The sequence below is a fragment of the Leptidea sinapis genome, chromosome 1 (assembly GCF_905404315.1).
Source record: "Leptidea sinapis chromosome 1, ilLepSina1.1, whole genome shotgun sequence".
Lineage (NCBI taxonomy): Eukaryota > Metazoa > Arthropoda > Insecta > Lepidoptera > Pieridae > Leptidea > Leptidea sinapis.
This window is the reverse complement of record NC_066265.1, coordinates 13269893-13341981: the sequence shown is the minus strand read 5'-3', so window position 1 is coordinate 13341981 and position 72089 is coordinate 13269893. Positions and strand designations below refer to the sequence as shown.

Here is a 72089-nt window from a genome sequence, read left to right as displayed (position 1 = left end):
CTTGAATGTCGGATTAAATCCTCGTTCTTAGATGTCCACCCCAAATGAGGTCATTTGGAAACAAACATTGTATTTTTGAGTGTTTTCTAGAACATGGCAGCACAATTCTTGCGTTTCTCCGTAGAATACACGCAAACAACGTCCATCGGCCCAATGCGAAAGCTAGTATGCAAGCAGTACCTACTACAGTACAGTATAAGTACTGCAATCGTATCGAAACGCTGCTCGATTCAAATCAGTACTTCATAAACTTCTTCTTGTGCGGCGAAAATTATCTATAAGTTGTTGATCTCAGAGGTTTTATTGGATGATTTCGTATTGCCAGCCGATCCGTTTTAGGGGCTGCTACGCTTTGCTCTTGTGATTCATAGCACGAAGACGATCCATACTAACGCGGTTCTTTTCACCTGCAATTTCTTGTTCTTCTTCAGTCCTTTCATTCGCAATATTTCGAATCCTAGTTGCATTACGTCTTTGTCGGGAATAATTTGATCGTCTTGGTCGTGACATTGTTAATGATAATATAGGCACAATAAGCTAATAGAAACTCGAAACAAACACAACAACCGGTCAACTTGAATAACATAACGTGCACTGTCAGTTGTATTTTATAACTCATGTAGCGTGAAACTAACAAAAAACTTTATTGAATTCTTTCTATTCTCGAGATGTCATCAAAATGTCAATCCATACAAAATGTATCAGAAAATAATTTTTTCTATAATAATATTTTTTCGTAATTTTTTTGATATTTTATGACTTATTATATCCTATGTCCGTCTCCTGGCTCTAAGCTACCTCCTCACCAATTTTCAGCCATATCGGTAAAGCCGTTCTTGAGTTATAAATAGTGTAACTAACACGACTTTCTTTTATATATATAGATTTGTGGGTGTTTGTCACAGGTAGGTACTGCTACATAGCTATGTAATAAAAAATATAGAATGATTTAATTAATAAAAATTTGTGAAAAGTTTACGTAATTTATTGCTTCTAAAATTCCTCAAAATTTTGTACTTTTACACACACAGCATCGTTTATTGTCAATCCATATGCTTCTTAATTGTTTTTATCACAAAGTGTTTCTTGTATATTGTTGGCTTTTCCCTTTCCATTTTTCATTTCCGTCCCTTAATTTCATGTCGACGAATTGGGGGAGCATGCAATCTGTATAAAATTTTACTAACTTATTTTTCATTTTAGTATTTCAAAGTTAGTCTTTATAAGATATGAGAGGAACTTCTTAAAGGTCTTTAGAAAATCTTTATTTATATCATATCTTTTTGCCTCCAACTCGACCCTTGACGACAACACCGCCAACCATCCCGCGGTGTCAGAGCTCTATGCCTGAAGTACAGTTCAGACAGAAAACTGTTAGGCAAGCTCAGTTTTCGTTAGATGTTAGGAAGTCGAGCGGGCCGGATGGCATTTCTCCAATCGTGCTTAGAACATGTGCCCCTGAGTTGACGCCGGTGCTAACGCGTGTATTCCGGCACTCATATACAAAAGGCGATTCCCTGACTCATGGAAGTCAGCCCTTGTCCATCCGATCCGAAAAAAAAAAGGAAACAGTTCGGATCCGGAAAACTACAGGCCTATAGCTATTACCTCCCTGCTCTCCAAAATCATGGAGAGCATAAATAACCGCCAGCTCTTGGTATACCTAGAGGGTCACCAGTTGATCAACGACAGTACGGCTTTCGCCTTGGTCGGTCGGCAGGTGATCTTCTGGTATACCTAACACATAGATGGGGGGCGGCAAAGAAAAGCAAGGGGGAAGGCCTGACAGTAAGCCTGGATATAGCCGAGACCTCTGATCGTGTATGGCACAAGGCGCTTCTCGCAAAAATTTCCATCATTTGGGCTTCCTGAGAGCTCACCAGGTGACCCATACGCTCGTTTGTCCTCCTTTTCCATTAAAAAAAAATGGATGAAAGTTGATGATCTTTCTGAGAGATAAACTTTTTAATGTTAAATAGTTGTAGTAATTCCGAAGTGTTAAATCTTTTATATACCTACCTAATATATATTGTCATTTTTGTGGACGATAATGCAATAGATGAATATTATATTTAACCACATAAATGCTAGTACTTTTATACTGATAAATAAAGCAATTCGTGCGAAATTATTCCCATTCCAAAGTGTTCAATAATGCACGACGTTAATATTAAAGTTTTAACAGAAGTAAAAACTTTAACCAGCAGAAGCTGGCACTCCCGGAGTGCAACCCGTATTTTTTATCTAATCCTGACTGTTTAAATAATGCTGTCAAATTGTTACATTGTATACATTATATAAATACTCACCACGGCTCTGCATTGTCTTCGAGGATAAATGTTATTTGGTATACCCCTAGAAAAACATAATTATTTCATTGAAATAAAACATATTTATAGTAAACATTAGAACTCATGGTCATACTACTTGCGTAAGTAGAGCTATACGTACCTATAACTATGCCACTATCAGATCTAAAGTATTTTTTGAAGTCAAATTCGAACTTTCCTTACTACGCTGCAATGTATAATAGTTACCTACATTAGACTCGGGAATATTTGCTAGGTATTTGGTGTTCTTATCAAACGATTTTCGTGATTATATCAATATAAACATACAGGCTAGCCAAAATATTTAATGTTGTTGGTTTTAATATCATTTTACTTAAATCATAATGCCAATTACTATGTATATTATGTTAATAAAAATAGGTACCTGTGTACTTACTCAATGCTATCACGCATATCTTGAATCATCTTTTTACATCGTCTGCAAGGACTGATTTACGTTTTCTGGACAACTTCACTGATTTTCTGTATCCGCGTAGTCCTATTTCCCAGTATTGTTATTTTTTACACCAAAACAGAATCAATAGTATACCACTGCCTGATACAGTAAGGTGAGAGGTTATTATATCACAATCACGCTGATTGAAGTATGTAATGATGACAGGCATGAAAAATGTAATGCCTGATCATATTTTGCGAGCGAATACTTTCTTACTTTACTTATGTCAAAAAGTAAGGCGCAAGCAGTTATATGCTTATAATCCTTGTTATTGATTACTAATCCTAATAAATGGACTTACATAATAAAAGTACAAGCTATAAGAATAAACCATCTGAGTTTCGTACCAAACAAATGCGTCATACCGAGAAACAGCGTGTTTAACTGTAAATAAAAATGGTAGTTAAATTAACTCTGGAGTATTAACTATAACCAACAGCAAGCATTGGCTAGTTGAGAATTAGACTTAAGGGTATGTCTAACAAGATAAATTAGCGTTCATAGCTCCAAATGCTATATTTTCACCATAAAACTTGCCTAAAAACACCTAGTTTGCGTGTTTTCTCCTCACACTTCGCCTTAAATTTGTTTTTAGGTCCTACTAGTGAACAAGGGCCGATTCGGTTCTGGCAACAGTCTGGGAGCTGTGGTCAACAGTCTTAATTTATTTTTGGGACCTACTAGTAGCCTTCCCTAGCGAAAATCACTACACAATAAATACAAGAAGCAGACCAATCAGCGACGGCCTCATAAACTAACGAACAGTAAAATTGTCTTACAATATAGTGGTGTACCCGTGAAATTATAATATCACGAAAGCCATTCCGTTAAATTGTAAGAAATGAAGTCGATTGACAATCTACCCTGTTATTATAATATCACTAATGAAATTATAATATCACGGCTTTGATGTATACGATAATTATATGTACGAATAAATATAATTTATTCGTACAGTATCCGTAAGTCCAGAAAACCAGACGAGAAACATGCATCATTATAATCTTTATTATCCTCCAACTTCTTTGCCAAAGAAGTTTTAATATAATATTTCACTAATTTGTGCTCAGTGAGTCCTCGTATACTGTCTGGTATTTATAATAAAATTGAAAACCATGACCTATGAAGGAGCCCTTAACTCTAGCTAACTCGCTACACACAACATGACGTACATCTTATAACTCTGATATTATGGAATTATACAATGGACAATTCAAAAAGTTCTTTTTTTTAGCTGTCAACTCAAAAAGGATATTAGAAAACTGCATGTGGCTTGTTATGCAAGTATCAAAAATCATCGCGTTAACGGAACAATGTCACAAAGCGCAACAAGAGGTACGTTTTGAAATCTTCTACTTTCTTCTTACTACTTCGATATAATTAAGCAAGTAAATGCAATAAACTAATAAAAGCTACAGAAGACGGAGTTTTTATCTCCAATCAAACAATATAAACACTAAAATCAAGCCGCAGGTGTTGTCTGTTTGTACACTTTGTTTATCGAGCAGCTGTCCTTGCTATCTAAAACAAGTTGCAGGTGCTGTTTTTCTTAAACATAGACTTGTTCGTAGAACGCGGGAAGTTGCTCATAAAAAGACTACTTATTTGGTTTTAAATTTAATTAATTATGTAATACAATGATTAATAGCTAAATTTAGTCGTTACTGAATTTAGACAAGCATTCAGCAACCTAGCTTCCTAAATTCAGAATTAGGGATTATTTATGAATGACTGAATCATATAGAAGTCTAATTAGAAACGCATTAAGGAAAGTGTAATCGCATTAAGTTACTGATTTCAGTCGCTAGTGGCTCTTCGTGCGGGGAGCACATATCTAAGTTATATGTTCCCGAATAATAGAAATAGCCTATACAAGTTTCAGAGATAGTTTTCGTCAGCAGGGCTTGGGGGCAATATTAATGAAATGAAATTTAAGTCTTGATATGAATTTCATGTTGCAAGAAATCTTAGTGTTTCGACCAATTTTTCTTTTGCCCTAAAACTGTCTCGTAGGAGTGGTAGTATCTAGTAGAGTTTTGTTTACAATTTTAATATAAAAATCGTCAAATTAAGGGAATATCTGTCATTAATTATATTACAACAGTAAATATTTAAGTGAAATTAGATTCTTTTCTATAAGCTGACCTACTTCCATTGTGGTTGTATTTGACTTTTGTCTGAAGCAAATTCGATAAGTTTTTAACATTGACCTTGACTTGCTAATACTCTATTTATATTCAGATGTCGAATACTAAGGCCCTGGTGAGAGAATTCCTGTTCAGTGACATGACGCTACAGAAACCATTTCGTAATGAGCTGTTGCAGCTGTATGACTTGGTCTCGACACAAAGCATAGAGTTCCAGGTGTTGGGCACATGGGAGCTATCAAGATCAACAGTTCTCACAGTTTGTATTTTTATTAAAATTATTTCTAATATAGAATTAAAGTAAGCACAGTATGGCGAAAAATCTGTAAAGCAGTTCAAAACGGATAAAACCCAATTCCATTCAAGAGACGTTTTTGCGTAACTTAAAAAAACAATATTTGATAACCAAAATATTATGTTTATTGCTTTTCAAAATACTCTCCTTTACATTTTAAACATTATTTGAAGCGATCTAACCATTTTTTTAAACAGGAGGAACACAGATCTGATTGAACGCTTTCACTGTCTCTTCGGAATTGGTAAAAGTGAAACTTCTCATCAAATCTTTGATTTTGGGGAAAATATAGAAATCACAGGGTTTTGGAAGCTAAAAATGACTTAGTTTTGTTGGCTGTGTGTGAAGAAGCGTTGTCATAATGTAGGAGAACGCGGCTTTTTGGTCGTCTTTCGCGAACTTTTTTTAACGCCCTGAGTAAACAAATGGTAGAATACCATTTGGCATTAACATTTTTTTGATCTTCAATTGGAATTGTGCAGATGGGACCCGTAGCTGAGAAAAAAAGCGAGAATTTTTATACCCATGTTTCTCGCCTGCCTAACTTTTGTTGGCCTGTTCTCATTTTCAAGCACCCATTCACAAGATTGCTGTGTTTTTTCGGGTTCAAAACAATAAATCTCCTGTGACAATGTCATAAACAGCATTAGAATGTCCGTGGTCGTACTTCATTAGCATCTGTGAACAACTTTCCGCGCGAGCCCGCTTCTGCTCCGCTGTCAGTTCATGAGGGATCCTACGACAACAAAGTTTCCGAATTTTCTGAATTTGGTTCATACCAATCCCCAATAGTCCTCGAATTGTCTCATTGGTAATCCGCGGGTTTTCTTTAATTAGCCGATTAACAGTAGCAACATTATTTTCGTTGACGGCAGTTGAAGGCCGCCCTTCACGAAATTCTTCGTGTAAAGCAACCCGACCTTTCTCAAATTCAGCAAACCATCGCCTCTCGGTGCTCAAGTAAGGTGCTTCTCTCCCAAAAGCATTTTGAAGACGAGTGGCACAGTCTTGCGAAGAGAGAGAACTTTTAAAATCATACAAAATCATCGCTTTATAATCTCTTCGACTTAATTCTATTTTCGTTGCGTACGTAGAACTTTGATGTGTGATTAAAACAATTGACAAATGATTTCCAATTTTGCAATGTTTAAAAAAATATAACATTCGAAATTCAAATAGTTCCGATTAGCTAGAACTGCTAAACTTTTAGTGTGCTCCATGTAGTCCTTGAACATATTGTGTGTGATGATCGATTGTATAGTTAAGAAACAAAACTCACATTGATTACGTACCGTCAAAACGCTAGAAAGTAGCTTATGTTTGTGTTCAATTTGTAAATAAGCAGGCTTAAAAGTATCTTAGTAACAAGAATTTATTTTCTATCATTAGGACTTTGACTAAAACATACGCAGTTGTTGTTTCTATATACATTATACGTATGCTTCTTCTACGGAAGAGGAAAGGACAGGGTAAATGACAACTGCCGCTTTGCAACACCAGAGAAAAATAAAAGAGTTGCCGGCCATTTAAGGCGACACTAAATGCCAGCGACCTTGAGCGATATAAGTTCACAGCTGCCATGAATGTAACAAAGCCAGTATTTTCAAAATGCTTTCGTGGAAAACAGTTTATATGCTTACAATCCTCGTTATTCACCACTAATCTGAGTAATGAACCTACACAAAAATGTACAAGCTATAAGAATAACTTTTCTGAGAGAAGTACCAAAAAATGCGTCACGCCATGCCAAAAAACTTGTTTAACTTCAAAGAAAAGTGGTAGATCAAAAAGGCTCGGCAGTGTTAACTATAACCAACAGCAAGCATTAACAACCTACAAATAAGACTTAAGGATATGTGTAACAGGATTAAGTAGTGTTCATAACTCGAAATGCTAACTTTCACCACAAAACTTGTCTAAAAACACCATGTTTGCGTGTTTTCTGCTTACTCTTCGCCTTAAGTGGTTGCATGTGCCGTTTTTGAAAGGACCCATTATACATGTCGCATCTTACTGGAAACACCACCCAAGGACTTTCCATTGCATAGATTGGAACTGCGAAAGTTTATTTAAACAGCACTGTGGGGGAAAGTCACCAGTACCATGCAAGATTGATATTTGAGAATGTGTTATCACACGAAATCTACTTTTTTTCTTTCTTTTTGTTCCAGATGATCGGCAGTTTTTCGACATTCTTGACAGTATTGACTCAATTTAGAGTGAAGTTGTAATTCAATCAAATAAGGCTACGCGTCCTGCTTAACTTTTGCAAGGCAACCATTATATTAATATTATAACTAGTTAGGTTGGTAGGTATTCACGTGCTATTTCTGTAACTGGACATCTACTTTACTATATACAAGTTTTACTTGCAGCCAGCCTGCAGTTTTGAGTCGACAACTGGCCCAGTTCGAGTTCCTCAACTCTGAATCTATTTGCAGGTGTTTGTGTGTGTTTTGGATTCCTCACAATTTTTTCCGTCACCGAGCGTCGAGTAAACGGACATATGAATTCAGAAAATTTACAACAAATTGGTACGTCGTATCAAACCGGTGCCTTCCGGTTGAGAGGCAACAGACGTAACCTTACACCCATACCGAAACACTGACATATTACGAGACATTGAATTAATTTCCTTTTAACTAATCACCAGTGGACTGTCGCACTTTTACCGTATGCACCTTACGAGTCACGACATGTAGAGAGCTGCTAGGAGCCTACTCCTAAAATCGATATTCGCTAAATCGTTGCATTAGTCGTGTCGAATCCTACTCTTAGTAACATCGTAATCAATGTCGAAACGATGATTGAACAAACGAAACATTATTCGATATTATCGGTCCTAACTCCTAAACCTACTCTTAGTTGAAAATGTCAGAGACGAATATTCGAATTTCACAAATAATCAAACGTCACTTTTACGATAATCTCAACGACACCTTCTAGGCTGTCGATGCTATTATCGTTTTAAGTTGTGTAGAAATATTTGCCATACAATATACATACTTAATCAACATACTTTAATCAATATTATTGAAATAATTATTTGTGATTTACTATTCAACAGGAATTTTTTACTACTTAGTCATTTAAGTCATTTTGTTGATCGTTTATGCGTAGAAATAATGCAATGGCCGCCTGAGAAATAGGAAGTCGACGAGAAAGGCTGAGTTACTTTTTCTTACATTTTATTATCCGCAAGTTTTGTATTATTTATTCAATTTTAAATGGTCATATTATATTCATTCCATATTTTGTTAACATTTACATTATGTGTAAATGATACCAAATTGGTGGTGCAGAGTCTGGCATGGTCCTTAGCGCCTAAACTATGTTTTGACTTTTGACACTTTAAATGTTCAGGTTTGAACATATTTCATTCACACTAACATCGTAAAAAAATCAAAATATTAGTCTATGGTAACGATAAACGATAAGGAATTCGAACATTTGTTAGAGTAGGATAGTTACGATATATTCGGAGTATTATCGTATCGTTCCGAATGTATCGTCGATTTTGCGAGTAGACCTCCTAATTCGAAGAGATTATGGCAAGATCCATTCAAATGGACGGAAGACATTGCAGAAATTAGAGGATAGGAAGAACTGGAAAATGTGATGCGGTTACTTTAAATTCGTTTTCCAGAATGTTATCGGGCGTGGCGTAGTGTAAGTTTTGCTAAACTTAAAGTTTATGTGAAGAAAGTGCAAAAAACTAACATGTAATACACATTAATAAATCGAATAATTCAATTTCTGTTAACGTTTCATTTAACTCTGTAAAAAATAGTTAAGTGAACGTAGCTAACCACGTGACTGCTTGTTACTCTTTCACGCCTTAATAACCGGACCGATCCTACGGAAATTGTATGAATAGTGGGTTAAATATTTAAAAAGCTACAATGTATCCCAAAATTTTGTAAGTATAGATAGTTAGAATATAGTAAGTTAGCAATAAAACCCAATTCCACTCGAACGAAATCTCGTGGAGAAGTCTGATAGTCATATAGTTATAAATATATTCTCGTACACTGGAATGATCCACAACACTAAAAATTTAACAAGTGCCTACTTATCAAAATTATTATTAACTTGCTGACCCGGAAAACATTGTTTTGCCATATAAATAACCGTGTTTTCTCAGACTTACTTTTTAAAGCCGACATTCACGACCACGAAAAAGTCTTTTAAATTTTCGGGTTAATTATAGTAAAAGGCACTCACAAAATAAGTGGTGGTAAGAAAATTTTTAAAATCGTTTCAGTAGATGAAGAGATTATCATTATTAGAAAGTATTTTATTTATCGTCAACATTTCAATGTTTTTATATTATTTTGCTATTTGGAACGGAGACAAATCCAACAAATTAAAAATCATGAAAATCAGTCCAGCCGTTCTCCAGATATAAGTGTTCGTCAGGCTAAGCAGCAAATGCAGTTTCCACTTTGTAGCGCTCCGAGCCAGTGGCACATCAATGGATCCATTAAGCATGAAAATAAAAAAAAATCATTAAACATTATTTCATAAAATGAAATTAAAACATAAACAATATGTAGTTTAACATCGTGTCATGTTCCCTTTCGGTCGAACATGACCAAAAGTCCCATCCCTGTTGAGTAAATGTAAAGATCTCACCAACTATGTCACCGATACACAGATTCACAGCCAAGGGACATTCGTCCACTGACGTTGACGTTGAAGACCACTGTCTTCCATCGCTTGAGCCTGGCGGTATCATGCGCATACTATGCAATGCATCAAAGTACATCACACGCTGATCTGCACTACGCATTGCAGCACACTCGTTACAACTGTGTATATACATAAAAATTAAAGTTTCACTTATGCTCAGCATCATGGGACTTTCTCGGAAAACTCGCAAGTTATGACATGTCTTAAGACAATAGCATTAGCTTAACGCATTAGTAAATTTAGTACTATGATTTACAGAAAATATCATATTATTTATATATAAATCATAAAATAGCAACTCCCTTTAATTACTAACGCAAAAGCTAAGTCTTAAATATTGACGGTAACGTGAACTTATGTTCACAAAAATTAATGTCATATAAATTCAAACACTTAATTCAATTTGTACGTATTTAGGATGACGAAAAATATTTTTTCGTTTTAAAACTACCTTCATAAATAACATCGAATAATCGGTAAATTCAAGTCTTACCTAATTAAGTTAACTTGAATCCTTTATCCCACCTTCGATGACGGAGAAAGAGCCTCCGTATTGTTTTCTAAAGGTGTGACGTCAAAATTGTCAACTTGCTGGTGATCACTCATAATTGGATCATCGAAACTGCAAGAGTATTTGACAACCTTCGTTTACTCTACAGGAAAAGTTATGACCACCCATACCGTACGACAGCCCGAGTACGAATGCCTCGAGTATCGTTTTTTTTTTTGTTTTTTTTTTTTTTTTTTGCGCCCAGACAAAGGAAAAGGGCTACCCTCCGGGATTACGAAGGGAGGGAGGTGGTGAATGCTCATGCATACCAACGCAGCCTAAGGCTGTGTTGGTTATGTGGGACTCACGTAAGAACCTAAGTGCCTACCCACTAAACACCACATGAGGTTGGCTTTGGGCAGTGTGCCCTCTAAGCCTTCATCGTAGGCGACCATCTCTCGGGGAAGAGAGGCGCAAGCGGCACTCCCTAGGGAGTGTTCGCTGGGAATGATGACTTAAGATTTAAATTTATAGTAAAATTATTATTATTCTTATTCTCGATTTAAAATAGGTTTGTTGTAGTATTTGCGCCGAAATACATATGTATTTGTGTAACTCCTACGGGCTTTACACGGCAAACATGAATTGCTCGCAGATTGCAGTAGTTTTTGCGTGAAGAAGTAATAAACACACACACACGGACAAACATTCATATTTATCATATTAGTAGGATTTTAGAGTAAAATTATTAAGCTATATTATTGTAAAGTTTCATTAAAATCCAGTCAGTACTCTGTGCGGGAAGACGTAACAAACATACACACACACTCACAAACTTTGGCTTTCTTTCTTAATTAACTATTCACCACAAAGAAATGTATGACATAAATATCAAAAAAAAATTTTAACAAAAAAACAACCGCCTTCAAAAACACTATTCCAAAACAAAAGATATAATGTGCACTAAAAAGTGTAAAAATAATTGCGTATTTTTATACAATCTAAATTATTAATCTTGTTCAATTACTGAATCGGGTTACAGGAATCGATGTCCTTCCGCCGCAACCCGCTCTCGCGTCCTCACGACTCAAGCACATCTCACCTATAACTATGTATGTAGTAACAAACCTATCTTGGATGACACCGACTCCAAAAATTATAATAATCGTAACTAGAATAAGATTAATAATTTAGATTGTATAAAAATACGCAATTATTTTTATACTTTTTAGTGCACATTATATCTATTGTTTTGGAATAGTGTTTTTGAAGGCGGTTGATTTTTGGTTAATTTTTTCTTATTTTGTGATTTTTAGTGAATTTGAAGTACACTAACTAACAATTTGTCTAAATATGTGTAAATATTCTAAATTTTTCAATGCAGCAATGAACGTAAGTACTTTGCAATTTGATTACAGACAGTGTTCCGTTACTTTGTCATAGATTCCGTTATCATAACGTAACCAAACTATCACCAAACTATCTTTGAAGTATTTTTTTTTAATGATAATAAGGGACGAGACGAGCAGGACGTTCAGCTCATGCTAATTGATACGCCCTGCCCATTACAATGCAGTGCCGCTCAGGATTCTTGAAAAACTCAAAAATTCTGAGCGGCACTACAATTGCGCTCGTCACCTTGAGACATAAGATGTTCAGTATCATTTGCCCAGTAATTTCACTAGCTACGGCGCCCTTCAGACCGAAACACAGTAATGCTTACACATTACTACTTCACGGCAGAAATAGGCGCCGTTGTGGTACCCATAATCTAGCCGGCATCCTGTGCAAAGGAACCTCCCACTGGTATATGCTTTCCAATAAAAAAAGAATAATCGATATCGGTTGGCGCGATATTGAGTTATTCGTAAATTTATCATCCACTTTGCTATACGTATGTATAGCAAAATTAAAGACTTTTATGGTTTTCTCATGGAATCCACTGTCAGATCTGGACCAAATTACTCAACATTCTAATTCGGGAAGCACCAGCTTTCAAATAAAAAGAATTATCAAAATCGGTGTACACAGTCGAAAATTTTGAGGTAACAAACAAAAAAAAATACCGACGAATTGAGAACATCCTCCTTTTTTGAATTCGGTTAAAAAAGACAACCAAATACTAATCTATGTAATTTATTATATAAATATAAAAAAAAAACAACTACTAAACTATGTAATTAAAATAAAAACGAAGTAATCCCTTATAATTAACTATTCAGCACAAACAAATTTCGCTTTCGTGGTCTTATTTCCATATTATCCATAAAGATCAAATACCAACCTAAGTTATTAAAATTAAAATCCTAACTCCATATAAGTAACAACCACAAACACTTAAGATGTCGTGGAATTATTGTAAGTAACTGTTAAGTATAAAGTAAAGTAACCTACCGATGTAATGTTATAAAAATAAAGAATCTTTCTATACGTGTCTTCTAACCACAAAAAATCCTTTAAAACTATTACAATACATACAATACATGAATTCGCATTTACAGACATAACCTTCATCGCTGTCTGCCCGCGCCCGCGTTCGAAAATATTTACATGCAAATAAATTAATATTTTTATTGTATTTCTGGTTCACTGTTTTGTAGGATTATTTGGCATGTATGTTTTTTGTAACTCCTGTGATTTTTAGGGAGCAGGCATAAATAGCTTGCAGATTGCAGATTTCTTTTCTACTTACTTCACACTTCTTTTATATTTTGGATGATTCACACTATAGTTTTACAAATTATAGCTTATTTGTTATTCTGTTGTGTAAGCTATATTATTGTAAAGTTTCATTAAAATCCATTCAGTAGTTTTTGCGTTAAAGAAGTACAAACATACATCCAGACATCCAGTCATGCATACTTTCACATTTATAATATTAGTAGGAAGTAGGATACACGTACTGATTGGAGTTATATATATCTAGATACAATGAAGTGAGCAAAATATTGTTTATAATGCAATTAAAAATGGCTATCGCTATTTAAGCACACGTATATCAAACACTACAAAAGTTCAACATTTTAAAACTCTGAAATAGGAGAATGATCCTGTATGCATCTCAGATTTATTATTATATTTTGATATTTCTTTCAATGACGTTCTATACATAACGTCATTGATTTCTTTAGTTAATTTCATAGGTGTTATAGTATTTTTTTTACAAGTACTAATAATTAACCGACTTCAAAAAAGGAAATGTTCTAAATGCGTCCGTATGTTTTTTTTTGTTTGTTACCTCAGAACTTTCGACTGGGTGAATCGATTTTGATAATTCTTTTTTTATTTCAAATCAACTATTAGATCCCGTGTCCCATTGCAATTTGGTCCAGATCTGACTATAGCATCCATGAGAAAACCATCAAAGCTAAAACCAAATAGTCGGTGTCAGCCATGGTAGGTTTGTAACTACATGTTATATAGGTGAGATGTGCCGCGCAACGTGAGGAGGAGAGATGCGAGAGCGGGGCCGCGGCGGGAGGACACTGATTCCAAAAATAGCAATAATCGTTCCTAGAATTGGATTAATTAATAAGATTGTATAAAAGTACGCATTAAATTTGTTTTTGCACACTGTGTGCAGTTGATCCAATTTGATTGAATTTATATTCATAACCCTTAATTTTTTTTCATTTCAAATTTTACTTCTCTACGAATTATTTCATGAGATTAATAATTTTTGACGAATAGCTTGACAATTCTGCTGTGACATTATTTCATTACAAGAACACACTAACTTTTTTTTTTGTTTCTTTGAAGCCAATTTGTCTATTTCTGTCTGTATATTATAAGCGTCTAAGGCTTGGCAATCTACTCCACATGTAATATTTGTGATGCGATACAAGTACTGTGAAGAGCTATCGATTTTGACTCGATATTCGTTATTGTTGACCCCGCAAACCATGAAAATGACACCCATGAAGAAAAGTTGGTAAATTTCATAGGCGCCATCTTGGATTTCGATTTAATATAGACCATATATTTAGAGATGAAAATAGATCACTAATTCTTCATAAAAATACAGAAACATAATTTTTTGAAAATCTGACTGCGTTCAAAATATGTAAAGTATCAAACACAGCATTGTAGAGCTTATAAAAATATTCATGTTCGTACAGCGATCTTTCCGAGCTGCTGCTTAGAACCGGCACAGTGTCTACCCACGACGGCGGCCTTGCGCGGACTGACGTTGTTTCGATAGATCTCTCTGTGCAATGCGTACGGAGGGACAAAATAAAATAACCCTTAATACCACACTTTAAAGCTCATGCTTATCAGAAAAATATATGAATTTTAGACGATTCATTTTTATTTTTTCCTGAGATTATTTATATCATATTCATTAATTTATTTCCCGTGTTTTTGAAATTATTATGTCTGTTACTCTTACGTAATTTTTAAGAGAAAAATTATGTAAGTAGTAGCAGAAAACTGATCCTGAATGAAGCCCCATTTCGACAATTTTGTGTGAAGAGGTAACGGATAATCGTTTTTACGACATAAAATATCAAAATTTTAAAGCAAATACTTCCCGCTAATTGGAGATAAAGAAGTAATCTATTTGTGGCTATTTTTAGTTGTGTTGGATTTAGTTTCATTTCATCACAAACTCTACCGAAAAATATCTTATTTTTGTCGGATTCGTAAACGCGTCCTTAAATAATTTGAATATTTTTTTGAAATGATGTTTTTTTGATAATGCACGGGTCCAAGTCTGGACTGTATACCGCGCGGGAAAGCCAGTTTGACTGTTGTACATCATTATACACGAGGCTGTGGGTTGCAGCCCGAGTCTTAGGAGAGAGCGTAAATCAGTCGAGTGCCTAGTGAGTAAGTTGCTCATGAGTTTCATACGCACTTTTTCAACACACTGGCGAGGAAAAAGCAAACATGTATTTCATAAATCGTTCAAAGAAAATATGAATATTACAAATTCGAACAAACAAAACAAATATATAACTTATAACTATATTTACAATTCTATGACTACATAAAATTAAAACTATCATTACGTGGAAACGTACCAATACTGGCAGCATTTCCACGCTGGCTAGCTAGGCTGATCCGTTGACCGAATAATAATAGATACCGAACTAGACCGAAATAGCTGCCAGCGCTTGGGCTTCCAGTAGCCTTATTGAGGCGCGAAGATATTTGTACATTCGCCTCTGGGCCCCACTAGCCAAGTGTCTCGACACCAAACGCCACAAAGATGTATGTCTCGTGTAATATTATTATGACGCGTGTGTTATAGTTCGGTTTATGGCCCTAAGAACCAGAATAACAGTCGTTTGATGTCAAGTGAAGCATAATTGTCTTTTATAAAATACAAATATGCCGTATTGTGCCATTTTGGACTGTAGAAATCATAGCCGCAATAAAAATATATCCAACGAAGGGATTTCCTATTATCGGTAATCATAATTTTCCGATTTAAATACAATTAATATTTTTTATGTGCTGTGCAAAATATACAATTAAAAAAGAGCCAAAATTTTACGACGTAAAGGGTCATTTACCTTTACGTTTAATCGATGTCACTTATGTTAGAATAATTAATGTAACAATAAAAATATCTTGCTACTGTTGAGTAGCAAGATTTTTATATGTTCATGCATGCATTGTTGAAGTGAATGCATGAACATATCGATATAATTTTATCGAAATAAACTTTATCTTTACATATTGTATTTAAGTATTGCTCTTTTCCATGCATCATCCGATAAGGGTGTAATTAAGCAAAATGTTAATATGAATGAGAACAGTACTCCAGGCCGAATTTGCGCCTTATAAAATTGCATGCGGTGGCTTTTAGTGAAGTACTGTCTCACCTTACTGAGTACACCAAGCTTTTTTGAGGCCAGTTTGGCCTTCTCTTCCAAGTGACCACGGAACTGAACGTCGCTCGATATAGTAATTCATAGTTTTAATTGCCTCTTTGGTACAGGCAATTATTATTTAACAAATATGTGTAAGATTTCAGTTAAACTAAATAAGGTTTAATTTTAACAAACCATTTTTTTTATTAAATTTTAATATTTGGCATATCGAGGTTCCACCGATAAGGTTGGGTAGAGGAAATACGTCATAGAATTAAAAAAAAAATATCGAAAACCATGAATCCTGGGAATGTTTGCCATCATTGTAGCATATGTACTTACATCATACTATAAAATATCACATATCATAAGTCTAACAACATTATTAGACTTCATCTGTGCTTATAGCTTCTCTTTTTATTAATCATTCGTTACTGCTTGTTTTGGACATTTTCTTTCTTACCCGCATTTCGTATGGAAGCTGTACGGTTTATAAAATCTCGTCTTACTGGCCCCTGGGTTTATACAGAATAACGATAAATACTTATAAAATAAACAATCAAATAATCAAACAACAGCTTCCCAATTGAATATAATATTGATATTGTAACTTTCCAAGACTCTTCGTGTACCTACACTGTCTTGATTTTATTTGAATTGAGCTAAATATTGACCATCCGTCTAAGAAACAATATTGGCCCATTATTATTTTAGCTTACGACGTACTTTATCGAATATAATTGATCAAACCTCATTACAACATTTCTAGTTTTGACTTACTTATCGATATGTTTATTCATTTTCGTACAACACTAGGTATTTTGGCAGAAGTCAAATCTATGGTTACAGAGTTCCTATTACTTCAAGTTTTTATATGTTATTTTTCGCAATTTAAGAAAAAGTTCTGAGGTTGTCATATTCACTTTAAGAATATGAGATTAGCGTAATTGTATTAAGTTCAAAAGTTTTTTTTTTTTTTTGTTTTTTTTTTTTTTGGCGGGAACGAGTGAACGAAGGAAGGCGCGCTTATACAAAAAAAAATTGTTTAAATTATTGTTCATAGTGCATATATTTTTCATACTTGTAAATTGTTTATCCTGGTTTATAAATATTCGATTTTTGTTTATATAAATTGTTAAGTGCGCTTCCCCATCGCCATGGGGAAGCGTACAGGTAAAAGGCCGAAGAACGGCCAGAGCGACGCAGAACCAGCAGACGAACTTCCCCTATCCGAATCCTCGGTATCTGACGCGGAGGTGACTGAACGTCTCATTGTAAGAAGAAAGGATAAAGAGAAGTATACCCCTTATAGAGCGACAAATTATTATAGGTTGTACGACGAAAATTCAAATAAGAAGGAATTTATTGTATTTCTCAATCGCAAGCAGGGTGAAGTCAAAATATCAGACAAGGACAGGTTGGGTCTGTCAAATGGAATCAGGAGGCATTGCGTATCGGGTGTGTTGCACCTGAGGTCCGTTAATGCTTTTAAAGTTGGTGTTACCTTTGACCTGCCTAACAATGCGAATGTATTTTTAAAAAATGAAAAGTTACTTAGCGAGTTGGAGATGGTTGCCTCAATTCCGGCTTCTGAAACGGAGGTCACTGGAGTTCTTACTTCTGTTCCCACTGATTACTCCAACAAAAAAATTCATCAATTAATTGCATCGAGTAAAAAAGTTATTGCTGTGAGAAGGTTCATGCGGCGAGTAAAGGACCCACAGGGTGTTGTCTCCTTTGTTCCAACGCAAACTGTTGCAGTCACATTTGCATCAACGTTGTTACCTGAGTATGTAACACTTGATCACTGGAGGCATGAGGTTAATGTATATGTACCCCCTATTAAACAGTGTCTACGCTGTATGAAATTTGGCCATATTGCTAAATTTTGTAGAAACAATGAAGTTTGTTCCATATGTTCTGACAATCACAATTTTAAAATGTGTCCAAAAACTTTAACAAAATGTGCCAACTGTGGTGGAGATCACATAGCTATCTCATCTACCTGTCCTCTGAAAAAACAAAAAATTGAAGAAAACAAAGTGAAGTCCCGTAGTGTTAGATACTCAGATCTCTTCAATGAATCTGCTTTCCCTCAATTAAACTCAAAGTATATTGTATATATACACACACCTGAAAGTATATATACACAAAGTATATATACACACACCTGAGCAATCTTATAAAATCTGACAAATTTATGAACCTCTTGGTTGAAGCAGTTTTACAAATTTGTACGAATAAAGATAAGTTAACTATAAATTCAAATAGTATTAAGGAAATTCTGAATAACACTTTTAGAAAAAAGACATCTAGTTAATTGTTATTATGGATACATTGAATATAGTGCAGTGGAACGCTCAAAGTATTATTAGTAATAGGCTTATTTTTACAAGGTTTTTATATGAAAATCATATCCATATTGCTATAATTTCGGAAACTTGGTTAAAACCACATCAGTATTTTTTAATAAAAGGCTATAACACAATAAGGAATGATTGTGGTAATAAACACAATGGTGTAGCAATTTTTATTCATAATAATATCACATTTTCTAACATAAATACATATTTTGATAGTGCTCTACAAAATGTTTGCATTAAAATTAAAATTAATAACAAAGAACTGAGTATTGTGAGTTTTTACAGTCCTTCCAATTCAAATCCTCCATTTAATAAAAACAATTTAAACAGTTTAATTAAGTCCATTCCAGAGCCAATGATATTTGCAGGTGATTTCAATGCTCATCACATGTTGTGGGGATGTGTTGATACATTGCCTCGAGGTAAAGATGTTTTAGAGGTTATAGATGAGAATGGTCTTGTTATTCTGAATAATGGTCAAGCTACCACAATAGGATCTCCATCTTGGCGTCCTAATGCTCTTGACTTGACTTTGGTAACTCCATCTTTGGCTCTTTTATGTGACTGGTCAGTTATTGACAGTCCTCTGGGCAGTAGTTATCATCTCCCTGTAATAATAAAAATGGCAGTAAGTAGTGATAGTATTAGTTTGCAAAACACATTATGTAATAATCTACATTTGCCCACTCACCCTAATTATAAGCAGGTGAATTGGAATATGTATAGTAACTTAGTTGTTTCTTATTTGGATGATGTTAAATTTGACACTTTATCTTCAATAGATGCTTTTAATTCCTTTTGTAATATTTTACTTTCTGCTGCCAAGCAGTCAATCCCTAGCTGTCTGTTTTCCAAAAGTTCTAATAGTAATAATGTTACTAGTTCTTGTTCACAAAAATCTTTTAAATATCTTAAATATAATATATTTTAAATGAAAATTATGTGGAGTTTAAGAGATTGCGGGCTTTAAAAAAACTTATCTTAAAAAGTGAAAGAAGAAATAGCTGGATAGGCTTGTGCAATTCATTTAATCGTTGTACTCCTTTGTCTTCAATTTGGAAATACATGCGCAAATTTAACAAAACTTACATTCCTGACAGTGTGTTGAATGATAGTTGGATTCCAGATTTTCTACAAAAGTATACTTCTGACTTTGTATCAAATGAGTTAACTAACTATGTAAATGTTGTTAATGATAGTAATAAATATTTGATAGAGCCTTTTTCTTTACAAGAACTAAAATCCGCTTTATTTACTAGAAGAGATACATCTTTCGGTCTCGATACCATTCCATATATTTTACTCAAAAAACTTAATTGCCACAGTCTCAACATCTTTTTAAATAATCTTAATCGCCTATGGAAGGAGAATACTATTCCTCCAGAATGGAAAACAGACTGTTTAATCCCAGTTTTAAAGCCAGACAAAAATAAAATGTTACCTGACTCTTATAGACCTATAGCTCTCACGTCTTGTATTGGGAAGATATTTGAGCAGCTTCTAAAACAACGTCTCGAGTTCTTTATAGAACAAAATTGTCTTTTGCCTAATAATCAGTTTGGTTTTCGCAAAGGTCGGTCTTCTAGGGAGAGTATAGCGCAGTTACAGCTTGATGCGCATCAATGTTTAGCAAGTAATCAATATCTTTTGTCTGTATTTTTTGACATCTCAGGTGCCTTCAATAGTGTAAATATTGCCGTGCTTTGTGACGAGTTATCAATGTTAGGGATACCAGGTAAAATAATAAATTGGATGCAATCCTTTTTGACTGACAGAAAAGTATATGTAAAATTTAATAAACATTTGTATGGACCACGACTTTCTTCTCTAGGTGTTTGTCAGGGGGGAATATTGTCTCCTTTAATTTTTATTATGTACATAAGACGATTGAACCTTATTTTGGGGCCAAATATAGTAAACCTACAGTATGCAGATGACTTAGTCGTCTATGTATCGGGAGTTGATCTGATTAATTTAGCCGCTACTATTAATAAAGTACTTGTAAATTTATATCAATACTTTTCTTATCTTAATTTAAATGTAAATCCAACCAAATCAAAAGTCTTTGTGATTGGTCGTAAACGCATCATATTGCCTCCCATTTTATACAATGGCATTCCACTGCCTATTTCATGTGACATAAAATTTCTAGGTGTAACATTTACTCCAAAACTTTCTTGGAAAAAATATACAGATAGTGTTATGATTAAAGCGAATAAAGCTTATAATGTATTAAAATCTTTGTGTGCAACGTCGTGGGGAGCGGACCCTAAAATATTGTTAATTTTGTATAAATCGCTTATTCGTAGTCATTTTGAATATGGCTTTCATTGTTTCGCCGCAGACAGCAAAATTGTTAATAGTCTGGATAAAATACAAAATAAATGTATGCGTACAATATTGGGTGCACTTAAAACTAGCCCAATAGCTGCTATGCAAATCGAGGCCAACCTTCCTCCTTTGTGTATTAGATTTAGTTATCTTAAAGAAAGATTTATTTTAAAGCTCTATAGCTTGCCGACGAACAATTTTCTTAAGAATCTTATTGCTTATCAATCGTCTTCATTTCCGAGACAGTTGTTTATCTTGCAAGATTTTTCTTCATTTTTTAAATTTCTACAAGATTTAAATATTCATCGGAATAATGATATACTTCCCTGCCATGCAGGTTCTTTTCGATGTAAATATTCTGCAATTAATGTTGTAATAGATCCAAATTTAACTTCAAAAGAGGAGGTTCATGTATTATTGTCAGAATGGTCTAATTGTAAATTTGTTTATACGGATGGCGCAAAAAACAATAATAATGTTTCTTTTGCAATCTACCTTCCTGAAATTAGGAAGGGTATTGGCTTTAAGATTAATAGATGTGCCAGTATTTTTACTGCTGAAGCCGTCGCTATTCTTTTTGCTTTAAAGCATATTAAGAAACAAAATCAACTTAATAAGAAGTGGGTAATAGTTAGTGATAGTATGAGTGTGTTAAAAAGTTTGTCAAATAACAAAATGAGTGCTAACATCAATTACATCATTTTTGCTATAAAGGAATTGTGGTTCGAACTATGTTTAATCGATATTAAAGTGGATTTCGTTTGGGTCCCGTCCCATATAGGAGTAGCAGGAAACGAAAGCGCTGATTTTCTAGCTAGAACTATCATTAATATATCCGATCTATCCCTATATCCTGATTGCAAAGATCTAGACATTAACATACCATATACAGATATAATAAGTAATCTAAAACAGCGTATGACTCTTCTTTGGGGAAGATATTGGTACAATTGTACAGAAGTTGAAAATAAGGCTCATTCGTATACTTTGTTAGATAATCCCGTTAATAGCACACCCTGGTTTTGTAAGTTTAAAAATAACGCTCACAGAAAGTTCTATACTACAATAACACGAATGCGTATTGGTCACTATCGATTGAATTTTCATCTTCATCGCAAAAAAATTGTCTCCTCTCCTTTTTGTGACCATTGTAATAAGCAACAAGATCAGTCTCTGGATCACATCTTTTTTGATTGTTCGTCCTTTGGCATACAGCGCCTTGTGCTGATGGATGAGCTACTGGAAATATATGGTGCACCCAATATAATCCCGCTCTCAGTAATAGATCTATTAAAGGACACATCAACTTATATGTCCTTGTATAAATTTGTATGTAGTACTGTAAATACATTGTAATTTGTAGATACATACGTTGTAAATTTGTTTATAATTATGTAAATACGTTATAACTTGTACATATACAACTAGTAATAGCATAGCGCAATTCGCGAACTGAACAGATAATGTAAATAGGTAGGTATTATTCTAAAAAGTTATGCAAATTACACTGGATTTGACTTTAAGAAAAGGGGAAAATTATTAGAGACTATATTACTGGATTTGGACTTACTAAAAGGAAAATATGGAAAATATTCTTTAGAGAATTATACATTAACGGAAATGGTAAAATAACTGATGACTTTAAGACTGGATTGGATTTGATGAAAGAAACTACTATAAATATTCGCTATCGAATATACATAATTGGAAAAGGAAAATGGAAATAATGTAAGATGAAATGAGAAAACTGGATTGGACTTTTTGTAAAACAAAATAGTGAAAATAATAAATACCAAAGAAATGAAAATACTAACGACAAGGCAGTAAGGCCCCTGGCTATAGCCTGTTCGAAAGAACGAATTAATATAAAAAAAAATTAAGTTCAAAATTGATGTAAATAAATTTGTAGTTATGTATTTTCGTGATTGTGATTTAAGGCCTATCATAAAGCCGGATTTAAATGTGTGTATCACATATTTAATAGATAAATGTCTGAGTTTGGCGACATCGGTTTCCATAGTAAAATGACATAATGCCACTTCTACTAGATTTTTCTGTTCTGTGCTAAGAACGTTGCAATAAGGCCCACTTTACGAGCAAGTGTGTTGAAAAAATAGTTACGTGAACGTAGCGAACCACGTGTACATCCTACCGATCTTGACGGAAATTGTATGGATAATGGATTAAATATTTAAAAAGCTAAAATTTATTCCAAAATTTTGTAATGCTAGGAAGCGCGACAAAACCCAATTCCTCTCGGATGAAATCTCGTGGAGATGTCTGATAGTCACATATTTTACCAGTGGGAGGCTCCATTACACAGGAAGTCGGCTAGATTATGGGTACCACAATGGCGCATGTTTCTGCCGTGAAGCACCGAAACATAGTAATATTTACACATTACTGTGTTTCGGTCTGAAGGGCGCTGTAGCTAGTGAAATTACTGAGCAAATGAGATTAAAATCTTATGTCTCAAGGTGACGAGCGCAATTGTAGTACCGCTCAGAATTTTTCGGTTTTTCAAGAATCCTGAGCGGCACTGCATTGTAATGGGTAGGCCGTATCAATTACGCTTCTTCTTAGGGCGTTCTGCTCGTCTCGTCCCTTATTATCATAAAAAAAGTTATAAATATATTCTCGTACACGATCACAACACAAAGACTTTAACGAGTGCCTACTTATCAAAAGTATTATTAATACAAGTAGGTATTGATTAAGAGGTGTTATACTCGTAGGTACCTAGATACTGTGAAGTGTGATATTGTTTTGAATGCAATTAAATATCACTATCGCTATTTAAGTACACGTATAAATTGTATGTCAAAATAAAAATACTATAAAAGTTCAACATTCTACCCGAATTCTTAAACGACTCTAAAAAAGGTTATCCTGTAGATATTCATCGCAGATTTATTTTTAAATTTATACATTCCTTTAGTTAATTTCACAGGTATAATAGTATTTTTTACAAGTAGTTACTATGAGCACTAATAATTAACTGACTTCAAAAAATGAGGAGGTTTTTAATTCGTCGGTATGTTTTTTTATGTTTGCTATCTCAGAACTTTCGACTGGGTGAATCGATTTTGATAATTCTTCAAAACTTGTACATTCCGTGTGAAAGAAGTCTTTAAAGGAGACTAACGCGATGAATTTGAAAAAAAAAAACAGTATTTGATACCTGCATAGTGCCCTGTTTGTTATATGGCTGTCAAACATGGGTCCATGACAACACAAAGAGCCATGGAGCGAAGCATATCAAAAAAAAATATTAGAAATTATTACATATTAGAAAATACACAAAGTCAGAAATGAAGAAATTAGACAAAAAACCAAGGTAACTGATGCCTTCATGCAAGCCCCTAAATTAAAATGGTATGGTCACGTAACTCGCTATAAAGACAGCAGGTGGACATTCGGAACCACGCAGTGGAAGGGACCTATAGGAAATCGACGAGTAGGCAGAAAGGAAGGTGGGCTGATGAAGTACTAGAAATAGCCGGGAAAGACTGGCAAATAATGGACAAAGACAGAGACGCGTGGAAAATGTTGGAGGAGGCCTCCACCCGAGGAGGGGTTCATATCCAAAAATAACACATACCAATAAGAAACACGTACTAACATCTAGAAATTAAAAAATATATAAACTAACACTAAATAACATCTGAAATGTACAAATATTAAGGATATGAAATAAAAAGGTTTTACTACATCCCGTTGGATCCATGAGAAAACCATAAAAGTCTTAAATTTGCCAAATAGTCGGTCTCAGCCAAGGTAGGTTTGTAACTAATATACTAGGTGAGATGTGCTTAAGTCGCACGCGCGACATGAGGAGGAGAGATGCGAGAGGGGAGCCGCGGTGGGAGGACACTGATTCCAAACATAACAATAATCGTAACTAGAATTAGATTGTATAAAAACACGCAATTATTTTTAACCGACTTCAAAAAGGAGGAGATTCTCAATTCGATCGGTTTTTTTTTTGTGTTTGTACACCGATTACTCTCAGAATAACGATCTGATTTACGTAACACTTCTTTAGTTCAATGCGGAATAGATGGCATTTGGTCCTATAAACATTTTACATACTATAAACGTTTTGCCGAGTAGTTCATTTTATGAGTTTTTTTGTCTTCGTTGATGATATAATTGTTTTCTGTGTACGGCTTTTTTAGGAGTTTTCATTCGGGTTGATTAGTAAAAACTAAAGAAAAAATACGTTTAAAAAAACCGACTTAAGACACTGAAAAGTATCAAATAACTAAAAATTTAATATAATTCACCTCTTATGCATACCTTTACCTTTAATACTCATAAAATACTACGATTAAAAGTAGTTTTTTTTTAATTCTTTTAGTTATTAAACCTACTGTTGTAGTAATCTTATCTTAATATATATAAATTACGTGACACGTTGATTGTCCGCGATGAACACCTAAACTAATGAACGGATTTTAATGGGTATTCCTTTATGGAGTGCAGTTTGGTCCAACTTGGGAGGTAGGATAGTTTTTATTTCGATTTGGGACCCATAATTATTTTTATTTTCAATATTTGTTTTGTATGGACATATTTTTTATGAGAGAATTTAGTGACGCACGGTGAGACAGTTGCGCTGTGAATTTTATTTTAATAATTTTATTATAACAGCAGGGAGCATTTTTACTAAATAATTCTTAATGTTTTGAAATTTTATTGGCAAATTCCTGTATGTGCGTGTATGTAATAAACAGTATTTTTTAATATCTACAGAACAACGTCTGTCGGGTCAGCTAGTACCTATAATATATATGTGAAAGGTAAAACTTTAAGGTTGGCCAAAGAGTAAACATGAGAAAGAAATAATTTGTTTCTAATTATTAAACCATGCTTACCTACTAACTTTATCGCTTTTATCATAATATTTATCGGCGTTTCAATTACCATCAGCTGAACGTCTTGCTCGTCTCGTCCGCTATTTTCATAAAAAAAAACAACAACCAAGCCGTGAAATGAACTTTATTGCGCAGTGTTTCTTGCTTTATTACACTTCCGTGATTCCTCTGGTGTTGCAAGAGCGTAGGTGATCACTTAAAATTAGGTGAACTCCACATTGTTCCATTAAAACAGCCTTTGGGAACACCATCGTTCTTGGTCTTAGGATCTGTGCAGTAACCGTCAACAACGCTACATGCTTTGCCTTGCGAAGAAGCTGTTAAGCCATTTGACAATCGATAAGCCAAATGATGGAAGTTTCAAGAGAAGCCAGCTTTGCCATATTCGAAAAAAAACCTCTAAGACAAACTATGAAGCTTGCTCCCCTGATTTCAATGTCCGTCACCCAACAGGACTTGAAGATGGCCAGTTGATCAACCATGGCGAAAACTGTCCTGTCAGTTACTGATCAATATATTATATTAGTAAAACATCTGTCTGTCTGACTGTTCGCAAACTCAAAAACTACTGCACCGATCATGGTGACTCATGACCATTTCACCAATGCATAGCGTGTTTCACGAGTAACCGAGAGATGTAAAATAAAACCGTAAGTGGACATACTCATTCGGTAGTGATTATAAAATTGGCTGTCGTATTAACGCAATACTGCGTGAGTATACAATGCTTCTTTTAAACATCGGTCCTCCCAGAAATCTTTGCTTCGTCTGCGCTTTCGTACGTATTGTATCTAATTAATAATTAATATCGTAAGCGTTGCCAGAAGTTGACGCCGATTGAAAGTTCTCATGATCAACGACCTGAATGCTATGGCGTGGATGCGCGAAAATGCCGTATGCCAAAAAGTAGCCCCTGAATTGCTTGGAGTTGGATCAGAGATCGGACTAATTCGTAAGGAATATCCAAATTCGGTCCGAGATTTCTAGATCTGTATCTTCGCGGGTGCACTCTTACCCCCATAAGGAATAATCATAATGGTCCGCTAACTTTAAACAGCCGCTAAGGAGTGTTTTTTTCTCATTCTGACTTAGGTCAATAGAAGAAGACAGACTGAGAATTAGCAATGCTTTAAGTTAACAGACTATTATGAATAAGGGGGTTAGACTACATTCAACCCGAATACTCACATCTTTCTTGAAGTTATACTTCTTTAGGCGCGTCATGAAAAAATGATGAGAGTGAAATCATAATATGTGCGCGCATCACTTCAATACGAAAGTAACAGGTTGAAGTTGATTCCTAAAATTTTCTGACCTTTGCGTCATTCGTTATTTTATTTTTTTTTTTTTTGTTTCTTCGTCCATTATTAGGACAGGCAAAGGGTCCAAGTCCATACAGCCGTATTCATTAATTAATTGTCAAAGCCATCTTTGCAAGATTTTTACAAAATTGATATTTCTAAAAACGTAGAATAGCACGAGGAACATTTCGATGATTTTTGTTTCGTTAGGCCAAAGAAGTATAACTTCTTGCGTGCATACATAAGTACACACACACTTTTTTGCTATTGACAGAACAGTGCAGCGTGTGTCGGTACAGCTACTATAATATAAGTAAACGAATATGTAGGTACTCAATATTGAAGAACATTATGGGAATTAGGTACCGCAAGAAGTAGGATCGATAACTTTACCAAGGAGCCCCAATTTTGTTCCTCGCCCCCCACGTACCAAAGTATTTCTGCTTTTCGAATTGTGTACTTTTTTTCTATGCTTTATAAGACAGGCAACAAACACTCTTATAATTCTGTGGTGCTACAAGACGGTATGCACTGCGGTGATCGCATATCATCAGGTTACCTGTATACAACTGTGAATTTCTTAATGTACCCACATTAATAATGACACTTTTAAAACACTTGCTCGTAAAGTGGGCCTTATTACATTGATCTTGGGGCCATAAACCGAACTATAACACACACGTGCATAACAATATTACACACTAGTGCATAATTATCCCTACAAAGAAAATTGCTACCAAGGTTAGTTAGTAGCTAACTACAAATTATATATTGAGAGTAAACAGAGGATTTTCAATTTAACCGGGTAATACATTTTTTGTGTACCTAGGTAACACTGAAAATGTTTAGAAAATGAAAAACAACTTCATGTAGAAAGTTACCAATACTTTTATTGGTTTTCGAAGTAATATCCGTTCCTCTTTACACATCGTCGTATTCGATGGAACCACTGAGAAAAGCAGTGGGCCCATTCTTCCTTAGGGGTCTCTTCTATGGCATTTTCGTACGCTTTCGTACCTTTCGCTTAAATACCTCGAATTTTCTTTAGATCTTGGGAATAAATAAAAGTCGCAGGGCGCCAGGTCAGGACTGTATGGCGGATGACTCATTATCTCGACACCTGCCATAGTCAAATATCCAACAGTCCGTTTTGCGGAGTGCGCTGAAGCATTGTCGTGGTAAAGGAGGATCCTGCTTCGAGGGCGCTGCTTTCGAATTTTTTCCAAGACAATAGGCAAACAGCGATTTACATACCAGTCTGCAGTAACTGTCCTTCCATCTTCTAGCACAACTGTCGCGGAATGACCATTCCGAACAAAGAATGAGGCAATCATTTTTTTTTCCCTGACTTCTACCTTTCTTTATCTTAGTCGGCCGATCCTCGAATGGAAAGACCCACTGAGCTGATTGCCTTTTGGTTTCGGGTTCGTAGCAATATATTCAGCTTTCATCACCTGTGAAGTTCTGAAAATTTTAAGTATGGACAAAAAGAGAAATACTGACACGCTCATCGATCCAGCTGCTCTCCCGGGAGCGCTTATTCAGGTGACCGCAAAGTTGCCTAAGACCCAAACTTCGGCTGCTCCTACAGCGCCAAAACAGACTTTAGAACTCTCCACTCTTAAGGAAGCTATACCGGCAACAACCTTCACGGACGATGCCTGGACGCTTCCTATCAGAAAAGAAGAGAGCAAGCCCAGCTACAAAGCACCTAGTAAGGCTGCACGCAACCGCGCGCGTGCTGTAACTAGGAAGGCGAGGAAAATTGCCGCAAAAGCCAACCCTCCCAAACCCCAAGAGGTTAAGGGAGGTGGCGCGGTTGGAGACAAAGGCAAGCCTCAAGGACAGCTCCACCAAGAGAATCAGACAAAAGAGCACAGAAAAGGCCGCGTGGGAAACGCGCGGGCAGACTATTCCACGAGAGGGCAGAAGCTCGAGTTGCTTCCGGGCAGGGATCATACACTCCCAAGGGCAACAAACGAGCTCACCCTGATGACACTTTGCCACCACGTGATGACGCAAATTTCGCGGGTCACCCCCAAAAAGAGCCTCATAAATTATGCGGATATATGCAAGTCTAACGACCTGCTAGTCGCTATAATGAATGAGCCCTTTAAAGACATCAAAGCTGAGCAAGCCGAGGAAATCCAGATGGCTATAGAGGAAGCGATAGATGCAGACATATGCGCCCCCACCTCCTCTACAGACCCGCTAAGGCTGCCCAGCTTCAGAGGCAGAGCCAACCACGGTGAGGGTACCCTCAAGCTTTGGTGCGAGGATACGTACACCGTGGAATGGCTTAGAAAAACGGTCGCAAAAATTAGCTTGCCACTGCCACACACCAGACTGGTTGTTCGGCGCCAAGCCGATATTCCCAGGAAGGTGAAGGGGGTGATGATTATTCCGAGGTTCACCAAGGGCGAAAATCTGAGCCTACTACAAACCAGATTCGCCGGTCAGAATCCCTGGTACAACGTCCGCACCTGGAGTCTGTACCATATTCCAGAACCGGACGTAAATGGCAAATTACGCATCGTCCTTGGTATTCCGGAAGAAGACGTAGCGGAGCTCAAAAAACGAGACCGACGAGTCTCGTACAAATGTGGCTCCATATATGTACATTTCCCCGACGAGAAAGGTAAGGGCAGCGAGCCTCCGAAACCCAAATCGGACTCGGCACCGCAGCCGAATCTGCCTACCTCGTCTGCTCCTGAGGCATCGCCCGGCATCCGTATGGATGACGAGCCGGAGGGTGGACAAGACCTCACCTCAGGCACAGCCTCTGCTGCCACCCGTCAGGGGACAGACGGTGTCTCTGTGACCACCACTACTAAAGAGGGTGGAGCTCCCACAGAGACCAAGCCGCACTCCAAGGACTAGTGGCAGCAAGGGGTCGGGGAAGACCATCAATTAAAGGAGCTGGAGGAAAGTCTGTTGCATAGTGATGGCAGCCCAGACCCATCCACCTCCACTCCTTAAAATACTACAAACCAACCTCCAGCACAGTTATACCGCAACGGCTAACCTGCAAAGGGTGCTGGGGGAAAACACCGGGACCATAGCCCTAATCTAAGAGCCGTGGATTAGACATGGCAAAATATGTGGTCTGAATAACATCGGAGGCAAAATTCTAGTGGACACTGCCACCCAAGTTAAACCACGTTCATGTATCTACACACCAAAGCATGTAACGACTACCATTATAAACGAGCTATGTTCCAGAGATCTAACCGCTGTCAAGCTCCAAGCAGATGACCGCCTAGGCCAAGTGTGGTCCTAGCATCGGTCTACATGCCAGGCGACGAAGATGTACCATCGTCGGAGCTCTCTGCGCTGGTGACATACTGCGAGACAGAGGGTTTCGAGCTCCTCATCTCCGCAGTCATCACTTCATCTGGGGCAGCCAGAACACCAACAAAAGAGGTGAGGATCTACTTACTTTTCTCTTTTCAACCAACCTTAATATACTAAACAGGGGCTCCGAGCCGACCTTTATCACAACGCAAGCACAAACCGTTATTGACCTAACGTTAGCAACCGATCATGTATCCACACACATCACCGACTGGCACGTGTCGGATGAGCTTTCATGCTCGGACCATAGATGGATTAGGTATAACCTACACATAAACATAAAACCTGCCCTACCAAGGCGTAATCCGCGCAAAACGGACCGCGCCAAGTACAGCAAATTGGTGAGGAATGAGCTTCAGTCCATCACCCTACCGTATGAATACAACGGCACGGCGGGTATTAACACACATATAACTGATTTATCTCATGCATTAATCAACAGCTATGAACAGACTTGCCCGCTTACTTTGACAAAGTCCATTTCAAGCAACAGATCTGCGTGGTGGGGTCCAGAGCTGGAAAGGCTGCGAGGCAAAGCAAGGAAGCTTCCTTGCTGTTCAACAGAGCCAAGAACACCCGGGCACCAGACGACTGGGACGCATACAAGCAAGCCCAGTACCGGTTCAAGAACCTTATCCGCGATAGGAAGAGGGAAGGATGGAGACGCTTCTGCACCAGTATAGAATCCACTAATCAAGCGGCTAAAGTTAAAAACATACTCTCACGCGACCCAGAGCAAGATCTAGGTTGCCTGAAAAAATCTGACGGGACGCACACCAAATCCGACACCGAGACCTGCGAATTGCTCCTGAAAACTCACTTCCCTGGCTGCAAAAGCATTTGACTGCGTCCACCATGAAACTTTACTCCTAAAACTAAAGCATTATGAAGTGAAAAATGGAGCCCTAAATCTGTTTTTTGTCACCTTTTTGCTCTTAATAGTGATTTTCATTATTATAACACTAGAAATAAGGGATTGCTTGTAACTAATTCTAGTAGGCTTCATAAGATACATAATAGCTTTAAGGGTAAATGTATACACTTCTACAATAAAGTCCCAGCCACTGTTCAGGCATTATCTATAAATAAATTTAAATGTTTTGTAAAAAATGGCTCTGTGGGAAATCCTATTACTCCACTGCTGAATATCTAACTGATCGGACAGTCTGGGACTAGATTGTGATTATTTTATAGCGACTGTACAATATTGTATATTTTTATTGAAAAGAGCGCAAAAAAAAGAATGCTGGGAGAGTTTCTTGCGCCGCTTCTTCTCTCTCAGAGCGCCATTTGTTTCCGAAGCGGTAGTAGTATCTAGTAGTATAAGAAATGACATCAAAAAGAATTCTAAAGGAATAAATTTTGAGAAAATAAATGCCTTTTATGCCGCATCACTAACAAACAGTCGTGGAATGAGGCGTCCCAGAGTAGCACACCGGACCGGACGGATTGGACTACAGCTCACAGGGTGGTAGACACAGATAAGGTAATGTGGGCGATTAATAGCTTTCTTCCATTTAAAACAGGTGGCCTTGACGGTATTTTTCCGGGGTTGCTACAATGGGGATACACCGGGGTGCTGGCCCTGCATCTCACAGCTGTATACAGGGCCTGTCTAGCACACCGATACGTGCCACTCCAATGGAGGGAGGTGAAAGTAGTATTTATCCCTAAGCGCGGCAAGAGTGACTACACGAATCCCAAATCGTTCAGACCAATAAGTCTCACATCCTTTCTGACGAAGACTTTAGAAAGACTTTGCGATAGGGATATTAGGGAAAATGCTCTCCTACACAAACCACTACATATCAACCAACATGCCTATAGTCAAGGCAAATCAACTGAATCTGCCCTTTACTGCGTAACATCACTTGTAGGTAAAGGACTATCACGTAAACAATCAACTTTAGGTGCATTTATTTATATTGAAGGCGCCTTTGACAAAACTCCTTTTACTAGCATAGGCCGAACGCTAGTTGAACACAATGTCGATCCTACAATTTCCGGGTGGATAGACAACATGTTGAGGCACAGAGCGATACGTCTTACTGTGAACACCAGCACAAGATGTGTGGTGGCAACTGGATGCCCACAAATAGGGGTACTCTCACCACTCCTTTGGAACCTTGTGGTGAACGAGCTCATCGCGGAGCTAAACAGAAAGAAACTATACACAGTAGGCTATGCGGACGATCTCGCCATTCTAATAACAGGTCCATTCGAAAATGTCCTATGTAATCTCATGAGATCTGCTTTTAAGATAATCGAAGAATGGTGCACACAACATCGGCTAACCGCTAATCCATCAAAGACTGAGCTAATACTTTTCACTAACAAACGCAATTTTGGCAATCTTACATTACCAAAGTTGTTCAATACCGAGATAAGCCTTACTAAAGAAGTTAAATACCTGGGGGTCATACTGGACAGTAAGCTGCTTTGGAATAAACACATAGACCACAAGCTGGAAAAAGCATGTATAATATCTTGGCAGTGTAGAAGACTCGTAGGGAGAACCTGGGGTCTTGCTCCAAAGATATGTAAATGGCTATATACAGCAGTTATTAGACCAATTATCACCTACGGAGCAATAGCTTGGTGGCCCAGGACAGAGCTAACAACCGTACAAACCAAGCTGCAGCGATTCCAACGGCTGGCCTGCACAGCTATAACTGGTTGCATGCGCACTACGCCAACGTCTGCCCTAGAAACCATTCTAGGGCTCACTCCGCTTGACATACATATCCAACATGAGGCAACAATGTCGGTTCTCCGCCTGAAGCTGATGGGTGTATGCAAGAATGATGACTGCCTCACAGGAAACCTCTGGAAATGAGTAAGGAAGGATTTCCCACTCTGTGAGGCACCCTGTGATAGAATACCCAAAACACACATCTTTCAAAAGAATTACCGCATTCAACTGTTCGAAGTGGGAGCAGACCAGTCAGGTGTAAATGAACTCAGAATTTACACAGACGGTTCCAAAATGGCAGCCGGAACTGGAGCTGGCATCTTCTCACACGAACTGAATATACACACCTCTATACCCTAAGGCACACACAGCTCCATATTCCAATGCGAATGCATAGCCACCAAGGAAGACGCGATACTAAGAAGGAAAATACATGGATATTATATCCGTATTCTATCCAATAGTATGCCAGTACTGACTGCGCTGGGGAGCAACACCTATAACTCAGCGCTGATATACGAGTGTCACCGATCCTTAGAACGAGCTGCCTCTAACAACTGGGTAACTCTGCAATGGATCAAAGGACACAGCGTTTCGTTGGGGAACGATGCAGCGCATGAACTTGAAAGGTGGGGGCTGGAAATGCAAGTGGCTGGCCCAGGGCCAGTCCTGCCGATACCCTTCAGCCAAATGCGGTCATGGATACGCTCTCTCACCAACAACCTACACAGAACCCGATGGACAAATGTCTCAGGCTGCAGACAGTCGAAAGAGGCGATTCCTGCACTATCGCCCAAACTGACACGTCGACTTATTAGCCTAAACAGACACGACATCCGAATAATGGTCGGCACCCTAACGGGTCACACATCACTGAACAAACACCTATTTACAACGTTACGGACAGTCCTAAGTGCAGGGGCTGTCTAACCGAAGATGAAACGGTCACTCATGTAATCCTAGAATGTGCTGGGGTGGCCAACTAACGGGCACAAACCTTAGTAAATACAAGGTCGCTCCAGGAAGTCTGCGAACACCCCAGGAGTGTTCTGAACTTCTGGAAGGAGCTGGGCTGGTTTGAATGACTGGCCAACACTGCACGCAAAATGGACCCAATTAAGCGGTCTAATTGCGGAAACAGGAGTCCTTTACCAACACCACTACCAATAGTGGCACGTGATGGGGCTTTATTAAGAAATGCTAATCGCAGCCTATCACAGCATAATAAATCATTGACTGAAAATTTTCTCGCGTTAGGTTCATTTTCACGTGTACTAAGTGTTTCAGATTTGCCGTCAATTCACAAAAACAAATGACAAATGAATGCTATATATATAATACTACATTTGGTTACCAAAGAGTTCTAAAATTGAAATTCAAAAAAGTTTTCATTAGCAATGTTTCTAACTGACCAGTTCTAAACATTTTCAGTATTACCCACGTAACAACAAAGAGGTTTTCATTTAAATTTTTGGAATAAACGATTTGTTCCGAATTAAGATAAAAAAAAACATTTATTATAGTGAAATTCTTTATAATTCACAATAATTTTTTATGCATTTTATCAATAAAATTATAATTTTGTAGTAGGCTGTTTGGCTATATGTAATAAATCATCTTACATTTGGAGCGTGAAAAAAAACTTGCCCGCCATTTCCCATAGTTTTCATATTTTCTTTGAACGATTTATGCAATACATGTTTCTTTTTTCCTCGCAAGTGTGTTGAAAAAGTGCGTATGAAACTTGTGAGGAACTTGCTCACCAGACAATCGACTGATTTACGCCCTCGCCTCCGGTTCAGGCTGCAACCCACAAACTCGTGTATTATGAGCAAACTAGCTGACCCGGCAAACGTTATTTTGCCATATTTATGATTTTTAGAGTTAGATCGTTTCTTTGACATTGCAACATTACTTTATTTCTCTAAAATAAAAGAATTTTTCTAAAATAAACGTAGCCTAAGTTACTTCTTATTACATCAGCTACCTGCCAATAAAAGTCCCGTCAAAATCGGTCCAGCCATTTCAGAGGTTAGCTGGAACAAACAGACAGACAGACAGACAAAAATTGTATAAAATAATTCATGTACATGTAGTAAAAAACGGTAATATCAATATTACAAACAGACAATCCAATTTCATTTATATGTATCTAAAGATTAACTGACTAGTATCATTATAATAAACTATTATCAAGAAAAACGGCCATACAAGAATTATTTAACTAGTACATGCATAATTTTATAATCTAAATTATATAATGAAGCATAAATTAAACATTCAATTTAAATAATAGCCTCGAATTGATATCAGATTTCGTAAGACTTACCTAATTTACCCTTCGCCTACATTTAATATAAAAATAGCAATTAAAATGCTTGGTGCGAATATGAAATGAAACCAGTTTATAATAAATAACTTGTTTTATTTATAACTAACATACAATTCACTAATGTAAAACTAATTAAGTAGTTTTTTTCTTCTGTAATATATACTCCTTGATGTAGAAATTGGAGAAGAGACATAAGATGAATATATTGTGTGGAAGAAAGGCGCATGACACCCATTTGGGATATCCACAGGAGGGCTCGAACAGTATGTGGCCGAAATGCAGAATCAGAAGTAAGAATTGCAGCTAGAAATAAATAAGATTTATTATTACGATATACACTGATACATGGAAGTATAGTTGGATCAAGTGGATCTATGACATTATCATCAATAAAAGAACACTGGCAAAGTTTCTCGAGGCGTTTCAATTCTCTCACGCTGAAATCTATGGAGTGTACTAAGGTACGCGTAGTAAGTAAAACTAAGTCGAGTACCTTAAGTATAATATTAATATAATATAATATTGACACACATTTCACACAAATTATCTTGCCCCAAGTTAAGCATATATAACCTGTGTTATGGGTTACAAGACAATGATATATTTAATACAATATACTCACTTAAACATACATAAATTCATATAAACATACATAAATACATTTAAACATCCATGACTCGGAAACAAACATCCATATTCACCATATAAATGCTTGCACCAACCAGGATTCGAACCCGGGACCTCTAGCTTAGTAGGTAGGATCGCTAACCACTCGACTATACAGGTCGTCGTGATAAAACGCAAATATAACTTATAATAATAATAATAAGTATACTCCGGAGCCAGTTCTAGAAAACAGCCGTGCCAAGATCTACTGGGACCGATCCATTATCACGGACAGAACTATCATTGCTAATAAGCCTGATATTGTGTTGGTAGATCGGTAAGAGCGTCGGGCATTTATTGTTGATATCATCGTTCCGTGTGATGATAGCCTTGTTAACTTGACTGTGACTTCTGAAATAGACAAATGGTCAAAGTACCTAGCACACGAGGTTACAGACATGTGGGATGTTGATTCAACAATAATTGTCCCAATAGTCGTTTCCGTAAACGGTCTTATAGCAAAGAGCCTCGTACATTATCTCAAGAAGCTCTCGCTTAATAACTGGATTAACAGTCAGTTACAGAAAGCAGCTGTTTTGGAAACGGCACGCTTCATGAGGAATATCCTCAGTCTATCGCCCTAACCACCGGCGGAATTGTCGTGAACCAACGCCGGCGGGACTCTATTTTTTAAATTTATATTTGTAATATTAAATAATATGTTATGTTTTTAAAGTGATAACCCTCACTTCTAGGATTAATACACAAATAAAATTTGAAAAACAAAATTTTATGAACGATGCGGGACTCGAACCCTCGACCTCCGGCGTTCCGTGCCGGTGCTCTAACTAACTGAGCTAACCGTTCGAGTAACGCCTCGCTATAAAGTCTTGTTTGCTTTGTTCAACTCTCAGGTTATCACTTTGAAAACATAACATACTGTTTACATTTACAAAAGCGACAAGCCAATTTCCTAATATGCAAATATTGGGGTTGAGCAGGTTATCAACTGTAAATTAGATCCTGTAGATGAAGCCACAAACAATATATATATACATATATATATACATATATATATACATATATATATACATATATATATATACATATATATATATATATATATATATATATATATATATATATATATATATATATATACTGACCCAGCAAACGTTGTATTTCCGATATTAAAATCGCGATACAAAAGTAACGGTTTATCGTAGATGGGTGAAAATTTGAAGTTGTATGTATTTTTTTATGTTGACTCATAATCAAACAAATTTAAAAAAAATGTCAAAAAAATTTAAAAAAAAATCGTGTGGACCACCCTTAACATTTAGGGGGATGAAAAATAGATGTTGTCCGATTCTTAGGTCTACCCAATATACACTCAAAATTTCATGAGAATCGGTCAAGCCGTTTCGGAGGAGTTCGGTCCCGCACACCGTGACACGAGAATTTTATATATTAGATATATATAATAATACATATATATATATAAATGTATAATGAAATTATAATAAAGAGATTAATAATAATAATAATAAAAAGCCTTTATTCACTCCAATTACAGTACAATTAAAATACAGACCTCCGCCAAACTGCATAGCATTTTAATTGGCAGAGAAACAGCTCCCAAAGTTATATAGATATAACATAGATATTACCTCCGGCTTACTTTTTAGTTTTTTAGCAAATGAGCTAGATTGTTCCTATTATATTTACTTTTGGTATTGGGCTTATTTCTGATATGCCATGGCATACTGTTTAACAGTTTCGGTACAAGAAACCTTCTAGCTCGTTCACCATAATAATTCTGCGTTCTTGGTACAGACAGCATATACATTTCTTTGCTACGACTATTGTATTTATACACAATAGGATTTTTAAAGCAATTTTTTTATGCATTGGCCTGTCTTAGTATAATTTCAGTTATCAAATGACTATAAAAATAAAATCAAAGATTGTGCTCAGCTTTACATCAGTAAAGTCTGGCTAGCACAGGATGCCGGCTAGATAATGGGTACCACAACGGCAGCTTTTTCTGCCGTGAAGCAGTATTGTGTAAACATTACTGTGTTTCTGGGCGCCGTATCTAGTGAAATTACTGGGCAAATGAGAATCTTACGTCTCAAGGTGATGAGCGCATTTGTAGTGCCGCTCAGAATTTTTGGGTTGTTCAAGAATCCTGAGCGGTACTGTATTGTAATGCGCAGGGTGTATCAATTACCATCAGCTGAACATCCTGCTCTTCTCCTCCCTTATTTTCATCCAGACTAACTATCAATCCTTCTTCTTTACAAAGCCTTACTATCGGTCAACATCAAAATGAGCGCAACCTACTTTTCAAGATTTTTAAATTAGAGAGGTTATCAATTACGTAGTAAAAGATTCCTTTAATTATCAAGTAGGTACTGAAGTTTCTCTTGGTTATTTATAATGGACAGATGTTTTTTGCAAATTTATAGTAAATGTAGCCAACTTTGATTGAGAAGTCTTAAACTATCAGCGACGCTACGAATAAGATATTTAGAATATTGAATATTAACTAGCTATTCACACATTGAGAAATCTTAATTGGTCTGTCACTATCAGCCTGTCAGGACATCTAAATGCAAGTCATAGATAATTTATACGTCTAGTAGAGTCTCTTGCTGTTAGATAACCGATGAAGGAATATTAGTGTAGTGTGCGTGGAAAGCTACGTCTTAAACTAGCAATTTGTATGACACTTTGTGTTAGAGTGCGTGAATTGCTCAAAATAGAGCCTAGTTCTAAATTCTTTTTTTTCGATGTTTTCACAGCTGCCATAGTCTATCTAGACCATAGTTTCTCAACCTTATTTTGCTCACCTTGAGAATATGTTTTTTTCTAGAGTATTTTCGTGTATTTTTTGCCTTTTTAGACTATATTTTTTAATCTACTCACGCCCCATATGCGCCATCTCAATGCCCCCTAATTTTCTCTGGGTCTTCTACTGCCCCCCCGAAAGTCTCAAACGCCCACAAGGGGGCGTTATCGCCCACGTTGAGTACCTACGATCTAGACGTATAAATGATAAAAGATGCAAGTAGGTATACTCTCTAATGGCCGTTTCCAATATCTTCGGGTCTTCATTTTTCTGAAGGTACATACATAAAAGAATGAAACATCATGAAAATTGGTTCTGCTATCGATTTGTTTTAAATTTGCCACCAATGAAGTACCATAATAGGCTCTTTGATCTTCTAAAAACCACCTCCGCACTTGGTTAGAAAACTTAAGAGGCTATCGAGGAAAGTTAGCCAAAGGAGTGTTGCTCTTGCAAGACAATGCGCCGGTTCACAAGAGCAGAGTTGCAATGGCTTATTTGCACACGCATGGCTTCTATTCTTTGGTCCACCCACCCTACAGTCCAGATCTGGCCCCTAGTGATTTTTATTTGTTCCCCTATTTAAAAAAAGAGTTAAGCGGAAGGAAATTTTCCGACGACGTAAAGGAGCCAAATTTGGCTCATATTTAGGCGAAAGATAAAATATATTTTTTACGATGGTTTAGAAAAATTAATTTATATATCTCATAAAGTAAATCAACTAAAGGGTGATTTTATTGAAAAGGAAAAATAGATTTATTGTTTTATTTTATTTAAAACCCTTTCATTCCACGAATTTTTGGACCTGCCATCGTATATTGAACGTACAAAACAGTACCATTATATTCAACTCAATTTGTTTCAATAAAAATAGTTGAATTGCATCTGTGAATAAAATACCTATAATAATACTACAGTAGCCAAGAGCATATACCGTTGTAGTACTCCATCTATGAGCATAGTAGAAGTCTAGTGAGAGATTATTCATACCAATTGATTATTAAGACCTTAATATAACCAAGTCATGCACTGTGCATAGGGAAATATCAAGAACACCTCTATGCCTAGTTTGGGCCAAGATAATTTGTTTAAAAGTGTGTCAATATTATTATTATTATATTAATACCTCTCCAAGCAGATGTTCTGAATAAAATACCCTCGGGGGTACAACTCTATATAAGATAATAACTGGGAGAGCCTTCCAATTCCTCTAATGCTTATACATAAGAAAGCATTGGCAGGATGCCAGCATTTCAATTGCTTTTTTGAAGATACTCACGTCCTAAAGACCTGGAAATACAATGTGGGAGTAGCTGCGTTGGTGATCAGATGAGACGGTAAGTTGTATAAACGTCTTCCTTGCAAACTGAGTCACGTTTTAGACTTTTTTATACTTACGATTAGAATGGCAATGGAGAGGGCTATGCTTGGAGTTTCCCTGTGAGATCGAATCAGAAATGAGGAGATCCGTAGGAGAACCAAATACATAGACAAATGATTAGTGAAACTGAAGTGGCAGGGCACTGAGTTCGACGGACAGATGTCCGTTGGGACAGTAAAGTCCTCGAATGTCCACCACGTATCGGAAGACGAAGTGTCGGTTGGCCCCCCACAAGATGGACCGACGATCTGGTCAAGATCGCCGAAATACGTTGGATGAGAGCAGCGCAGGACCGATCGTCGTAGAAACCTTTGGGGGAGGCCATTGTCCAGCAGTGGACGTCTTCCGGCTGATGGTGAATGAAATGAAAATACTTACGATTTGTAGCTGGGTAATGTATTTTTTCCACCACAGCCTGACCCATTGGGGGCGAGTTATGGATATCAGATAGTAGGTGTACATCACCGTGTGTACTGCTGAGTTGATGAAACCCAGCATGATGCCATGGCCACCTGTCAATTCAATGATACGTAAAAGAAAATTCAAGATGAAGTGATTTTTTGCGTCCTTTATGCAGATTTATGAAGACACTGACATTAATACCTAACAGCCGTTCCCAATAAACTATCTACAGATAGAGATAAATTACTACCTTCTACAGTCAGCAATTAGCTGTCAATAATCTGAAGCTGTCTCAATATACCCGATAAGTCATTCTTATCGCCTAATCCTAACGTTAAAAATATATTACCTAGCTCTTTAGGTTAGCTCTACATCATGCCTAAAAAATTGTAATAGGAGAAGGGCGCTGCCATTTTACGCCAGTTTTTACGCCTCAAGTGTGGTTTATGTATTTTTTATTTATTTATACCAGTGGAAGGCTCCATTGCACAGGAGCCGTCCACTGGAGGAGCTAGATTATGGGTACCACATGGGAGCATATTTCTGCCGTGAAGCGGTAATCTGCAAACATTACTGTGTTTCGGTCTGAAGGGTGCTGTAACTAGTGAAATTTCTGGGCAAATGAGACTTAACATCTTATGTCTCAAGGTGACGAGCGCAATTGTACTATGGCTCAGAATTTATGGGTTTTCCAAGAATTCTGAGCGGCACTGCATTGTAATGGGTAGGGCGTATCAATTACCACCAGCTGAACGTCCTGCTCGTCTCGTCCCTTATTTTCATAAAAAAAATTACCTATTATATATTATTATTATTATGTACCTACTTTAAAAGGTGCATAAAGTTAATTCTGACAATCTACTGCTAAGAAAAGTTTCACAGTTTTTATTGTAGGTACGTTAAGAATTTCAAATACTCTTTTGCCACCAAACTGACCCCACGGGCAAACAAACTGTAAAGTGAACATCTTTACGGATTACATGGCAATAAGATATTATACTCTCAACTAAATGTCCAGCACCTGTCGTTTAACTCCTCTGGTGTTCCAAGAGAGTGTTGGACGAAGGTGATCACTTATGTGGGTGCGATCATCCTATTATTCTATAAAACAATATTTAACAAATATACGAACCAGGAACGTATTTGGTGCCAATATATGCCAATAGACACATGCCCAGGTGGTGATAGACATGTAAAAATGTTACTTGAGAAAATTTCTTCCGTAGAATGAAGAATACCTGGAATATTATTTGTTTTATTAGTATGAAAAAATACAGAGAAAGCAAAAATGTTTATAAGCTAAACCCTACAGTATAAATAATGTGTCGCCAAAATGTTGAAAATCTGCACAAGAGCTACTCGAAAAGTTACCTACTATATTTCACGAAATAATTCTTGATGTTACGAAATATTGTTTGCAAATTCATAAAAAACAGTATTTTATTTATTATGTACAGAACAACGTCTGTCGGGTCAGCTAGTTATACTTTATTTATTATTTTATTTTTATTAAACTGAAGAGTCCAAATGTTTTAAGTTTTTTCAAGTGTTAATTCCGCTAATGTATGTTATTAAAGTCTACATGAGGCATCCTCAGGACATATTGACTCGATAGACATATATTAGCGGAATTATCACTAAAGGCGAACAGTAAGCAGAAAACACGCAAACATGGTGTTTTTAGACAAGTTATGTGGTGAGAGTATAGCATTTCGAGCTATGAACACTACTTAATCCTGTTACACATATCCTTAAGTCTTATTTGTAGGTGCTAATGCTTGCTTTTGGTTATAGTTAACACTGCCGAGTCTTTTTGAACTACCACTTTTCTTTGAAATTAAACAAGTTTTTTGGCATGGCGTGACGCATTTTTTTGCTACTTTTCTCAGAAAAGTTATTCTTATAGCTTGTACTTTTTTGTGTAAGTTCATTTATTCAGATTAGTGGTGAATAACGAGGATTGTAAGCATATAAACTGTTTTCCACCCAATAATTTTGAAAATATTGGCTTTGTTACATAAATGGTGGGCCGAGCGCCGTGAACTCATATCGCTCAAGGTCGCTGGCATTTAGTGTCGCCTTAAGAAAACTTAAAACATTTGGATAGTTATGGATTTCCGCAAAGAAACGTCTACTTTAATAATTTTTATAAATAAACTGAAGAGTGTATGTTAGTAGCGTTGAACGCGCTTATCTCAGGATCTACTAGACTGTTTTGAATAATTATTTCAGTGTTAGATAGTGCATTTTAGACGCCGTAAGTAGTCTATATAAATTTTCTAAATCCTATGACAAGTACTTGATACTTTGAAATATCGATACTTTTGTATCGATACATTATTTTCGATACTGCTCACGAGTATTATCACGAGTATCGATACTTTCTATTCGATACCGTGTCCCTAGGTGTGTATATGTTACGGGCAACATATAATATTATATAAAAGTAATATTATTGTCAAAATAAACGTAGGTAACTAATGATGTTATTACATTTTTAAACGTTTATTTTTTAACTACTATATTCAATATTTTAATTTTTGTTAACTTTTCATGATAATTTTGTGAGTTTAATTTCATTTATTAAACAAAAACATTACAGTTCAAGTATTTTATTAATTTGCCCAAGATAGGGTGGGCATTATTCATAATGGCCGGGAAAAGTGAATAGTCATGCTGTTTTAATCACATTGTCCAATTGAGTCGGGCATTATAAATACAGACCGGCCATTATTAATAGTGCCCGGACTTATCAAATTGCCCGTAAAATATATAAATCTTTCAAATCCGACAGAGTACTCGCATTATTACCATTTTAAATTTATATGTAAATAATATGACAATGACCTTAACAAAAGTATTATTTAATTTGAAACTATTATTAATTTATTTATTCTGCTATTGCATCATTGAACTTAATTCTAAAACATGACCATTATTAATATTTGACAAGGCTGTCCTAAGATTATTTTCGTGGCAGTCTGATCGATAGAATTGGATTTTGTTTACAATAAACCGAGTCGTAAACAGTTAGCCACTACTCGGCTAAGTCGAGATAGTAGGTATTTTGTGGGGCAATGTATATGCTTTTACAACAAGGTCCCAGAAAATGTTCAAAACAAAAATATTCAATTCAAATGATATTCAAAAGAATTGTTAAAAACGTTTGTGTGGTAAAGGTTAATATAACATAAATGACTTTCTCAACGATTCCACAGATTGGGAATGGAGCGACCGCCCTCATGCTATTAAATAAAAAGTTTAATTGTGCAATATTACTTTGTAGACATCTTTTTTTATGACAAAAAAAACCCACTAATTTTGTTGCGCCCGTGCTTCTCAGGTCTGAGGCATTCTTTTTGGAATGGGTAGTTTTTGACTTTCAATAAGTGACGTCACATCCTATTTTGAATAAAAATATTTGAATTTGGTAGAACGTCATTGTTTATATAGAAGCAGTATGTGAAATATTTTTTAATTACCGTATCCATTAAGTCGACGATTTTAATGAAGTAGTAAAGCCAAACTCTGCTTATAATCCTCCTCTCTATTTCGGTATCCTCGTAATTAATCTTCTGGCACCAGAGACTGTAGTAACCAGGCAAGTAGAGCCACGTTATACACTAAAATTAAAAATAATATCATTCAAATTGTGTTTAGAAAGATAGAAAAAGGTAGAAGTGTTTAGATCTGAAAGAGAGACATCTCAAGTCAATTTCCTCATATGCAATTATTGGGAATGAGTAATTTATCACCTGCCTGGGAGTTGGCTCAGTGGAAAGAGCGCTCGGACGAAACCGAGAGGACGGGTTCCGTCATTCATTCATTCATACATTTTCATTCATACCTAATTATAATCTTACGAGTGCAGTATTTAATTTAAAAAACTTAACCTTTTCTCACCAGACATGTACAAGTTGAGCTGGTTAGCAACTGTAAAGTGAATCCTGTAGATGAAGCCACAACCTGAGATTTGAAGAAGACATGCAAGATTTATAAACGATACGTTACTAATACGGTTGGCTCAGTGGAAAGAGCGCTCCGACGAAACCGGGACGACGCGTTCCGTCATTCATTCATTCATACATTTTCATTCATACCTAATTATAATCTTACGACTGCAGTATTTCATTTTAAAAACTTAACCTGTTTTTACATACAGACTGACATACGGGGCCTGTAGATGAAGCCACAACCTGATATTTGAAGAAGACATCCAAGATTTATAAACGATACGTTACTCATACGGTTGGCTCAGTAGAAAGAGCGCTTGGATGAAACCGAGAGGGCGTTTTCCGTCATTCATACGTACATTTTCATTCATACCCAAATATAATACGAGTGCTGTATTTAATTTTAAAAACATGAACAACGAAGCATGGTATAAATATAAATTGAAAAAAAAAATTTTTACAAAAAAACAACCGACTCAAAAACACTATTCCAAAACAATAGATATAATATGCACTAAAACGTTTAAAAATAATTGCGTATTTTTATACAATCTAATTCTAGTTACGATTATTGTAATTTTTGGAATCGGTGTCCTTCCGTCGCGACCCGCTCTCGCGTCTCACCTCCTCACGACTCAAGCACATCTCACCTATAACTATGTATGTAGTTACAAGCCTATAATAGATGACACTGACTCAAAAAATTACAATAATCGTAACTAGAACTAGATTGTATAAAAATACGCAATTATTTTTATACTTTTTAGTGCATATTATATCTATTGTTTTGGAATAGTGTTTTTCAAAGTCGGTTGTTTTGTTGTTATTTTTTTTTTTTTTTTTGATTTTTAGTGAATTTGAAGTACAGTAACTAAAAAATTGTCTAAATATGTGCAGATATACTAAATTTTTCAATGCAGCAATGAACATGAGCGCTTAATTGAAGAGTTTCGTTACTTTGCCATGGATTCCGTACTCAGAATCTAAACAAACTATCTTTGAAGTATATCCTTTCCAATAAAATAAGAATCATCGAAATCGGTAGGCGCGATATTGAGATATTCGTAAATTAATCATCCAATTTGCTATACGTATTTAGCAAATTTAACACTTTTATGATTTTTCTCATGGATGCCATTGTCAGATCTGGACCAAATTACAATGGGACCACACGGGAAGCATCAGCTTTCAAACTAGAAAAGAATTATCAAAATCGGTTCACCCAGTCGAAAGTTTAGAGGTAACAAATACCGTCGAATTGACAACCTCCTCCATTTTTTGAAGTCGGTTAATAACTTACTTGAATCGTCATATAACCACATAATATAATCTGAACACAGTTATAGACAACTATGATGTTTTTGAGGTCATACGGTGATCTATCTTTCATAAATGCCGGACCCCATACTTTGACGAAGCGATGATAAATAAACATTATTGTAAATATTGGTAGGGGACTTGCGACCAGCCAAAACTTATTCGTCCGGGGATCTGAAACAAAAAAAAATATTGAATAATGAATACTTAGCCACGAACCCAATCAAAAAGAAATTAATAATAATAATAAATTAAAAGAAAGTTACTATCAATAATTTTAAATTAAGAATAGTGTGATTTAGAAAATGTACTTATTTTATTCTAAATAAGCATGGGGTGCTCGTTGTCAATTATAATATTATATTTCGTTGACAGAGCTAAAGGTAAATGTAGAGTCATTTAGAAATCTTATTGTAAATAAGCATGGGGTGCTTGATGTTAATTAAAATGTTATATTTTATTGACAGAGTTATAGGTAAAAGAAGCGTCGTTTAAAAATTTCTTAAAATGCACACGATACATATATTATGAAGTTAAGGAATAGTATTGATAAAAAAGTACTAAATTTATTGTAAACTAGGTGACTCGGCAGACTTCGTACTGCCTCAATGCCTCAATAAAAGACCTAATTTTTTTTATAAAATAAACTTAAAACAAACAAAAGGAATCTTTTATAAGTGTTATTACCCGTGTTTTAAGGGATTTTATTTTTTAACTCCTAAGAAAGTTAGAAAGATATAAAAATTCTAATTAGTTACTCATTTTAAACTATTATTTTTATTTGATTTCTGAACGGAAATCAAAATTGTTGTTTTTATTTAATTCCGAGTATTTATATTTATTCAACATTTTAAACCTTCTCTGGACTTACACAAATAATTCAAGACTAAAATTAGCCAAATCGGTCCAGCCGTTCTCGAGTTTTAGCGAGACTAACGAACAGCAATTCATTTATATATATATAGATAAGCATGGGGTGCTTGATGTCAATTTCTATGAAATACATTTCATTGACAGAGTTATAGAGGTAAAAGTAGATTCATTTAGAAAATTCTTAAAATACACAAGATGCAGATATTATGCAGATTAGGAACAGTATTGATTAAAAAAAAGTACTTATTTTATTGTAAATAAGCATGGGGTGCATGCTATCTATAAATTAGAAATATTTTATTAACAGTTATTGGTAAAAGGCGTGTTAAAATGATGCAAAATATTTTTATTATTACTCTTTGATTTACCAAATATATACATTTGATGTTCATAAACCTACTTATACAAATACATATATTATATGTTGCGTAAACCACCGAATAATATTTCGATCACCGTATGATCTGAATAGTTTTAACACAAATAAAAAATGTGTAATTGTAACTGTGTTTTTATATAAGGTTTTTTCAGAGCACGTTTTGAGGAGGATACGGTTGTTGCTCTGAAATTGAAAAGAAAAATTTAATCCTTTAAAAAGTATTTTATTTCAACAATTAAAAAATTTACAATATATTAGTTTCTTTTTTTGAAAACTATGCCTAGAGACAGTTGTGGATTTTTTTATTCATTCCAACCTTGAACCTGTATTCATACTTAATTATATTATATTACTATTCAACTACAAAACCACAAATTTCACTTGAGCTACTACAGATTAACTAAAATACGAAACATTGCAAATTTCATGGAGCAATGTCAAGTTAATACATGATTTATGTAATGCTTAGTTATATATACCCATTCTGATACGAGTATTAGACCAGGGTTTTCCTTTCATTTTTGTTAAATTCTTTTACATTTCCAGTGCGTTTCATCCCACTACGGTACCACAAGGATCTATTCTTGGACCGTTCCTCTTCCTTATCTATATAAATGATCTTCCTAATCTTATAGAGAAAAAACATAAGGTAGTATTGTTTGCGGACGACACTTCACTGATTTTCAAAGTGAAAAGAAACCAAGCTATGTATGACAAAGTGAACGATATATTTTATCTGACATCGTGTACTGATTTAGCGCTAATAACCTATTGTTAAATACCAAGAAAACTAAATTCATTAAATTTACCGTACCAAATGTCAAAAATGTAAATGCAAATGTTTTGTTAAACGGAGAGGTGATAGAACCGGTGGAATCTGCTATATTTCTTGGCATAACTCTAGATTCCAAATTACAATGGGGCCCCCATATTGAAGGATTGGCGAACAGACTTAGTTCTGCAGCATACGCGGTTAAAAAACTTAGACAATTAACTGACAAAGATACGGCGCGGCACGATATTAGTTATTTCCATAGTATTATGTCCTATGGTATATTGCTATAGGGCAACGCTGCCGATATTAATACAATATTTGTGCTGCAGAAGAGGGCTATTCGCGCTATTTATAACCTAGGTCCTAGAGAATTATTGAGAGCAAAATTCAAAGAAATTAACATCTTGACTGTTGCTTCTCAATATATTCTTGATAATGTAATGTATGTTCATAGGCACATAAGTTAATTTGCCAGAAACTGTCATAACCATAATGTTAACACCAGGAACAGACATAAACTGATGATGCCTACTACTCGGCTAAGTCGAGTTAGTAAGTCTTTTGTGGGGCGATGTATATGCTTTTATAACAAGATCCCAGAAAATGTTCAAAACAAAGGTGTTACGTTATTCAAAAGAATTGTTAAAAAACGTTGGTGTGGTAAAGGTTACTATAACATAAATGACTTTTTTAATGATACCACAGATTGGGAATGGAGCGACCGCCCTCAGGCTTTTAAATAATAAGTTTAATTGTACAATGTTACTTTGTAAATGTTACTTTAATTGTAAAACATATTTTTGATGAAAAAAAAAGCCCGCTGAGTTTGTTGCGCCCATTCTTCTCAGGCCTGAGGCATTCACTTTGGAATGAGTGGTAGTTTTTTTTTTGACTTTCAATAAGTGATTTCACATCCTATTTTGAATAAAAATATTTGAATTTGAATTTGAACTATTATTTTTTCTCTTTTTATCATTTTCAAAGGCTTCTGCACTGGTCTATATGTTAATCATGTAGGTCATCATCAATCATCAAATGTATGAAGTATCATCAATGTATGAAGATTATGGCCCATTCGATTTCGATGAAGACACAACCAAAGCAAACACCGACCATTTATACATGTAGTCGGTCTATACCATTTATATGTCTAGACCGACTATCACAGCTGTGAAAACGTCGAAAAAATTGAGTTTAGAACTAGCCTTGGTTTTGAGAAATGCACGCATACAAACACAAAGTGTCATACAAATCGCGAGTGTAAGACGTAGCTTGTCACGCACTCTAAACTAATATGCCTGGCCTGTTTTCATCAGTTGTCTAACAGCAAGAGATTCTATCTAGGCGTGTAAATTATATAAGACCAACACTAATAATTACTGAAACTATGATTTACAAAATTAATTTATTACGTACAGTATAGACTTTGCCTCCATTTTCAAACACACTGCGCGCAAGGAGGTTAATAGATCTAAACAAATAAAAGTTTAGGTAATACACGAAGAAGGTGCAGGTTAACGAATTACATTGTAGCATGTATTAAAAATTTAAAAACTAAATTAAATAATAATTCTGTCATTGCTCACGGTGAACATTATTCCGCCATTATAATGTTAGACAAGAGTCAAATGTCAAATGAATTAAACATGTGAAAATTCAGTACCTACTTCATAAAGGAATCTTTTACTACGCGATTATTTATAGTAATACCAAGTTATCTGTAAAGTGGCAAAAATAGGAACTACGGTCGCCATTTTGAAATGTTCTTCGACTGTCAGTGTCTACTACTTTCGAGTGTTCCGTGTGTTGTTGCCCCGACTTTTGTGCACATTGGAATTACTTAGCACTGAAACGACGATCAGTTCACAGATAAGTTGGTGACACTGTAATAATCTCTGTACTTAAAAAAATCTTGAAAAGCAGGTTGCGCTTATTTCGATATTTACCGATAGTAAGGCTTGACAGTTAGTCTGGATAATATAGCTGCCAGCCAGAGAATTTTTTCTTTTTTTTATGAAAATACTAGCGGCCCGCTCCGGCTTCGCATGGGTATAAAATATAATATATATACGACGACTTTGTTTTATACAATGTATTGAAGAGACGAGACGAGCAGGATGTTCCTCTGATGGTAATTGATACGCCCTGCCCATTACAATACAGTGCCGCTCAGGATTCTTGAAAAACCCAAAAATTCTGATCGGCACCACAATTGCGGCTACGGGCTTTTTGAAAGTGGGAGAGTCACGCTGCTGTCTTATGACGTCAGCACAATCGGGCCAGACTCGTCCGGGTTACTTACCACACTCGCACAGAATACTGGCGTGAAGTAGCGGCCTAGTGCCGCTATGTTTCGCATCCGGAGGCCATCCCCCCCCCCCGTCCCTCCTTCATCTCAAATATGAGAGCGGTATTTAAAGAGAAATTTCCCCAGGAGGGTACCGGCTCTTAAAGAGCCGGAGAATCCCTTCCCGAGCATTCGCGCTCGGGCTGCCCCTCGTATTCTGGGGAGGGCACAATACCGCGTATGTCACAGGACAAACAGGGCAGCAACACCACGGCACCCCGCTCCACGCTTAATGTGGACTTTTGTAACATCCGGGGAATTCACTCCAACTTAAACGCCGTCCACCACCACCTTGAGACGGCACAGCCGGCCTTGTGTTTCCTTACGGAGACGCAGATATCTCGACCTAGCGATACGTCATATTTAACGTACCCCGGGTACAAAATTGAGCATAATTTCATGCCTCATGCCAGGGTATGTGTGTACGTTAGGGAGGATATCTGCTGTCGCCGTCTCGGCAATATTGAGGGTAGGGACCTGTCTACTCTCTGGCTCCGCGTAGATTTAGAGGACCGCGTCCGCATCTATGCGTGTGTCTACAGGTCCCATAGTGGTAACCCAGAAACGGATCACCTCATGGGCTGCGTTCAAGCGGCATTTGATGACGTGCTTGCTCAGATCCCCTCCGCTGAAATCGTAGTCTTGGGTGATTTCAACGGGCACAATGCCGAATGGCTTGGATCACGTACCACAGACTACGCTGGGCGATCTGTGCATAATTTTGCATTGGCGTATGGTCTGTCCCAATTGGTTGAGTCGCCGACGCGGCTTCCGGATGTGGATAGCCACATGCCGTCCTTATTAGATCTTCTGCTGACTACACATCCCGATGGTTACCAGGTCTCTGTCGACGCCCCTCTCGGAACGTCCGACCATTGCCTGGTCAGGAGTGTAGTGCCTATCCGACGCCAACGTCGCAGACTACCTGCGAACCGCCGCGTTTGGCACTACAAGTCAGCAGATTGGGATAGGATGCGTTCCTTTTTTGCATCCTACCCTTAGGGCAGGGTTTGTTTCCCTTCGGATGATCCTAGTGCCTGTGCCGTTGCAGTAGCCGATGTGATACTGCAGGGCATGGATATTTTTATACCAAGCTCTGTAGTACCGATCGGTGGCAGATCACAGTCCTGGTTCGATGCGTTAATTAAGGCAGCATCTGACTGCAAAAACCAGGCGTATCGAACTTGGGTTGCGGCGCTGAACTCAAAGGATGCGAACTGCAAAGTTCTGAAGAGGAAATATAACCGTGCCTCCGGATTTTTTAAGCGGCAAATCGCCCGTCCGAAATCGAAGCACGTCGTCAAAATTGGCGAGCAGCTTTCCAGTTACCCGACCGGAACACGCAAGTTCTTGTCGTTGTCGAAAGCTGCTCTTGGTAATTTCAACCAGCCGTCCATGCTGCCGTTGTACATGAGGAATGACACCCTGGCCCATACGGCAAAAGAGAAAGCAGATCTTCTGTGCACTCTTTTTGCCTCCAACTCGACTCTTGACGACAACGGAAAAACACCGCCGACCATCCCGCGGTGTCAGAGCTCCATGCCTGAAGTACAGTTCCGACAGAAAACTGTTAGGCGAGCTCTGTTTTCGTTGGACGTCAGGAAGTCGAGCGGGCCGGATTGCATTTCTCCAATCGTGCTTAGAACGTGTGCCCCTGAGTTGACGCCGGTGCTAACGCGTTTATTCTGGCACTCTTATTCAAAAGGCGTAGTCCCTGACTCATGGAAGTCAGCCCTTGTCCATCCGATCCCAAAAAAAGGAGACAGTTCGGATCCGGCAAACTACAGGCCTATTGCTATTACCTCCCTACTCTCCAAAATCATGGAGAGCATAATTAACCGCCAGCTCTTGGTTTACCTTGAGGGTCACCAGTTTATCAACGACCGGCAGTACGGCTTTCGCCATGGTCGGTCGACTGGCGATCTTCTTTTATACCTAACACATAGATGGGCGGCGGCTATTGAAAGCAAGGGGGAAGGCCTGGCAGTTGCCAGTTGGCCTTCGCTATATCCAGACGGATATAGCGAAGGCCTTTGATCGTGTATGGCACAAGGCGCTCCCCGCAAAACTTCCATCATTTGGGCTTCCCGAGAGCTTATGCAAGTGGACCTCCAGCTTCCTCACTGGGCGCAGCATACAGGTCGTTGTCGACGGTTATTGCTCGAATCCCAAGCCCGTGAACGCTGGAGTGCCCCAAGGCTGTGTGCTATCTCCCACGCTGTTTCTTCTGCATATCAATGATATGTTGGACACCTCCAACATTCATTGCTATGCAGACGACAGCACTGGTGATGCTGTATACACTGGCCATGCAGGTCTCTCTCGGGAAAACGTCGACCAGTGCCGGGAGAAACTTGTGTCTTCTATCGAGTCCTCTCTCGAGAAGGTCGCGGAATGGGGTAAGTTGAACCTTGTCCAATTTAACCCCCAGAAAAATACCCCATTTGCCGTATACCGCTCTTCGAGAACACTTCCCTTAAAGCCTCGCCTAGTATCGGAATACTGGGTCTCGAAATCTCGAGCAATTGCCAATTCCGTGGCCATCTGGAGGGCAAAGCCAAACTGGCTTCAAAGAAACTGGGCGTCATAAATAGAGCACGGCAATACTTCAAGCCGGCCCACATTCTAGCGCTCTACAAAGCGCAGGTCCGGCCTCACATGGAGTATTGCTGTCATCTCTGGTCTGGCGCAACCCAGTATCAGCTCGATCCATTTTACCTTGTGCAACGCATAGCAGCTCGAAATGTCGGGGACCCAGTACTCTGTGAACGGCTGGATCACTTGGCGTTGCGTAGAGACGTCGCTTCATTGTGTGTCTTCTACCGCATTTATCACGGGGAGTGTTCCGAAGAGCTGTTCAACCTGATTCCTGCCGCCGAATTTCACCTTCGCACGACACGCCACAAGTTACGATATCATCCTCACCATCTGGATGTGTGGCGGTCCTCCACAGTGCGGTTGTCAAGGAGCTTTCTTCCTCGTACCACGAAGCTGTGGAATGAGCGCCCTTGTGCGGTGTTTCCGGGACGATACGACATGGGTACCTTCATGAAAAGCGCGTACACCTTCCTTAAAGGCCGGCAACGCTCTTGTGATTCCTCTGGTGTTGCAGGAGAGTGTGGGCGGCGGTGATCACTTAACACCAGATGACCCGTACGCTCGTTTGTCCTCCTATTCCATAAAAAAAAGAAAGATATGAAGATTCTAATTAATTATTCATTTTAAACTATTCTTTCAATTTGATTTCTGAACGACGGGGGACACATCAAACGAAAAACAACATATTTTTTGTTTTTAATTGATTCCGAGCATTTTTATATTTATTCACCTTTAAAAGCTTCTTTGGACTTCTACAAATAATTCAAGACCAAAATTAGCCAAATCGGTCCAGCCGTTCTCGATTTTTAGCGAGACTAACGAACAGCAATTCATTTTTATATATATAGATAGATTGCCTTCATTCCTAAGCCGTGACATATTACATACAGTTACTAGGTATATACAGCTCACCTATTTGGTTAGAATACCAGCATATGTTTAACCTTTAATGTCCGCTTATTAACATAAATATAAATATTATACAATAATTTAAATTGTACCTGCAAGCTCATCGTTCACATAATTGTAGTACTCCGTTACATTATTAATCAAGGTCCCCATTTTGGTGCCACCTGCAAAAAAATAAATAATGAAAATCTACATGAAACTTCAATCGGATGTAACTCCAGAAAACAATTCACATTCATGTCAAAAAATGGCAGCCCTATTGTCACTCTTTAAATGAAATCATGACTTTGTAGCCCATCCCACATGTATGGAATACACTCATATTGGTTAAACTTTAAACAGGAATTCCTTAAAATATACTAAAGATGTTGTTGCCAAATTAATAGGTAAGTACATACAATGCTATTATAAATCTATTTGCAAAAATGAGACTTAACATACTTACGTCTCGAGGTGACGAGCGTAATTCTATTGCCGCTCAGAATTTATTGATATTTCGAGGTGCTATACTATTCAGGCTAGCGAAACTCTCTAAGAAAAAGCGATTCACCCGATTGTATGAAACGTGCAGTCATTGACATATTGACAGATGACGGCTATAATTTTGTAAAAAAAGGAGATAGCCAAAATCCACTTCGTTTTATGCAACTGTTCGCTTTCAAACTTAGCCGGATTATACTTCGTGGCCAATCGCGATATTGTAATTACTGCCATTTCAAACTTATGTCAAATGACTGCACGTTTCATACTAAACTAAATTTCAATTTTTACTCAGGCTGTCCGCCTCATTACGTAGTACTTACATACTCTTTGTATAATTTTATTTTATTGTATTACATTGCAGTTTGTATAGTAGGCTTATAAATAAAATATTCCACCTTCGCATGACACGCCACAAGTTAGGATATCATCCCCACCATCTGGATGTGTGGCGGTCCTTCACAGTGCGGTTTTCAAGGAGCTTTCTTCCTCGTACTACAACGCCGTGAGCTTCCTTGTGCGGTGTTTCCGGGACGATACGACATGGGTACCTTAAAAAAAGCGCGTACACCTTCCTTAAAGGCCGACAACGCTCTTGTGATTCCTCTGGTGTTGCAAGAGAATGTGGGCGGCGGTGATCACTTAACACCAGGTGACTCGTACGCTCGTTTGTCCTCCCATTCCATAAAAATAATATATATATTATTTTGTGCCTGGTAATAATACTATAGGTAATTATCATTAATTGAAAAATTATGACTTCTACATTTTTATAAACATAGCATGGGGCTACAGGTTTACTATTGAAGAAAGTAAAGTGCTCTGAGTTATAAAAGACATACATACTAATATGTTATCATATAGGTACTTAGAATATACTAAGCGTATAGCTCGATAATGTTTAATAGTAACCCACAGATGGGTCTATGCTGTGGGTTTTTTAACCAATTTTGCTTTGTCAATGTGTGCGTAAACTAGTTTATTATTTAAAATATTAAACGAGCTTATTACAAGCGTGGCTTACTCCTTAAAGCTTCTCAATCAAAGTTGGTTACACCAGGGGCGTGCATAACCAATAGACAATTAAGTAAACCTACCTCCTTATGAACCTAAGTATATATAATACTAGCTGACCCGACAGACGTTGTTCTGTAGATAATAAAAAAATACTGTTTTAAACGAATTTGCCAATAATATTTCGAAACATCAAGAATTATTTCGTAAAAAATGCTCCATGTTATAATGAAATTGTTTCACAGCGGAACTCTCAAACTGTGCGTCACTAAATTCTCTCATAGAAAATGTGTCCATACAAAACAAATATTGAAAATAATAATAATTATGGGTCCCAAATTGAAATAAAAACTAACCTATCTCTCAAGTTGGACTAAACTGCACTCCATGAAGTAATCCACATTAAAATCCGTTCAGTAGTTTAGGGAATCGCGGACAGACAACGTGTCACGTAATTTATATTTTTTAACGTACTAAGAGTTTTCGTGACAATAAAAAATAATATAAGAATTATTAATTCAAGTGTTTTTTTTATATTCGGGTACTGATATTATCGCGTAAGTGCATTATGGTTAGGATAGAGGCATTTTAAGACCGCAAAATTGAATTGACATTGAATTGCATTCTGTACCCACCATAATCATTGTTGTTAAGTACCTACTTTAATTTGTAAAATATTAATTTCTCATGTAAGTGACAATAGGTCTTAATGAGAATAAAGTTATTTAAACCTAAATTGAAATGACGAGTGTACAACGTCAACCACTTCGCCTTATGACGTTTGCAATACCTAAATTTCTAACTATTATATTATTAGGTACTATATACTCTATAAATATACTATATTATGTAGAATGACATAAACTAAAGTATAAGGTTTTTTAATGAAAATAAGGGACGAGACCAGCAGGACGTTCAGCTGATGGTAATTGATACGCCCTACCCATTACAATTCAGTGTCGCTCAGGATTCTTTAAAGACCCAAAAATTCTGAGCGGCACTACAACTGCGCTCGTCACATTGATACGTAAGGTGTTAAGTCTAATTTGCCCAGTAATTTCACTAGCTACGGCAGCCATCAGACCGGAACACAGTAATGTTTTATACATTACTGCTTTACGGCAGAAATAGGCGCCGTTGTGGAACCGATAATCTAGCCGGCTTCCTGTGCAAAGCGGCCTCCCACTGGTGACTGTGAGGTTGACCAAATGGTCCGGAAACTTTGTTTATTGTTCAAAAAGTACAAGATACAAACTACTAAACAATTTCAGCCATCCTCATAAAAGTGTTTATGTGAGGAATAGCGAGTTCACTTATTCTAAACTTAAAATATTTTAATATTGAATAATTATTATTCTAAAAATATTCACATAAAGTCGAAAAAATTACATATAATAACATGACTGAATTAAATAACAAAAGAGACAAAGCAAAAGAAAAACTGAGACAATGAGACAGCCAGGCTTTGCTCATTAGTAATAGACATTTCCTATGTGGTCATGATCAGCGGCACTCAATCCCAAGAAATGTCTCTTACATCGCACTAGAAGCATGATATTGTATTACTAGTATCTCTAATTGATATCGGGTCAACAATATATGCGAAACACAAACAACTTCAGTACTATGTAGATCTCAAAACCTAGTACTGTCAGACTCAACCGCAACTACGATTAATTAGATCTACAGTGCCTAGTTTGCTAGCAAACCGATGCACGCCCCTGAATAACACTAAATTCCCTTTCCTTTTCATTCCCGAATCGTGGTCACACCAGTGTAACTACTAGTAATTTTTTTTCCACGTCACGCCAAGGGTTTTACTACACTCTGTTGGTAATTGATATAAGTGATGTGTCAATTTCTATTCTCATAGTTTCGTACGTTTGATACTCTCGACATTCTCGATAGTTTAGATAACGAATGACTATGGAAGGAAAATGATTTTTCATCGTCTTCACACCACGGGTTTTACTACACCTTTTATATCTTAACGTTAGTGGTGTGATAAGTACAATCTGTCAAAATAAACAAAGATGTATAACTTCTGTACATAGGTATATTAATTAACGTAGTATTTCCATAAAATGGCCGAAAGATATATAATTATTGAAAAGTTTCGTTTGCGTATTAATAACCAATTTGTCTTTATCAATCTTTCTCTTTTTCCTTGGCCTTTTTTTAATGTGAATTTAAATGTCCTCTTTTGAGACAGTTAATAGTTTATTAACTGTCACATAATTATTCTTAATTATTTTTTTTAGTGAAGAGTGCCAACTTTCGTAAAAATTATTTGTTCTGTGTCTTTCTCCGTAAACGTTCCGTTCTGCAATGAAACTCATGTTTGAGCCAGTTTTTCTTCATGTATTTTAAAAAATCTTTTACATTTCCAACCAAGACAATCAAATCTTTGGGTTAAAAACGTTTTCCGGCCATTGTCATTCGTTATCTGAACTATCGAGAATGTCGAGATAATGAGAATAGAAATTGACACATCACTTATATCAACAATCAACAGAGTGTAGTAAGATCCTTGGTGTGACCACGAGTCGGGAATGTTCCTTTTCATTTCTCATACTCGGAAAGTAATGTTGTCTTGATCTGATTATTGGGTGGAAAATGCTGCTTCCCTCCATGGAGAGGGAAAAACTCATACAAATTACTTTATACCTAAGGGCCGGAATGAACTTCAAAAATAGAACTGCTTTCAGCTGTGCAGAGTGTTATGTAAAAAAAAAACTAATTAAAAAAAAGCTGTGGCCATGTGACTTTCTAAACAGCCAGTTTGAACTTAGCGCAAACTTCTTTGAGCGGAATAAGCCGCAACAATTACGCAGTGAGTTCCATATTTAAAATTTAAAAAGTCGTCATAAATCGTCCTAATTTGGCAATTAATTTTAATTAGGTACTACTTATATTATGATATATTATCAATGCATAGTTTAGATAAACAACTAGTTTTATTTTCCTCATATTCGAAATGAAAAGTACAGTGTTTAACACAGGTAAAAGAATCATTTCCTACTCGGACTATAGCCATCTAAATACCTCGAGAAATGATTCTTTCGACCCTCGGTTAACAATCACTACTATTTCTATCTTTCTGTATCACCGTTACGGAAGATTTTTTCTCTTGCACGCTATATCTACACGCAAGTATAATATGTCGGTGTATGTAACTATTATCAAATCTATTCAACCGCGAACAAATCCTTCAGATTATTTCAAAGGATACGCATTTAATTAAAACTCTATAGATAATGTGCATTAATAATGAACAAATTCGTTGATATTGCATCAACGAATTTGTTCATTATTACGAAATCGAACAGGTTCTTTAAAGGACGTTGCCACAAACATCCACTCGCGATTAAAATATGGAATGGTAGTGAGATTTTTATAATGTAGGTACTCGTAACTAGATTGTGCCGGCGGAATTGTCCGCGTCGACTTCATTTATTATGCCTCGGTATTAAAAATAAACATAAAATGAATGAATAATGGAAAATAAGATAAATTATTATATAAAATCTATCTTCTCAAAAATAAAATAAAATAAAAAAATTAAATAAAATAAAAATAAAAATAAAAATAAAAATAAAAATAAAAATAAAATAAAATAAAATAAAAAAAATAATCGGTGTGATGCAGCGTAATTAATTCCTATTTACTTTTTTGATTTACTCGTGTAAGGTATTGACTATTTGACGTTTGAGTATGTTTGTTGCATCATTTTACATATATCGATGGGAATGTAAATCTTGATATAAAGGAGTGACAATGAGTTTCTAGCTACTTCTTCTCATTAGCTCAACCCTTTACGAAGTAGCGGTAGATTCAAAAAAATATTATTTTGACATTCATAAGTGACCTACATGAATAAAGTGATTTTGGATTGATTTGATTTATATATAAATCTAGTGTCCGGATGTTTGTTTTCGGTGAATTCTTAAACTATTGAACGGATTTTTTAATGGGGTTTACTTTATGGAGTGCAGTTTAGTCCAACTTGAGAGAACGGATTGTTTTTAATACGATTTGCGTCCCATATTACTATTTTTCTTTCCAATATTTGTAATGTATATATACAAATAGGACATATTTTCTATGAATTTATTCACGCACAGTTTGACAGTTCTACTGCGAAACAATTATTTAACTGTAACAACAGGAAGCATATTTTACGAAATAATCCTTGATGTCATGAAATATTATCGACAAATTTATATCAGTATATATACAACGTGTGTCGGGTCAGCTAGTTTATTATATAAATGTTTGCACCTACCGCGATTCGAAACCGAATTCAATTAAGAATAGTAATTTATGCAACTGTTGCGTAATAAGGGGTATTAAAACACTCATATTGTGATAATAGTATCGCATGAGTGTTTTAATACCTAATTATCAACAGTTGCATACAAGACTTTATTTACACCCATAAAATGAATCCTCTAAAAGATTCTGAAATAGTTAGCTTACCGCTTACATTAAAACAGCCAGTACTTGTAGTAACCTAATATCATCCATTACTGATTATACATATACAATTAATATACTAAGTATTAATGAAACAATTATTTATTTTAGTAGTAATTTACATTTAGTATAGTGCAATTATTAAAATTCACTTGAAAATTATGTTCTTTGCACTGTTTAAAATATCTGGCGGTGTTCTGTCAAAACTTGAACCGCTCATTTTTTGTAAACAAACAATAAAAATATCGAAGAAAAATGGCGGGGATTCGAATAACCTAGTTTATTTTACGGCGCGCGATGTTCTGGTAGTGTGGAACGCGCGTAAACGAAAATGTTCTTTTCTTGAAATTCATACAAATACCACGCATCGAGCAATAAGAATGTCTTTTGAAACTCTTTGCGCATGAAGGGATCGAAAAAAAAAACAAAGGAGTGTTGTTATGAAATTCAGTACAACATCCGTTTGGATGATGTACCTAGGTAACGGTTATTAGGACATTGGGTGTTTTAATGTTGGCAATAAGCTAACTGTTTCAGAATCTTTAATAGAGGATTTAAAGCATGGGTGTAGATAAAGACGACCCATATAGCCGAATGGTTAGTGACCCTGACTTCTAAGCTAGAGGTCCCGGGTTCGAATCCCGGCAGGTGCAATCATTTATATGATGAATATGGATGTTTGTTTCTGAGTCATGGATGTTTATATGTATTTATGTATGTTTAAGTAAGTATATTGTATTAAATATATCGTTGTCTTGTACCCATAGTACAGGCTATGCCTAGTTTGCGGCAAGATAATTTGTGTAAAAGTGTGTCAATATTATTATTATATTATATTAAAGTATATAACTACATTTACTATATTTTTATTGCTACATACACTTATAACGCGTACGATTATGATGGACTTGTGCAAATCGACGTCAATACGAATAAATTAGAATCTTATCGTGAATAATGATTTCGATCCGTATAATTGATAGTTGTGTTAGAGTTGCTGAAGTTAGATATACTGAAAGACACTTTATTTACTATTATTTTAGGTCCCCCATTCAGATAAATACTAAATCACTACTCCCTCACTGGTAGTACTTAATCACCTCAAGTGACCTGTGACGCGGCATATTTAACGCAGCTTTATTATTTCTAGTCATTAACGTACAATGGCGACCCCTATAGCCCAGTGGTTAGTGACCCTGCCAACTGAGCTCGACGTGCCGGGTTCGAATCCCGGTAGCTTAAATCATTTATATGATGAATATGAACGTTTGTTTCCGAGTCATGGATGTTTATTTGTATTTATGTATGTTTAAGTAAGTATATTGTATAAAATATATCGTTGTCTTGCAACCATAGTACAGGCTATGCCTAGTTTGGGGCAAGATAATTTGTGTTAAAATGTGTCAATATAAATAAACAATTAAACTCACAATCACGCTCATAAATTGTCTGAAGCAAAACTCTGCTTACGTGTCTATTAGGCAGGGTTGTGTTTCGACCGCGCTTTGAATACAACGCCACGCAATGTCAAAGTCTACACTTAAAATCTGTCAAAACAACAGCACATTTCAACGTTAAAAGGATTGATTATTGTATTTCAGATAAGTGTCTCTTTCGAACAAAATTGTGTAACTAACTTGACGTTTACAAACATTTTGCTACATAATTACATTTCAATTGTTAAAACAAAATGTTCTTGCCTCGTGCTCGCGTCCGAATTTCTAATGAACGTATGCAAAATAGACCTTGAACATTATTGCGTATAAAGTAAATGTAAACGTCTATACAACATTGGGATTCTAGTTTTTATTATACGTAAATGTTTCTAGTACCTTCTTCTTTATATTTCTATAACCAAAATTACTGTTAAGACTTACTTATCATGGCACTGATTTTAGAACTCCATTTTCTGTCCAAATTAAAATTAGCAATGGGAATTTATGTTCAATTAATAACCAAATTACAGCAGGATCCCAAAAAATGTACAAAGCAAATGTGTTACGAAATTCGTTTAACGTTTGTGTGGAGCCATTAACTGAACTATTTTTATTGCGAATAGGTTTTCCTTGTTAAAAAAAAATATAGGTTCTATAACATAAATGATTTTCTTAATGATAACACAGAGAAAACGTCCTCAGGCTATTTAATTATAAATTTATTGTACGATATTGTACGTATATATTGTAGCGAAATTAAAAAATGGCCCGCTGAGCGCCCGTTCTTCTCAAGTCGTTTATTTTTTTTTCTTCGCACACTATTTCGAATAAGTGGTAGTTTTGGACGTTCAAATTTAAATGCAATTTGAACTAAAATATTTGAATGTGAACTATCAATGTTCAACAGTTTAAATATGTACAGTCAGATACTCTGACAGGAGTAAGACAAGATAATTGTCATTCATTCAAAGAGTACATGAGAGCTATTTGAGAGCGAGTAGCGACAATAGGCGTTCCTTCTGTATGCCTAACTAGTCATTTCCGCAGCAAACTAGTTTTATTGGGTTTTGTCAGTGAATTCTATTACTATTTTAAACTAACTTATTGATGCATAAATAAAATATAGTAAAAAAATTCGAATCCCGAAAATTTATATGATGAATATGGATGTTTGTTTAAAACCCAGTTGGCTGTGTAAAAGGGTCTCTATATTATCAATAACCATGAAAATTAATATTAATTACCAAGGCCAAGTTTCTGGTGGCATCGGAGGTCAAGGATTTGAAGTCGAGAATTCAGAGGGAAGACAAATACATAGAGCGGGTGCGTATTTACAAATACCTCGGGGCTTGGGTAAATGAAGAATGGCATTGTGAGCAAGAACTTCGAACCGGGATTGAAATCGCCTGAGCAAGCCTTAATAAGATGGAAAGGGTTCTGTGCAGCCGTAAACTGTCCATAAAGCTCAGACTGAGAACAATCCACTGCTATGTCTGGCCAGTAGTGCTATACCGGTAGTGAGGCTTAGATTTTGAAAGCTGACACCCAGAAACGTCTCGAAGCCTTTCAGATGTGGTGTTACCATAGAAAGCTCCGTATCAGCTGGACACAGAAAGTCTCGAATGTGAGAGTACTTCAGCGCGTCGCCAGAAGCGCCAAGATAAGAAAAGTTATATTTGGGCCACGTATTGAAACACTAGAGATACCATCTGCTCCAACTTATAATTATGGGCAAATTAGAAGGCAAGTAATGGAAGAATAAAAATGTTCTGTCTGCGTAACATCCGGGAATGGACGAAGATCGCCAGCGTAGAAATACTATTTCGCTTGGCGCAATACCGCGATAAATTAGCTGAGCCATCCTCCAGAAGTGTAGAGGCAAAAATAATAGTTATATATATTTAGATGAATTATACCAGTGTATTATGTACGTATACGAGACTATTGAGTCAGTTTACACAAATTATTAAACAACTTTAAAGCCTATCCCATGTCAAAGCTTAAGGGTAATATTAAATCAAATCAAAATCAGATTAATTCAAATAGGTCAAAAATGACACTTAAAAGTTATATATTTTACCATTTACTACCACTTCGGAAAAGGTGGAGCTTAAATAAGAAGTGGCAAGAATCTCATTGCCACCCTTTAAATCAATTCTTACATCTTGTACAAATAGTTTTAATTGCAAACTATGTGAAGCGATGCAAAAAACTACTCAAATGTCATGAGTCATGACTGACACGCGTAAGTATAAAACCCAAAGAAAAAGTAAAGTATTAAAAAAACACAACAGCTTTTCACTTAGCTGCATCAATCGACATAAATAAAGGTACAGCTCTACATGAATAAAGGTATAATGAGAAAATTAATCGTATATAAACTAAAAACAAAATCTTTTTTCCTGACAAGTTTATAAACATTCACACAGATATTTTCAAGTTATATTTACGTTTAATTATATATGTAATTAAACATACGTAAATAAATGTAAGTACAGAAATAAACAGAATTTTGTTTTATTTTTTTAGTTCCTTGCTATAAACTGCCAATGAATATCCATTTTTATGTTCTTAAAATCACTTTGTTTGAATAATATTCTTGATAGATACTACGTTACCCACATGTGATATAATAGTTATTTATGCAACTGTTGTGTAATAAGGGGCATTAAAACACGAATATGGATTTATCTCGAAGGCGAAGCCGAGTGTGATAATAGTATCACATGAGTGTTTTAATACCTAATTATCAACGATTGCATACAAGACTTTATCTACACCCAGAATATGAATCCTCTAAAAGATTCTGAAACTGTTAGCTTACTACTAACATTAAAACAGCCAGTCCTAGTAGTAACCTAATATCATCCATTACTGATTAGTTTAGATTTAATCAAAAAAAAAAATTATTTTAGTAGTAATTTACATTTTGTATAGTGCAATAATTAAAATTTACTTGAACATTATGTTCTTTTGCAGCGTTTAAAATGAATCGCTCATTTTTTGTAAACAAAACAATAAAAATATCGAAGAAAAATGGCGGGGATTCGAAAAACCTACTTTTTTTTCGGCCCGCGGCGTTCTGGTAGTGTGGAACGCGAGTAAACGAAATAGTAGATTGATAACCGAGGGTCGAAAGAATCAATTCCCGAAGTATTTAGACGCCCGAGCGCAGCGAGGTCGGCTAAAGTCCGAGTAGGAATTGATACTTTTACCCGAGTTTAACACTCTACTTTTCATTACGAATATGAGGAAAATAAAACTAGTTGTTTATCTACGCACAGATTAGTATCCCGCCAATTTATGTCGACTTTTTAAATTTCAATCATGGAACTTACCGCGTAATTGTTGCGGTTATTCCGCTCAAAGAAGTTTGCGCTAAGTTCACACTAGCAGTTTAGAAAGTCACATTGCCGCAGCATTTTTTTTAATTAGTTATTTTTTACATAAAACGCTTCACAGCAGTTCTATTTTTAAAGTTCATTCCGGCCCTTAGGTGGGAAGTAATTTGTATGAGTTTTTCCCTCTCTATGGAGGGAAACACATTCCGAGTATGAGAAATGAAAATGTTCTTTTTTTGAAATTCATACAGATACCACGCATCGAGCAATAAGAATGTAGCTGTCTGTAAAAACTCTTTGAGCATGAAGGGTTTGAAAAAAAATAGGAGTGTTGTTATGAAATTCAGTACAACATTACAACACTCCTTTGGATGATGTAATGGTTATAAGAACATTGGGTGTTTTAATGTTGGCAATAAGCTAACTGTTTCAGAATCTTTAATAGAGGATTTAAAGCATGGGTGTAGATAGAGAAATAAAAAAGCCCTTTATTTCCTGCAGAATTAAATTAACTTAAATTTAAACAGTATTATTATTTATTTAGGTTAGTAATAGTTTTGATTAAGTGTTAGTGTTATTGTTTGCTTAGTTTTTGTTAGTAGGTAATTCTTTACAAGAACCCATGAGTGGATAAAGGCCTCCTTCATAGAACTAGAAATGACTCTATCCTGAGCTAATTGTATCCAGAAAGGTTCGGGTATTTGTAATATATATTTAACAAATAAAATTTTATTGAGTGAAGCGAAGCGAAGCTGAGCGGAGCTCCCACCGGTTGACTCCAATTGATTTCTATGTTAAATTGTATCTCGGCCATTTCTGGACCGATTTAAAAAAAATTGAACTCATAGAAAGCTTTCAAAATTTTCTAGGTTACTGTCGAGAATTTTTAATTTCGACTTGATTCAATTATTATAATTAAAAACAAACAATTTCCAAATCACCACAAATTTCTCATGTGACCAAATAAGGCGTTAATTCCTCGTGTTTAAATATGTCGCCATATTCCAAAAGATTATTTTTATTGTTTTTGTTTGGATTAATTTAGTTTTGTTTTTGTACACAAACTTAGTTTACCTCGCTTCGCTCAAATATACGCCGCGGCAAAGCGGTACGACGAGCGACTGCTGCATCCTAGTATTAAATAGTTTTCCTCTATTACATGGATGATTGAAGATTGCTTCCATTTGGGCCCCTACTAAAACCAAAGCGGGTTGATTTCAAATAAATTTTAATTGAAACAATATTAATTACCCATAAAATAAAATACTAGTATAAAATCAATATTGTAAAATCAATAACTGAAGTACATATCTGTTTTCCGGCTAAGTACTATTTGAAACTTTCTCTTGACGTGAGAGGCGGTAATTTAGCAAGCCTGCAATTTTGTATAGCAGTTGTTGTGAAATGAATTTCTCCATGATAAGATCTTTTTCTAAATGAGAAAATTACGAAATTGTGCTCGTGTTTTTACACGCTTTTTATTAGCTTCACCTGTATGTATGTTTGTTTGTAACCGACACATTTGGGCGCGATTATGACCCACTTTAAACGGCAGATTTCGTTTCAACTTCGTAGATTTATCGAGGACCGATGACAATACATTAATTTAGTAAGATTATTCTATTTTTCAATCTGGATAGTAAAATTTTTGTTAATTTATATAATTTTTTCATCTATCATCAATGAGGCAGGAATTTATGTTAATTTATATAAATAATTTCACCATTATCTTTTCAACCAAAGCGTTATTTTTATTTTTTATTTAACTTATGTTTAAATATAGGTAATTATTTTCCCTTTTTTTTTCAATCACTGTTTTTATGGAACAGGAGGGCAATAGAGCGTACCTGATGCTAAGTACCATACCAGAGGAATCATAGGATCGTTGCCGTGCGTTCATGGACGCAAAGAAGATCACTGAACAGTTTGAGCCAAAACTAAACAGTGGAGAAACGATTAAACTACATCAGTTTTTATACCACTTGGATATTTGAAGAAGAATACCTACTTACCGAATTGGAATTTTGTTTCCATACATTATTGTTGATAAACGCATTGCATACCTTTCACAATATATATATTATGTATGTATCATTTATAGGCGTGTTCACCTAATTAGAACAATAAAATTCAATTTCTCAACTATAAATTAAAATAAGTAATGACCAGATATTGAACCCTGTGGCATACCTACCTTTACGATGCAGCCATTTGATTAGATACTTCAAATGTTATCATAGTTTTTTAATCCACCTAGTCATAACGACGTTATTTTGCGAGATATTGCATTTAGACCTCAATAACTAAGGTCATATAAAGGAGAGTGAAGATTTATTTAATCAAAAGCTTCGGTGAGATCGCACAGTTTAGCAATAAAATCCTGCGAAGCATCTTATTCCTAAGATCATGTTAGGCTGGATCTAGATGTAACGTATGAACGACAATGAAAGGAAGATAAAAATGTGACGATACTAGAGATAGACAGCGGAAATAGTTCGCTGTTTTTGCTATATGAGGACAAAGCTAAGACAATGATCAATTATTGTAGACATGCATCAGTTGTAGAAACCAAACTCCTGTAGCATCCAAGATGCTTACGATAAAAAAGTTAAATATAATGTGCATGTTGTTGATAGGAAATTACTTTTAAATATTTTGGTTATTACCCAGTCATTGCTCAGCATCACTAGGACTCCAGAAATCGTTAATCTTAGGTACTCAACTTCATTTTCACGGCAGAAATAGGCACCGTTGCCGAACCCATAATCTAGCTGGAAACCTGTGCAAAAAAGCCTCCCAATGCTAATAAAGATATGTTTTCATTGACACACTCAATAAGTTTACAGTCGATATATTATCTATTTCACGTTTCTCGTGCAAATAAGAATGCTGAGTTAAATTTAAAAAGTTCAAATATAAATACAACAACACCAGAATTGTAAATACAAAAATACATGTTGATTGAATAAAGTAACAAACAAAGTAACCTTCATAGACTAATATAGCCAAATTAAAAAGTGCCCAAAGATAAACACGATATGCGCCCATGTTACGTAACGTACGCAGCTTAATTTTAAATGCTCTTGAAAAGACATTCACAACTTCAATCTTGTTTTATTTAACAAGCGTCCGCTCGCGTCTGATATGGCCGTTTTCAATATACTATCGACAGATAGAGATAAATTACTACCTTCTACTGTCAGTAATTAGCTGTCAATAATCTGAAGCTGTCCCAATATACACGATAAGATATTCTTATCGCCTTATATTGGGACACGTGAATTGCAATTTCCATACAAACTTCTATCGCTGGTAAGCTATACGTCGTCCCATTGACAGACAGCGTGTACGGATAAGGTGAGTTACCGTCGATAAGTTTATTGGGACAGAAAAGTCAACGAAAGTTACGATTTTTATCTCAAGTAAGAGATAGACTGAATATTGGGAACGGCCGTTAATCGGATTTGGGGGGCATTCATAAGTAACGTAAGTAATTTTTTTTGTAAGAGATTTTTCGACCATAATCTTGGTGAGATTCTTCGCGAAACACTTCCCCCCACATACAAATTGAGACTTTAAAAAAATATCTATGCTTATTAAACTGGATTTTTTTAATTAATAATTTAAAAACCCATCCTTTTTTCATTAATTTCTCCCAGTTTTCTCACAATTTGACATTGTTTCTAGCGTAAAAAAATTACGTTATTTTACGTGAATGTCCACGTGAGATTGGATTAAATGCACGCCGCATTGACTATACACAAAAACGAAATAGGATTATAAGTGTAAAAGATACCCACAACACTGATGTGAAACCGTATTTAAATAAGTTAGGATAATTAAAAAGATAAACACACAAACGAAAAGACAGACATAAAGGTAAAAAAAAAAAGAATTTTTATGTTTTTAAAGCTATAACCCTCACTTCTAGGTTGATATGACATACCGCATCGGTGAAAGCGTTAATGTAATAGAATATATCACACTGTACATATTACATTACACCACCCAACTTAGTTCATTTATTATTGTAGTAAAGGGCTAAATCGTAAAGGTTCCGTGTTGACACAAATAATATACAATACATATACTGAACTATGTAACAATTTTTTTAACCTCAAATAAAATTTGAAAAACAAAATTTTATGAACGATGCGGGACTCGAGCCCACGACCTCTGGCGTTCCGTGCAAGTGCTCTCACTAACTGAGCTAACCGTTCGTGTGACGTATAGTCATAAAATATTGTATGTTTTGTTCAACTCTCAGGTGGTGGCTTCATTTACAGGATCTATTTTACAGTTGATAACCTGCACGGAACGCGAGAAGTCGCGGTTTTATATTTGCAAATTAGAAAATTGACTTGAGATGTCGCTATTGTAAATCTAAAGAATTTGTTATGTTTTTAAAGTGATAACCCTCACTTCTAGGATTAACACACAAATAAAATTTGAAAACATAATTTTATGAACGATATGGTCTAACCGAATGACCGATTAACGTGTAAATACCTATGTAAATACATAGGTATTTACACGTTAATCGGCTTGTTTTGGTGCTACACTGTTATGTAAGGTGACACGGAGTCCTTATTTTTTACTAGTCCGTGGAATTTGTCAATAATATTTCATATTATCAAGAATTATTTCATGTTTCCCTGTTGTTATAATGAAATTGTTTCGCAGCAGATCTGTCCATCCGTGCGTCTTTAAATTCGCTCATAGAAAACATGTCCATACAAAACAAATATTGGAAATAATAATAATTATGGGTCCCAAATCGAAATGAAAACTATCCTATCTCTCAAGTTGGACATTAGTCTTTAGTTTACTTCACTCCATGAAGTAAACCCCATTCATATCCGTTCATTACTTTAGGAATCGCGGACAAACAACGTGACACGTAATTTATATAATATATTAAGATTGTTAAATGAAAAAGAGCTTTATATTTATTTGTTTCAACGCGGTAATTTTTGGACCTTCCAGTCGACCATGGATTATTATTTTTGGGTATGCCTGAATCATGAGGAAGGGCACTTAATCTAATGGGTATTTAATGGAAGACGAGGATAAATGAGCGTTCTGCTCACTGGGGTACACCAGAGGAATCACATGAGCTTTAGCTATAGTGCGCGGCGCAGGTTTGTGACTGACATCGCGCATGCGCAATAGACAGCGTCCACCATTCGCGCGCCATTTTGAACTTTAATCTGCGCCTAAATAATTATATTTTTATTTATTTGATTGTCGTAGAAAATTATTGTATGCCACTACACGTATTATTTGATAAAAAACGCACTGTTACACTTGTCTGTAGTGCTATTCGGCTTCCGATCAAAAACTAGCACTCATGGCAGTGGTATAAATAACTGGTTCCATACTAGATAACCATTCGTCTTATTCAATAAATAGGTATAATATGGTATAACTAAGGGTATAACATTATAAAGACATATATATTCATATCATATGCGTAAAAGATGTAGTTCTGATAAAAAAAACGGGTTGCACTTCGGGAGTGTCGGCAGAAATTAAAACTTGAACATTAACGTTGTGCATTTTTAAATATTTTGGATTGACTAGGGAACAATTTCGCACGAATTGCTTTCTTATAAAATTACTAGCATTTATGTGGTTAAATACAATATTCATTTATTGCGCTATCATACACAAAAATGACAATTGATATATTACATAAAAAATTTAACAATTCAGAACTATAACAATATTTTACAATAAAAAGTTTATCTGTCATAAAAATCAACTTTCATCCATGATATCAACAATTATTGTCTTGCAAATTTTCGATCAGGCCACGTGTCCTGACGCGAGTTTAACATTTTATACCCATCCCAAGAAAAGTGCACAAGGCCGCTAATGAAAATTCACTTAAAAAAATAATTTTTATGTATGTGTTTTTAGACTTTACTTATTCATATTATTTACATATGACTTAATAACGCTATTTATATAAATAATAATAAAATAAAACTTAAATAATCTAACATAATTAATTAATTATAAATAGAAAATATCATTAAGATATATGTTTTTAGATAATATTGTTATTTTTTTTTTGTTTATCATTTCTACAAATGACTCAAAGTCAAAGTCAAAAAAATCTTTATTCACTGTAAAACTTTATAAGTTATTTAGTGCAAGTCAGGATGAAGTACAAAAGTTACAATAGCATTCAAATGAGTATAACAACATTCATTAACAAAATTTAGAACATTAATTCCAACTACCTTTATCATTCAAATAATCTTTCACGCTATTATAGGCCTTTGATTTTAATTTATTTTTTACGATACATTTGAATACAACAAAAGCGGCTTACCATAATAGTGAATATTATGGAGTTTAGGTACGAAAGCAACACAGTTGAATTACGTTCACTAAAATAATATATTCATCGCAAGAGTCTTACATATTTTGGTTCACAAAATATGAAGCATATTCTTAATGTATCAAATATTTAAGGTTATATAATTTATACGTCTAGATAGTCTCTTGCTGTTAGACAACCGATAAAAACAGGTCAGGTTACTATATTAGTTTAGTGTGTGTTTTAAGCTACGTCTTAATATCGCGATTGGTAATATTTTATGACACTGTGTTAGTGTGCGTTAATTGTTAAAAATCATAGTCATAGTCTATCTAGACGTATAAATCTAAAGGTATCAGTACCTACCAAAACATACCAGTATGCTTAAATTATTTTTATATGAAATTTTTCTGAAAACAGAATGAACGCATTATCTTGAATTTGCGCAGCATCCGATGAGACATCAATATTAATTGTTGCAATAAATTACTAATATAATGTAAATAATTAACAAAGATATTTTGTTTGCCTGAGTAAATGTAATCAGTTCAGATTATTAATATAATATTTTATATTTTGTCAATATTAAATTAACTCATATGAGGTAACATTTCCTTCACAATTTATATCGTAAATATTAAAACAAATCCATATACGAATGTCTGTTATTATACTGTTGTAGGTAAGTGTGATAATTGTATTTAATATTTATTAAAAATATAAACAACTTACCCGCTTAAGTTTAATAATAAAACACAATATTTTTAACACAACATTTAGATCACGTTCACACGGGCGTACTACTAAGTAACGATTGAAGGAAATTCAAGACAAGAATATGCTTGCTGTGGTCAAGGTAAAGCGCTTTAAATACGAGGAGTCTTTCATTACATTAATTACTCATCAATAGTAGTGTAATAATTAAAAGAAATTAAAGTTTTTATGCTCACAAGCTAGGGCTGTACTTAGTTTTTACATTATTATAAACATTATTGGACAAGCAGTTGTTGTGTTTTTATATATTTAACTGGCACTACAGATTAGCCGTTCGGCGTAATGGATAAATGACATGACCGCTGGAACATTCTAGATTTAAAATTCGCGACACTGGAATGCTTGACATTCAATTGTTTTTTTAGT

The 72089-nt window shown here is 35.9% G+C and overlaps 1 protein-coding gene and 1 long non-coding RNA gene across 2 annotated transcripts; both read right to left on the bottom strand.

The window, feature by feature from the left end:
- Window positions 1-18746: 18746 nt before the first annotated feature.
- Window positions 18747-20286, bottom strand: LOC126967541 (uncharacterized). The gene is made up of 2 exons (XR_007730024.1): window positions 19285-20286; window positions 18747-19201 (listed from the first exon to the last, which is right to left on the bottom strand). It is a non-coding gene; the product is annotated as an uncharacterized LOC126967541 (long non-coding RNA).
- A 15266-nt stretch (window positions 20287-35552) lies between these two features.
- On the bottom strand, window positions 35553-71802 carry LOC126967240 (elongation of very long chain fatty acids protein AAEL008004-like). The gene is made up of 7 exons (XM_050811735.1): window positions 71682-71802; window positions 53967-54038; window positions 45977-46167; window positions 44206-44346; window positions 41856-41961; window positions 40700-40833; window positions 35553-35783 (listed from the first exon to the last, which is right to left on the bottom strand). Exons 2-7 carry the CDS (start codon window positions 54025-54027, stop codon window positions 35613-35615), a joined length of 804 nt encoding a protein of 267 aa, XP_050667692.1. The 5' UTR covers window positions 54028-54038; window positions 71682-71802; the 3' UTR covers window positions 35553-35612.
- Window positions 71803-72089: the final 287 nt, after the last annotated feature.

Bases quoted from the DNA above. Each gene is read 5' to 3' on its own strand.
- LOC126967240 (XM_050811735.1), bottom strand. From the start codon at position 54,027: ATGGGGACCTTGATTAATAATGTAACGGAGTACTACAATTATGTGAAC. The intron at 44,347-45,976 runs GTAAGTTATTAA...TTTTAATTTTAG, and splicing joins GTGGTTATATGACGATTCAA to TGTATAACGTGGCTCTACTT. The intron at 40,834-41,855 runs GTTCGTATATTT...TTGAATTGACAG, and splicing joins TGGCACCAAATACGTTCCTG to GTGGCCATGGCATCATGCTG.